At 40.9% G+C, this 61,474-nt stretch overlaps 3 protein-coding genes and 1 non-coding gene across 10 annotated transcripts; 2 read left to right on the top strand and 2 right to left on the bottom strand.

Moving 5' to 3' along the window:
- Positions 1-17,901: 17,901 nt before the first annotated feature.
- klf3 (Kruppel like factor 3 (basic)) lies at positions 17,902-33,794 on the top strand. 4 transcript variants are annotated; one of them, XM_030431062.1, is made up of 6 exons: positions 17,902-18,161; positions 27,400-27,460; positions 27,910-28,435; positions 28,580-28,727; positions 30,533-30,699; positions 31,645-33,794. In XM_030431062.1, exons 2-6 carry the CDS (start codon positions 27,419-27,421, stop codon positions 31,824-31,826), a joined length of 1,065 nt encoding a protein of 354 aa, XP_030286922.1. In that variant the 5' UTR covers positions 17,902-18,161; positions 27,400-27,418; the 3' UTR covers positions 31,827-33,794. The 4 variants fall into 4 exon arrangements, with proteins under 4 accessions (XP_030286922.1, XP_030286927.1, XP_030286937.1 ...); XM_030431067.1 differs by having other exon boundaries at positions 17,902-18,165; XM_030431077.1 differs by lacking the exon at positions 17,902-18,161 and adding an exon at positions 20,848-20,867.
- A 1,249-nt stretch (positions 33,795-35,043) lies between these two features.
- On the bottom strand, positions 35,044-35,115 carry trnap-agg (transfer RNA proline (anticodon AGG)). Its single transcript has one exon. It is a non-coding gene; the product is annotated as a tRNA-Pro (tRNA).
- A 1,016-nt stretch (positions 35,116-36,131) lies between these two features.
- Positions 36,132-49,247, top strand: fam114a1 (family with sequence similarity 114 member A1). 4 transcript variants are annotated; one of them, XM_030425748.1, is made up of 13 exons: positions 36,132-36,212; positions 37,966-38,313; positions 38,433-38,517; positions 38,610-38,836; positions 39,906-40,040; positions 40,237-40,389; positions 40,473-40,629; positions 42,846-42,931; positions 43,938-44,165; positions 44,338-44,477; positions 44,562-44,634; positions 45,564-45,617; positions 46,494-49,247. In XM_030425748.1, the coding sequence occupies exons 2-13, from the start codon at positions 37,972-37,974 to the stop codon at positions 46,617-46,619; spliced, it is 1,806 nt and encodes a 601-aa protein (XP_030281608.1). In that variant the 5' UTR covers positions 36,132-36,212; positions 37,966-37,971; the 3' UTR covers positions 46,620-49,247. The 4 variants fall into 4 exon arrangements, with proteins under 4 accessions (XP_030281608.1, XP_030281589.1, XP_030281595.1 ...); XM_030425729.1 differs by having other exon boundaries at positions 40,473-40,668; XM_030425735.1 differs by lacking the exon at positions 36,132-36,212 and adding an exon at positions 36,223-36,326 and having other exon boundaries at positions 40,473-40,668.
- On the bottom strand, positions 49,248-55,088 carry LOC115586569 (uncharacterized). The gene is made up of 10 exons (XM_030425719.1): positions 54,699-55,088; positions 53,801-54,097; positions 52,385-52,693; positions 51,336-51,446; positions 51,187-51,240; positions 50,319-50,354; positions 50,168-50,206; positions 50,038-50,070; positions 49,904-49,951; positions 49,248-49,416 (listed from the first exon to the last, which is right to left on the bottom strand). Exons 1-10 carry the CDS (start codon positions 54,784-54,786, stop codon positions 49,355-49,357), a joined length of 1,077 nt encoding a protein of 358 aa, XP_030281579.1. The 5' UTR covers positions 54,787-55,088; the 3' UTR covers positions 49,248-49,354.
- Positions 55,089-61,474: the final 6,386 nt, after the last annotated feature.

Below are 61,474 nucleotides of genomic sequence, written 5' to 3'. Positions count from 1 at the left end.
AGTTTGTTGGATGTTGGATGAAGCATGATTGAATTAAAGAGGACTGTTGGGCCTTGGCGGGGGTATGCACTCTACTGAGTGCCATTCTAGTCACAAATAAAGCAGAGCAAAAAAAAAAACTAATGGAAAAAAGATAAGGCAACAAACGAAGGAAATTCTTGTGCCAGAGATCTAAAAAATACAGTACAATCAGAACAAAACACAAAACTACAATAAAGTAAATGCTGACAGCAGTGCCCAATAGGATGACAACAAAATTAGATAAGATACATTCAGGAAGAATACATAAACTAGGACAAAATCAACAAAATATAAATGCAATACAACAAATGTACAAAACTCTTATGGAAGGATAAAGATATAGATATTTTTCATATTCCTTTCATGATCACATTCAAGAAAACACGATCTCATGGATAGAATCTACTGTGTGCAATGCAAAAAATTAAAAACACTGGTTAGTTTTGTTAACTACGTATTGAATCTGTTGCTATGGAAATAGCCTCTCGCTTCTTGCACATTGAACAAGATTTGTAATAGTGCTTGACAGATATAATATTGACTTTTGGCACACTGATGTTTCAGGCTTGGTCGTGAACCTGGTGACAGCGATCACATTGAAAAAACAAACTTCACCACACGAGCATGAATCAGAACTGTCACATCAAAAGTATCAACCTGCCCAAACCACTTTCCAAAGACGCTACCGGTGAGACACATGTCAGTAAGGAGTGTCAGGCCTTCTGCATCATTTGTCAACAAGTAACTTATTATCAACAATTATTAATACCTTCATGATAACAAGAGCAACGCTTCTCTGTGTCATTCTTCATCATGTTGTTTGACAAGAACGGAGTAACAGCTGCTGCTTGTATTTGTGTGCAGCTTTGCGTTCGTTGTAAAGATGAACACACCTCGCTGTGATTCTACCCTATACACCTGTGCGGCAAAAAAATGTAGATGCCACAGGAATTTTGGAACCCAGCAGTTTTTTTGGAGAGGTGCAGCCAGTGATAAAAAAAGGCAGATATGAACGATTACATTGTTTGTTCCTACGGTGTTGTGAATTACGGTTACGCCATACTGTCTGCCTGTCTGGACGTAGACAGAGATGTGATTGTTCCTCAGGGAGACGTTAATATATCATAACGTAGCTCAGAGTGAGAGTCACTTGCCATCATCGCACAAACAGCCGCAGAATTCTTTTAATGTATTGCTGTAAAAACAAAACAAACAGATCATTATCTCACTCTGTCACGCTTATATTTAATGGTAGCCATTTTTATGGAAGCCAGAGCTCCACACAGCTGCCTCTCAGCTGTCAGATAAGGCTGGAAATCAGCCAGAGATCATATTCTGACATTCTCCAAAATTCATCATCTCTTCATTTATGAGTGTCACTCAATCTGTTTAACAGGGATCAAGTGGAAACCCAGCGGTTGCTCTGGGCTTCTTCTTCTCCTTTTTCTGATTCTTTGGCAGCCTGTCCTGTCCTACCGGCGGGAAATGGAGGCCCCGATACAGGTTTCGACGCTTATGATTCGTCATAACAAAGCTTATCAGTCGAGAATCGAAATTAAGTTAATAATATAAAGTCTGGTAGAGAACAAAAAGAAAGGTGTGTCTCTTCTGTACATTTTATGATGTGTCTTGTTATTGTGAAATGGAACATTTTACGTAACTAGCTGCAGAGAAATACGTGATTTTCAAACAGGGTGTGAAGACAACTTGTCTCTTCTTTATGCCAGTAATGCCACTTCATCATTGTGTTAGTGTTGTAACCAACTCTTCACAGCTGTAAATCACACTAAATACACAAATTAGTTTGATAAAGGGAATCAGATACATATTGTAAGATTCAGCTACCTGTCCAAACCACAGCTGACTTCCCCAAATCACTGTTCAGCGTGCCAGAACATTACCGCCATTCGCCGTGTCATTCTGTCAGTTTTACCTGTGTGTGTGTGTGTGTGTGTGTGTGTGTGTGTGTGTGTGTGTGTATGTGTGTGTTCTGCCAGCAGCATGCCCCCTCAGGGAAGGTCCAACCAAGTGACAATTATGGTCTATCTTTTATAGCTTGGACTGAACACACCCTTTGTGCCCGCAAGTCACGCCCCCAAGGGTTGTGTCTGTGTGTGTGTGTGTGTGTGTGTGTGTGTTTGTTTGTGTCGGACGTTTTTCGACTCACAACCCCAGTTTTTGTCCTTTAGACCACACTGAAATAGCTCAACTATTCTTTTAGACAATTCAAACATTCATGGCCCCCGAAGAATCAGTCTTGATGACCTTGGTCATTCCGGGCCTTTCTTTGTAGGGTCGCCTTGCTTTTCCCATTTGTGGTTTTTGGTGGATTATCTCGACAACTATTGGATGCATTTTGGCATCAAATTTTATACATTCATTCATTCATTCATGGTCCCCAGAGGATGAATCCAGATGACTTTGTTGACTCCATTAAATATCTGAACGGACATTGGGACATTTTTCATAACTCAAGAAAAAACATGTTTGATAAGCTTACATTAGCATTCAATCATTTCCTAGCTTGATATTTTAGAACAAATGTATGCCTTTTCTATCGTATTCTGTGACACGATCAAACAGTAATGTTAGCTCTGAAGTGGTGTTAGTGGCTGACATTAGCAGTTTCTTATACAAGCTAACGGTTTGTTTTACCTTCAGATACGGCCCAATGTGTTTCTGGATTTTCACTATCCATCGTTATTTTGGTGGGTGATTGATCAGGAAGCGATGAAATGATAATTATATGTCATATTTCCAATGTTACTACGACCGCATCGGCCATTTGAGCTTTCCACCCTGAGCATGAAGTCAGAGGAAAATGGCTGCCATGTGAAAACAGTCAAATCTGGAAACGTTTGGTCGCTGTGTTAAAACGCAAATAAAATGAATGCAATCATTTGCAAATTGTGTTTACTGACACTGGTTTTACTGGTCAGTGTTCCTAAACCCACGTAGCGATATCCTTTACACAATCACGAGTTTCATAAAGTGGTGAAACTCGGGCCCATCCTAGCTTGTGAACAACTGAGCCTGTCGAAGACGCCCCTTTCATACTCAATCATGACACTATCACCTGGTACCAATGACCCTGTTTACCTGTTAAATCTTCCAGACCAGTATTTTAGCAGCATTGCACAAGTTTCACAGTCTTTTGTTGCCCCTGTCCCAACTTGTTTGAATGTGTTGTTGGGATCAAATTCAGAATAGATAAAGAGTGACGCTTGTATTCAACTGCCAGCTTGAGCACTTTGAGTTGTCAAAGTTTTCGCAATCTGAACACTTGTGAATGCACTTCAGATTAGTGAGCAGTGTCTTATTTTACATTAATATATAAAACTGCTCACAGTCTATAACGTTCCATATCTATTACATTTTATATGAAACATTAAATGAGTTGTCTTTAAGTAATGTAAGTAACGTCTTTAAATAAAAGACATTTCACCTACCAGTGCCATAAGACTTCAGGGAAATACCTTCACATTCATCAATATGGCCTCGCTTTCAACTTACGAAGGATTTAGTTATCTAAATGATTACCCAAATTTGTGTTTTGTGACACACTGATGTTGTAAACTTTCATGTTCACCTGTAACTCCACCAGCATCCCCTCCGCCTGCTGCTGTGAAGTCACACCATAAAGATGAAATGAGTGTATTAGGACTGGGCTGAGATGTACCTGTGAAACGAAATTATGATAAAATATAATATAAAAAAGGAACATGCCAACAAAAAGTGCCAGTCAACTGAGTTTATCGCAAAAAGTGTCCCCTTCAAACATGGCAGAAAAGTTAATAAATTAATCACTTTAAAAATATGAACTACCAGGAAACTACTGTAAAATGTTGCTAACTTACTGGTTGAGCCATATGCAATGCATTAATCTCCAACGTTGCCTGACAACAGTCGATAGCTCAATTAATCCACAAATGTCTGTAGAGGCGGTTCAGTGGCGCCTGAAAGCCTCTCTGTGTTTAGTCTGTTTGTAACCCTAGATCAGTTGAAAACCTGTTGTTTCCCATCATGCACTCCGATTTGGCAGTCAGTGGAAAGCAACGACGGCACATTGATTTTGCCTGATTATTCTTGCTCACGTTAAGGCGATGCCACAGCAAGTTGGGAGCAAACTTGAACCGACTTGAACCTACAACCGACTGACTGGCGAATGACCCTCTGCACACCTGGTTCATCAGTATATATGGACTGAAACACATACGATATTTAAAGATCGGCCTCCAGCGAATGATTAACTCACAGAGCGTGTTAAGATCATTGTTCAAGAAACTGAAACAAGTCCAGTTGCCTGCGATACAGCACTTTAAATCATCCTTATCCAGACATTTATCAACAGATTACTCTGCTTATTTACTTTTGCAGCAGCAGGTTGTGCAGAGGAATGAAGGTCTTATGTTTCACTTCACCTACAGGTTTCGTGAGGCCTGTGGTTCCAGTGAAATCGTACCTGGCATCTGCCTTCTGTCAATCTCTCTGCCTTCCACAGAACTATGATCCCGTATCGCATTTTTTTTTATATTGTTGACGTTGGACCTTTGAGCCAGCGCCAACATCAACACTAGTGCAGGTTCATTGTGTTATAACGCCCCTTGTCTTAAAATTGCACCCCTTTATCTGACTTTGAATTTTTGAGCTCAACATTTTTCAGCAGAAAAGAAAGACATGATATTTTGCTGCTGATCTGATTTGTTTCTGAATCTGATGGTTACACACTCGGATGGTCTGGATGTCTCCGACAGAAGATATCTGTCACTTTGTTGTGACTCCTCTGACAGACTCATCTCGCTGAGCTGTAAAAAAGTGAGTGCTGGTAGTTAGATGAAAGAAAGAGGAGTTAAGTGTAATCTAATCTTTGAAGTCAGAGCAGCTGTAAGTGGTGAAGAAGACGACAAGGAACCACTGAAGTATTTCAGTCCTGTGCAAACAGAGTTTAACTCAGGAGATGCAGAAGAGCGTTCTAACTGTGAGTAATGCTTTTTTTTAATGTTGGTTGTGAACTCCCTGGAGAGTGGGTATTTAAGTTTGACCCAGCCCACTGTCGGTATGTGTGTCTTTTTACCTTTAGGAGTTGAATGTTTCATGTATGAATGACCTATGTCTTCTCCTCCCTGTGTCAACTACAAATAAGGTAGTGTCAGTAATATCTGCTTTTTTTTGTTTTGTTTTATCAACATTTTTCCCACATGAAATTCATCCATTAATAATGATAACTTTCCTCACTGAGGATGTTCAAAACAAAGACACAAAGTCCTTCACAGTAAAAATAAATTCGAATAAACACTAAAAGATACAAAAACAATGAGACTACAAGACTACACAGAATTGACTTAAATCAAGAGTTCATAAAAACTAGAAAAAGACCTTCCAATACAGAAATTATTAAAAATGTACGTTACAGATTTGACTTGCCTGAGACGCTCAGGCAGGAAAGTCCAACGCTGAAGATTATCACATGGAATGGTTGGAACGTCCATGAGGCCGCTGCCCACTGACTTTACAAGGCCTTAAAAGTTATCAACAAAATCTTAAATCTGTTCTAAGACTCACAGGAAGTCAGTGCATTTTGTATCAGCAAGAGCGAGGCAATTAATACATCACCAAGTTTGGAGTGAAGATTATTGATTATTGATTTGACTATTTCACTAAGATTCTAGTTGAAGAAAGCATGATTATGCTTACCATAGTTTATTTATCATCAGACATCAATTGAAATCAATTAAATCGACCGACTTCCAATGTGTCCCTTGTGATTTTCTTTTCTAAGTCATCATCATCATCATTGCAACCCAGTTACCAAGATACAATGTAGGCAGCTAAAGTTGCTGCAAACCACTGATATGTTCACATTTGTATGTGTCACAGGCAACGTACCATGATGACATTTCTACAAAACTTGTCGTATCGCCTCCACATTAGATTTACATCTGACTTTCATGTCAGGACATGAAGGGGATGTTGGTGGAGTTTGAGTTGACAAGGCTCCCAAGCCGGTATTGGCAGCTTGAGTCTGCGTTTCAGCATTTGTAAGTGTTACAGCACTGGATATTTTGAAGGACACCTTAGGACGATTTCCAGCTGTGTTTGTGATGACCAAAACAGGTATGTTAAGCCAAAACATGATGTTTTCCTAAACCTAACCATGTTATTTTGTACCTAAACCTAGCCAAACCTAAGATCAGCATTGTGACAGGAGAACAATTGAAAGTTGAAAAAAAAAAAATAAAGCCAATACATAGATGAGACGGCTGCACATTCAGCCCACACTGGAACCACTGACATGACTCCGCTGTCACTACAATTGTCTGTTCTAGACAATGCAGTCTGCAGTACAGAGAGTTAAATGATCAACCAGAAGATTACAGAGTAACACTGAGCTAAGAAAGTTTTTGTATCACACTGCACGCTCCCTCTTTCTTGTCCACGTGAGTGCTGCCTTTGAATGTGTAGCTGTGGATGTCGATTTAAAGCGAAACTCTCGCCAAAAAGCAACCGAGGCTTTATTTGGGATTGAATATGAGTCAGACCTTCGTGTAAAAGCATAATTACGTTGAAAGAGGCACTTTTAAGATTTACCGTAGTTTTGGTTTTGGGCACGTTAATTTTGAACGGGAGAGCTAGGGGCACGACACGCTAGCATCAAAATCGCTATTTTTAGAACACTAAGAAGGCTCGACACAACATGAAACTTTGCTCGTAGCATCAATAGGGTCTCTACTCATGAACAAGTGCATTGAGAACATTGTTTGTGTACACAGAGTTTATGAAAAATAAGGTTTTTGAACTACTCACGTTAGCTGCTGCAGCTCCTGCGCGTCGCCGTCATGCCAGACAAAAAGTGTTGATCCCCGAGTGCGACCTGACAGGCAGGAGAGTAATGGTGAACCGCTCCTCAAGCGTGCCTGTCAGGTCGCACACAGGGATCGACACTTTTTGTCTGGCATGACGGCAACGCGCAGGAGCTGCAGCAGCTAACGTGAGTAGTTCAAAAACCTACGGTAAATCTTAAAAGTGCCCCTTTCGTCGCAATTATGCTTTTACACAAAGGTTTGACTCATATTCAATCCCAAATGAAGCCTCGGTTGCTTTTTGGTGAGAGTTTCGCTTTAAGTGACGCTCTTATATTTTGTGTCAGCCCTCATAAAATTCAGTCTAGAGCACCAGTGGAAAAAGTTAGTCTGAGACCATGTTATGATATTCATATTCTTCACAACACAGTTGTTTGTGTCAGTTATGTTTACCCACAATTATCTTCAACATCATAAATAGTACTAATAACAATCTTAATGTATAGATCAAACTCCCACACATAAGTTCCGAGGTGCTTCCAATAAGGCAACAAATTGTAAAATACATAATATATAATACACAATCAAAGTGCTGCAATTTTTGCCAGCAATTTTGGTAATTTAACAAAAATTAGATAAAAAGAGATTGCAAGTTGGTCAACATTATCTGGCCCCTCTGGTGACATCATCAAGCCATCATCATCACCATGGTAACTTTCATCCCGTGCATCACAATACGTCTTCGATCTTTATCTTACCGGAAGAAATGCCTAGGTTGTTTTCATACGTGTGACATGATGGTCATAGTGATAATGCTGTAGTCATCGTTTAGGTTCATTAAGTTGAAGTTCCAGATTGTAGGGTTCAAGAGTGCAAAGTTAAAGATCACATAAATGGAGGACGTGTTTTTAAATTTGAGTTTGTACTCATAAAACACGTACTCTGAATTGAGCCTGCATCCATTACATTTAGATTAATTGGCTCAAAAATTGCAGCACTGTGTGCATTTCATCATTCCTGCATTTCATCCAGGAGCACTTGTGTCCCCATTCAACGCCCATTTAACACAAGTGACAGCAACACAAGCAGGAAGTAAAATTATCTCTGATATGTTTTCTCTAATCGTGATCAACATTTTCATGCTTGAAAGAAACACTTGATTTATGCGTTTGTTACGTGCTTTTCGTCAGATGCTTTGTACTACTGGATGACCCTCAGATACATATAACTTCACAGCTACATTTAAAGGTTTTGAAACAACATAAAAATGTCTCCTCTGCATCAGTGGACTGGAAGGAGAGCTTCTGTCAGCCGTACGCTCGTGGATACAGACCAGTCTCTGATGGTGTCTCAGCCATGTTTGTTGTGTTGGTGTCTTTTGGAGATTTTTTATGCAAATATTAGACTTGAATAATATTGATGTGCGATTAATTAGAATAACAGACTGGAGTGGAGGGACAGGTGGTAGTGTTTTAAATTAACAAGCAACTTCGCAGACAGCTCTGGAGCAAACAACTGTCGGCTATGGAGGACTAAACCTGACATAAGTATAAATAAATAAATAAATAAATACATAAATAAATGCATAAATTCATAAATAAATACATAAATAAATAAATACATAAATAAATGCTGAAATAAATAAATACATGTATAAATAAATAAATGCATAAATAAATGAATAAATAAATGCTGAAATAAATGTATAAATAAATAAATAAATAAATAAAGTGTAAATAAAAGAATACATGCTTTTTATTTATTTCTACATTTCTGTTCACCTACATTTATTCATTTCTGTGAATCTGTTCACCTACATGTATTTATTTCTGTATTTCTGTATTTCTGTTCACCTACATTTATTTATTTCTGTATTTCTGTGTCCATATGTTAATGAGGAGGTAGGAGGTCCTAACCTCAGTCAAGAGCACGATTGGTCAAATCGGAGAGCCAGACAAAAGCAAACGATTCCTGATCCCAAGCCTCGCTCTCTGTAACGTCTCCAGTTAGCTTAATGGCCTCGACCAGTGTGACAGGTTAACTGGCGTTCATTTGAACTTGTGAGGGTCGCAGATGTGCTGGTGGTGTGGTTTGAGAATCCTGTCTTGAGAGAGAGGGGTCCTCAGCCATGTCCGCTAACCAGGAAAAACATTCTGCTCATCGCTCCAAGTCATGTATATGTGTATTCGTTTTGACGTGGCTTGAACACTTCTATCCACACGGAGATGCCGGGGCTGCGACTTGCAAACCACTGTTAGACGAGCGCTACAGAGAACAAATCGTCCAAAAGTGCATGTTGTCGGTCTCATATCTTTGTCGTGAATCTCTGTACTCTCAAACAACTCATGTGTGGAACAGTATTAAGCATTTGTTCACGCCGAGCGGCTCGAGAGTGGCGTGGACACCGCTGTTAGCTCTTATGTTAGCTGTTAGCTTTTAGCTGTTGGCTGCTCGCTATAGCGCTGAGAGCGTAGCGTCCAGGTTAACTGTTGACACATGTTACCATCGAGAGTGAGATACATGTCTGGGCTTTCCTATGAACCATTGTCGCTACTGGTGTTTGTATCACAGGTTGATCTGGACGTCTCACGATTTGCCACAGCTGATTGACCACACGCTGAGCTCGTGCAAGATGTCAACGTACTCTGCAGACTGTTTGACCAGCAGGCTGTATGACAGTGTACAGTTTTCACACTGTCTTAGCTTCAGCTTAATAACGATGTATGCGGCTCGGAACGATGGCTTTAAGTAACCATTTGAACGCAGTGCGGAATGAAAAATACCCGATGGTAACCGGTGTCACAAGGTAACCTGGACGCTGCGCTACAGCGAGCAGCTAACAGTTAACATAAGAGCTAACAGGGGTCTCCACGCCGCTCTCAAGCCGATCGGCGTGAACAAATGCCTCAGCCTGTTCCACCCATGAGTTATTTGAGAGTACAGACATTCACGACAAAGATATGAGACCGACAACATGCACTTTTGGACGATTTGTGCTCTGTAGCGCTCGTCTAGAATACACATATACATGACTTGGAGCGATGAGCAGAATGTTTTCCTGGTTAGCGGACATGGCTGAGGACCCCTCTCTCCAGACGGGATTCTCAAACCACACCACCAGCACACCTGGGACCCTCGCAAGTTAAAATGAACGCCAGTCAAATTCATTACTAAACCAGAGCTACATGAACAAATGTCAATAACTGCAGCTAACAGTTAGCTGAGTGGGCTTGCTGGTAGCCAGCAACATTCCTGTACAGTGTAGGAATCAGCGCTACTAGTAAGGCACAAGTAGTAGACCCTCATCGAGCACACTCCTGTAACCAATCATGCTCTTGACTGAGGTTAGGACCTCCTACCTCCTCATTTACATATGGACACAGCAATACAGAAATAAATAAATGTAGGTGAACAGAAATACAGAAATAAATAAATGTAGGTGAACAGAAATGTAGAAATAAATAAAAAGCATTTATTCTTTTATTTATACTTTTATTTATTTATTTATACATTTATTTCAGCGTTTATTTATTTATTCATTTATTTATGCATGTATTTATTTATACATTTATTTATTTATTTCAGCATTTATTTATGTATTTATTTATGCATTTATGCATTCATTTATTTATTTATCTATACTTCAGGTTTAGTCCACCATAGTCAGCAGAGCTCGGAAGAATAGGAGGAATAGGCACCAGAAGAAAATGAGAGCAGATTTTGTCTTTTAAACTTCTGGGATCCAAAAATGTATTAATTTGCAGCAAGGCGCAGAGGTGCCAAATCCATATTAGACTGGTTGAAATGGCCGTGGATGTAAACTGCACCTTTTCTGATCGAGGAGGCAACATTCTCAATCTCTCTCAAACAAACACGGAGACACATTCCGGCCTCCAATCACCATTCTTCCCTCAGGGACAGATTTTAGTATTTGCATTGTGTCTGTAGAGAACGTTGTCCCTGTGCATGTGTCTACCTGCCTCTATGTGAGTGTTTACAAAGGTGTGTGTGTGTGTGTGTGTGTGTGTGTGTGTGTGTGTGTGTGTGTGTGTGTTTGTGTGTACATGCCTCCACCTCATCCGGTCAAACTTGACATTTACAAACTGCACCCCTCCCTCTACTATCACCTGACACACACACACACACACCCACGCACACATACACACACAAACATGCACCTATTCAGACAACAATGTGAATGTCTGAGCTGAACACAGACTGAAAAGGGTCATAAATACATACAAAAACTTTGTTGATGTCTTTCAAAAATAAATAATTCAACTAATACTTCAACTGTTATATAGGTGAAATATAAATTGTAGAAAACTCCCTGTGAAGCAAATATTATGAAAACAATCACAGTTACTAAATTAAGAATATCTTTTACCTGTAAATAATCAAGTTCGTAATACACTTCAGTATCGGGAATTCTACATACATACATATATAGATATATAGATATAGATATTAATACTTTATAACATATTCCATATTCCAAAATGATGTCACACACGTGACATAATTTCTCTCTTTAAAAAAAGGATATGAACATTTATCTGTGTTATTATGTCATTGTTACGGCCTGTTTGGATTAAAAGAGTATTAAGTTTAAATTGGACTACCTTTGTCTAGTGGATAACATTCAACTTTTGTATCCTTGAGTCAGGAGGAAAACTCCAAGGGTTTGTTTTGAATCATGCTTGGACTTGAGTCTGTACTTCACAGTTATTCAAGCAAACAAATATCTCTTCTACAAATATCCTCATCTTCCAGAAGAGCGCAGGTGGACCCGCATTCAAGCAAAAAACATTGAATCAGAATTTGTTATGTGCTTGAGATCATTTTTCATAAATAATTGTAATGATAGCACACATAGATTCATACATTTGGTTTATTATTCCCTCATAATAATTGTTATCTTGCTTTTATTCTTTATTTATTCTTTATTCATCAATGCTGGAGTTCAAATATTTCTCCACACTATCTAAGAGGGAACTTCATTATAGTGATCCAGGGGTCCTCTGTCACACCTTACAGTAGAAGCGTGGACCTTTTCTCTGTATTGTGAGAATTATGTTATCAACAAACATATGACCTAAAACATAACCTATTGTTGACCTCCAAAATGTGCCCTCTTGGCTCTAACAATGCTGCACTCACTACTCTTTCGCTTTCTTTTCTAATTCCCTTGAAGGAATCGCAGCTGTTGTGGTTCAGATGGATTAAGCCCTCGTCAGCGAAACATACTTAGAAAAATACTTTCTGATGTTTGTCCTGAGTGTGTTTAACGCCTCGTTGTCAGTGAAGCCGCGTATCTTGGAACAGTGACCGGTTTTGTGTATGGGTTCCACAGAAGAAAATGTCCCCTTCCTTTTCTACAGAAGTCACTGTGATATAACAGACATGCTCACACACACACACACACACACACACACACACACACACACACACACACACACACACACACACAGTCTTTTGAGTCCCGACATTCTTCCATATAAATACCTGTGAAGTCTGCACAGTGAATCGTATTCTATTACATTCAAGCAAACACAAATCACCTTATCAACCAGCAGAACTCACCGAGGATGAGCTGGTGAATACTAAATACAGGCAACTTTAGAGTGTGAATTCTCCCACAATGCTAGGAACAAAGGAAATGGGGAGGTGCCAACAGTTGAAGTGAACAAAACAGTATTCACTTTTTTTTTGTTTCGTTAGCAATCGCTTTCCATTGTAAAATTTCTTGGCCGCATAAAATGTCGAACTCCGCTGATATTTTTGTGGTTCAATAAATACTGTATAATTTGTATTTGCATATTCTTGACTCCAAAGATTCTTCACGTGTGTGTCTGTTCTTTGTCCTTGCGTTTGTGTCCAGTTCCAGAGTAAAAACTGATACTCATCTACTGATAATGAATCACTGATCTACGACTTGTGACAGGTGAGAACATGACCTTTGCTCTGCCTGTTATTAGTTGCTGTTAATATGGACTGAAACTATCAGGCAGTTTTCAAGCATATTAATTGATCTCCTAACCCTCCCAACCCTAATTCTTTACACAGAGCACCACTGTATATCATCTGGGCTTAGGGCAGCAGGAGTACACTGAGGTCATGCTCTCAGTATTTTTTCTGGGATATGATGGAAGGTTAGCAAACGGGTGACAAACGGCAGGAGAGTTCAAATAAACACAACAGTGTGTCGATTCCCTGATTTTGTGTGGGCACTATTTGTAGAGAGGCAACAGAAAAGAGGGGAGAAATGAGAGATTGTATTAAGACAGTTTTGAAATTGCATTTTAAGGACAGTATATACAAAAAAGAATAATAAGCAAACAAATAGTTACAGATTTGAAAAAATCATAAACAACAATTTCACTATCTGGGAAGCAACTGAATCATTTTATCAACCGATGTAGACAACTACCACAGGCAAGGAGTTTTATTTTCAAATATATTTTAAATTTCAGTCATCATTTCAGACAGTTATCATATTATTCAGCTTTTATGAACGAAATCGGAAAAATTCTAAGATTCAGGTCACGCACCCTCGACATTAGTATTCTTTAAGATCTGGTGTATATATCCCTGCCTGGGTTAAAAGCTGATGTTTAAGAGTGGATGACCCTTCAAACATTAAACTAGTTATGATATAAGGACTAAATACATAATCCATAAATGGTTAAATGCCATCATGTTAACTATAAAGTCTGCATGTGTGAGTGTTTGTGCACATAAATGAACTTGTTACCATTTTACAGCTGAGGAACTCTGATCACCTGTCGGGCCTGCGTAAGTCAATGCGCTGAAAATGTGAAACTCTTCCTTGTTAAATATTTAGCCAGTGGGAGTTAACTTTGCATATTATGTACAAGCTGTCTCATGCATGTACATACACAATCCAGGATGTGTGAGCATGGTAGCATGAAGATTTCTGGCTTAAACTTTCACAACTAATTTCTGTCCTTATTTGAGTCTCATTAGACGCACTGTGTGTCATCTCTCATCATACAAGTATGATGTAACACACAACAAACGGCATAATGACAACATGAGAGAATAAACGAAAAGAAAAGAGGAACGTGGCTGTCATTAATTTTTCTGTCAAACCATAAAAGTGGATGTAAACAAGTCTGAAAAACATCAAATGGTTCAGCCAAATCATAAAAAATAATATAACTCATTTCCAACTCATCCCTCGTGATCCTTGATATTTTGCCTAGAGGAGAGTTTTGGTCTCTTTTTAATTCCACTGTTGATGTGTGCCACCTCAACCCAGAAGAGGTGGATAGGATTTCCTTTTTCGATGTTCAAAATATTTACAAATTTGCTCCAAACCAAGGGTTTTCCAGAGAAAATGTCCCAGTCACTCAACAGATTTCTCTTTGGTGAGCTTTTTTGGGGACAGGAAACTACACCAGATGTTTGCTATTCTTGCCAACCTGATATGTTCCTACATAGGTGGGTTTGAATTTGAGATGGAAACTAAAGAAATTGAGCATTTGTGCCTGTTTGGTATTTTCCTGGATCCAAATGGTGGGAAAGTGTCGCGGTGTGTTTGCAGTGGGAGTTTGTGCATAAGATAATCTACAGATTACTGTTGACAATTCCTTTGGGAAAAAAAAAAAAAACATTTGAAAGGTGTTTGTATTTTGTCTACGTGATATAAATCTAACTAGGTGGGTCTGATTCTGATATTTTGGTCATCATGATGGAACGCAAAGATTGCGAAAGAAAGATTACAAATCAGAACCTCAACTCTGTTATGTTATTTAAAAACATGTGTAATATGTTTGTCTTGACTTGTACAAGATAAATTGTAATTCTGTCCAAATCTCAAATCAGACATCAAATACTGTTCTACCCAATCCTAAAGAGTAGTGCAAAAAAATCTAAAACAAACGCTTGCATGACTACCTATACCACCATGCAATTAGCATAGTGACACCCTGTATCTGTCTTCTATCTCCTTGTTCCTGTCTATAAGTTCACAGTGTATTGTGGGGTAAGCTACAGCTTGTTCCCCCCAAGTCATTTTTAACACAGAAACACGCCCTCCATCGTGCTCCCATCCGCCACTGTCACGCTCCATTTCTCACATAGATGAAGCCGGTTGAGTCCAAGTGGATGTGTGTTCAGACACGAAAGGCTTACACCTACATTAATATCGAAACCATCCATGAAATCATAGTTGTCATATAATAACAGCCTTGCTCCAACAGCGGCAACTCTGCAGCAGCACAGCCCTGCACCGCCTCACCTCGCTGCACAGAAAACATGGCGGACGGGGGCTGTGATGACAGATGCCAACACGTGTGCGTGTCACTGTGTTTGTGTTAGATTAGGTTCTTCCCTCAAACAACCTTATTTTTCCACAGAAATGTGAAGCGTGAGTTTATAATTCTGTACTTTGAGTCATTCAAGACGTTTTAAAGGAATCGAGAAATACGTGCATGTGCTACTGAAGCAAAAAGAGCAACAGAAAGTAAACAGAAACATGACTAACAGAATGCAAGATAATGCAAAATATACAGTGTTACAATGTGTCTCTAAATCATCTCAATAACAGTAGTAATGCTAAGGCACGCTTATAGTTCACCATGGCCTCTCGCGAATGATAAGCGTGTTCACTGGAATCACATTTGAGGTGTCGTGATGAAAGATTTACTGGACGACTGCCAGCCCATCCTCCATCAGGTGTTAGGTTTAGCTCCTTATTTAAACTGTATTACTGTGTTTCAGTAGTATGCTGTGCGTGTGTGTTCATCATGTGGAGAGCCACCTGATGAATGCAATTCATTATTCCCAAACATCCTCATACCAAAATAAATTAATAGATCGATTGCCAGCAACGTCCAAAACAAAATATGTCACTGTGCCCAAAAAACAACATGACTGCTGCAGTGTACCAGGAACAGTTGCACAGGGCCTTTGTTGTACACTTGCAGTCTGAAAATTACTTGTTTGTTTGTTTTTTAAATGTTGTTAATTTACAGTACTGTGTCACTCAGAATATGATAATTCTTCTAAAGCATTGTCACTTTTTTGTTAGTTTACACCAGCCTGCCATTCCCAGCAGTACGAACTCTTACACGTTGGATCAAGTCATTTAATTCAGTGTTAATGCCAAATCTGTTATGTAGTTAATCTTTAACTGTGGTGTTTTCCAATAAATATTGTTAATACAACAACACTGCAACATCATTTTAGTGTGCACCTGTGATACAATCAGAAGAAAGCATTTAAGGTTGTTATGAGTGATTAATGTTGCACATTTAATTATATAACCTGTTTTATGGTTTGCTCTACAATTGTCTCTCCCTCTCTGGTTACAGTCATGCAGTGGGCTTGTTGTTTGTCACACCCTCTTTCTTCTACACGCACACAAACAGAATGCTGGAACTTGTTGCTACATAAGTCATGTTTGTTGTCAGCGTAAAAAAAAGATTATAAAATCAAATTTCCAAATTTTTAACCTAGGAAACACACACACATTGTACTATATTCTGTATTCAGGTACATCTCATTTCAACTTTTTTTTATGATATACAGTATAACCCTCAAACACTTAATCTATGCTACTGTGCCTCTCTTGACTACTGCATTTCAGTAGGGTCAACTGTTGTATTAGTTTACTTCCTCCACTACATTTATTGTTTACTTTAATTACTCTACATCTCTACATCTTCTTCTTCTTTTCTTCTTCTTCTTTTCTTCTTCTTCTTCTTTCTTTTTTCTTCCTTTCTTTCTTTCTTTATTCTTTATCTATAGGCTACTTGTGTCTGATAACCAAATTTCCCTTCTGGGTATCAATAAAAACTTATCATATCCTTATATAACATATGAGGCCACCTTAGGAGCTGCAGTGTATTAAAGGCCCCAGTGTTATGCAACTTACAGGAATTAATTAAATCCACCAGTGTTGAGTTAGTTACTTACAAAATGGAAACATATGACAAATTACCAGTTACCTTTCATTTTAATGTACAGTATTGCTGTCTGCCTAGAGTAATACATAAGACTAAATTTTAGTTAATTTCAACAAAATGCCCAAATAACCTATATAGAAAAGTTAAATAGCCTAGATCTTTAAAAAAAAAAACAAAAAAAAAAAAAACATGGATGAGCAGGATCAAAGTCTGATATGCTATGAGAAACACTGTGGATCATTTTGGGCTGTTTCAGCTTAAAAGTCTAAGTTGAGCGGCTGCCATAAATATTTGAGTATCTCAATTTAGGTTGAATAGTAAAATCTTCTTTTAAATTCTATTTTTTTGCGAGACACAATTAAAAAGTTAACCAAACTTGAAAATACATATACAAGATATCAACTTGAATTGTTCTGTAACACCGACAATCATTACAACTGAGCCTGATATCCTTACATTTGAAGAGCCAGGGCTTCTCTCAAAAGATTAAAAGCAAGTTTCCATAAAAAATGTTTCCATTAAACTATAGGAAGTGTCTCAGGATAAATTTATCCCTGCAACAATGCATGCTGGGAAGTCTGCCAAAATGCTGATCATGTTTCTTTAGGAACGTATTTCTATGAGCTGAGTGAACTCAAGTTAACTTTAAATGTAATCAACTTGAACAACGTTGTAAATTAAGGTTAATTAAAGGTTAAAGTTAACTAGAAAAGATAAGTTGATATATAATGTAATGACTTTTAACAGCAGTGGGAACACACATGCTTAACCTATTCTTTCTCTAATGTAGCCTGTAATGACATGAGACACAAATCTCTTCTTCTGTGCCTTTTTTTATTTCTTGTACACAGAACAAGGGACGCATCTGCATATGAGCCCACTGCTGTACAGCTTTATTAAACAGCTCAAGTTGTTCCAAGTAGGCCTACCTACTTTTCTTCACCAAACTTTTGCAACACACACACACACACACACACACACAAGCACGCACGCACACACGAGCTGGACCACCCCGCCCCGGTCCCGCCCAGCGGCCCGACCCCATGGAGAACAGACAGACAGCGGATCATGTGACAGCAACAGTTTCTAAACGACAAAAACGGAGACACACACACACACACACACACACACACAGAGAGAGAGAGAGAGAGAGAGAGAGAGAGAGAGAGAGAGAGAGAGAGTTTCGTAACTTAGGGAAGTTTCGTGGAGCCATCGATCAGTGGAGCGTCTTGTTTTTTTGCGCCCGGTGTCAGTGACACAGCGCAGAGCCGAACGTCGCCCTGCGTCACTTTTTTAGCGGACTTGTCTAATTGACTTACTCACTCACACGGGAGCTTCTGCCGTCGAGCAAGGCAGCAGCGAAAACCGCCGTCTCTCCTCTACGAACGGACCGTACACATCCATCTGAGTAAGTAAGTAAGTCAGTCACTCAGTGTTCCTCTGGGCGCCGTGTTTCTCGCGGTGACCCCGGCGCGCTGCTCTTATTTCCTCTCGGATGTTGTGCGGTGAAGCCTCTAATCTCTGCCTGCTCCTTTGCTAAAAGAGGCTCCATGTGGCAGTGGACGTGTTGAGTGTCAGAGTAAACTTCATTTATAGACCCAGCAGAAGTCCATAAATTCAGAGCTGCGGGTCTTTAATGGGATCAGGCAGATTGTGTTTGATTAATTGGACTGATTAGTCAATTACTCAAAGATGTTTTCATGAGAGTTTCTTGATTTTTTTCTTGAATTTTCATTCCTGTATGTCATGTTGTAAAAATGAACCGATGACTAACGTTTAACGCTGTCTGATCACTGATGTAACCCCACAGAAAGGCAGCGAGGAGACACTGCTATTTATAGCCCTCGGGGGCTTTTATAGGACAAAGTGTTGTTTAATTGATTTAAACTAACAGAAGTGTTCAGACAGGCTGGTGAGGGAGAAACAGGGACTCGGCTGAAGTGATGCGTCTGAATCTGTGGAGCTGGTTCCTCTCTTTTTCAGTGTCAGTGACATTTAACAACCTGTGAGCGCATGGAGTGTGATTTTGATAGTCCAGATATAGAGATTAACTCAAATATTGAAATTATTGTGGTCAGATGAACTGAGATTGAGTTTTTTTTTTTGTTTAAGAAATGTCAAGAAAATAGTGAAATTTGCCATTTTTCAATTCATTTTTCATCCAAAATCTGATGTGAAACACCTATTTGCTTGATGAATCAACAGCTAGAGCTCATTGATGAGCGAAAACAGATTATCTCTCCTTCATCTCAATGATTTATTGATTTATTGATGTATTGCTTGGCTGTATATCATACTGCTGACAGGCCGTCATTAAAGGATGAATCTGATGCATGAACGACATATTTAAGCGGGTGAGGGATGGCTGTCAGAGCTGAGTGACAGGTGTGTGTGTGTGTGTGTGTGTGTGTGTGTGTGTGTGTGTGTGTGTGAGGGAAAGATTCATTCAGTCGCACCTGAACTTCTTTGTCCTCTCGTTTCACTCCATCCTCTACAACACACACATCTCTCCGTGTGTCTTTTCTGTGTATGTGTGTGTGTGTGTTTCTCCGTCTCTGTCTCTCCCTGTTTCCTGTGCTTTGTTTCAAGGCTGAGGCTTGCGTCACACATTCCACTTGGCATATGAAGCCCTTATCCTGTTTAGAGCCTGGAGTGAGAGCGAAAGAGGGAGAAAGAAGGGAGGAGAGAGGGATGTGGATGTGGGGGGTGGACGAGTGGAATGAGGGCGACCTCGCTCTCTCTCTCTCTCTCTCTCTCTCTCTCTCTGCCTCTTTGTCTTACTTCACACTCTGGCTCTGTTAAAAAAAGTTACAAAAAAGAGGAAGAAGAAGCTGACCTCCTTTTTATTTTTATTTATCTCTTATTTATTTTTCTCTCATTAGATCAGATTAGACACACACGCCCTTAATACCCCACCCACCCCTACAACTTTTTTTTTTTTTTTTTTCCTGAGCCAACATGCTGATGTTATCTGGTGGAACAAAATGCGCAGGAGTGTGTACACACACACACACACACACACACAGACACGCACACAGGCTGCTCAAAGGGCACGTCCCAGGGAACATTAGGGCTAAACATTAAACTCCTGGATGCTGAAGAGTTGGTGATTCTCCATTAGAAGTTAAGGGAATAAGGACACCGCGGTCCACAGACGGCCATAAATGTAAAAAGCTGTAACTCGTTACACAACTTCACATGCCTGCCAGCACACGCACGCACACACACGGCCTGCTCAACGCACACGCACACACACGCACACGCACACACACACAATCGTATGCAGCGTGTCTGTTGCTGCTTTTAAACCACTGGATTGAGCCACTGTGACTGCTCTCTCGCACCGCCGGCCCCCCTCCTCATGTTTGTGGTTCATTGAAGTTTTGTCATATTTTGGTCGAAACCCACTTCGTTTTCTTCCCCGTTTTCTGTCTCTGCCTTGTTCTTTCCACTTCCATTTTGACATAGTTTGGTCAGAGCGGCTGTTTTTCTTTGCCCTTTCTCTCCTTCTTTTCCCCCCTCTCTCCTCTCATTCTTCAGGGTAGGGAGGTGTGTGTGCGTGCATGTTGGGGGGGGTCAGACAGGAAACCGCAGGCCCCCTGCAGCAGCACCCCCCATTTGGCTTCACTCTCCTCCCCCCCGACCCATCACGCAGTGTGGAAATAATAACAGTCAGACTAAACTCTGAGGGCTTCCGCTTCTCTCCCTCTCTGGCAGCGCTCTCTCCTTCCCTCTGTCCTCAGTTGTCTGGAAAGCCTCAAAACGTCGCCCCCCCCCTTTGACAAGTTCGTCTCTCTATGCGTATGCATGTGTGTCTTTGTCAGCGCTTGAGCCCTAAGTCAACTCTGGTGTGTCTTTAAAATGTGTGTTTGCATGTGTGTGTGTGATGATGGATCCTGTTTCCTCTCCCCCGCTGACGGCCCCCTCTGGCTTCCCCCCGAGGTCTGCAGCCCCACAGTCTGCTGGAGAGGAGCTGAGAGGGGCTACGTGCCTGTGTGTGTGCAAAGACGAGGGGGATAGGCAGCCAAAATAAGAGGATGGAGGCCTTAAAGTGAGAGGAGTCAAAGTGGGAGCGCATGAGTCGTCATTAGGGGAGTTGGGAGAAGGAAGTGAGGTAAGGGGTCGAAAATAAGGGAGCAGGGAGGTGCAGTAGGGGGTAAACTGGTGCGAGTGGAGGGCAACGGAAGGAAAAGGAAAAGTTAAACGCTGGAATATTAGCTCGCCACCTTGATGAGTCACCTAATTATGTGAATCTGAAATTAAGAGTAATCAGGGCGCCACCCAAGGGGTTTAAAAGGGTAACAAGGTGTGAGCCTGATTACAGTATGTGCAAAGAGATGAAGTGTGAACACTGAGAGTGAAGACGGGTCAGGTGTGAAACAAGATGCGAGGCGAAAAGGTAGAAGAAGAGGTAGAGGGAGGCGAGAGAGGCAGAAGCGTTGAACTGAAGCTGTGTGTTCGTGTGTGTCTATTGCGGCGTGTTCTTGGACAAAGCTGTTGTCTGGAGGTTTCTGGTCTCTCTGGTGATCTCATCATCTCCAGCCTGTTGCCATTAGAGGGTGTGTGTGTGTGTGTGTGTGTGTGTGTGTGTGCGTGCAGCCCTGTTTCTGTGTGCGTACGTCTGAGCATGTGTGCGTGTCTGTAATAATTTAGCCCTTCTGTGATTTAGTGTGTGTATTCTGTTGAGCTAGCAGAAACTTGGTGTGCGGCTGTGAATGCGTGTGTGTGTAAGTACATGTGTCTGTGTGTGTGTGTGTGTGTGTGTGTGTGGTTGAGTCAGTAGCCAGGGACTCCAAGCCACAATATTTTCCCCTTCAGTCATGTTGTTTTATATCATTCATAGAGAGGGGAGAGAAATGGAGCGCGGGGTGGTGTGCGGTTCAGATAAATACGGTAGTAAAGACGAGAGTGATGGCTGAAGACGAGGAGGTGTAGAAGAGGAAGAGTCAAGGGGATGGAGGGGAGGCGGACAGAGAGGGGTGAAGGAAGTGTTTGCAGAGTGGGTTGGGGTTGAGTACACAGTAGCTCTTCTGACATAGAAGGACAATATTTGCAGACCACACTCGACATGCACAAACACACACCCACATGTAGAGCGAGAGCCCAGGTGTGTGTGTGTGTGTGTGTGTGTGTGTGTGTGTGTCCTTTGAGCTTTACAGCTGAGGGATCTGCAGTAAGCTGGAGGTGCTCCGATGAAGCAGAGGTGCAAAAGATGGCAGATTTCAATGTGAAAATCAATCTGTCAGCTGCAACTGACAATTATCTTCCACATATTATTTCGCAATCTATTCGAATGTCAAATAAAATGTGAGAAATGCTCATCACACTTTCCCAGAGTCCCGAAATGAAGTCTTCAGATTGCTTTTGTTTTTGTTTTTTTGTCCAACCCAACAGCCCAAAAACCCCAAAGAGTCATTTTTGCTTAAAAAATGACTGAAATGATTGTTGGTTAGATAGCAATTTTTCTTTTCGGGATTAATCGGCTAATCATTCCCACTGTGAAAACAAAACTCAATCTGATGTCCGATGATCCATGCAACCAACGACTGTTTTCTACGGATTAATCATAAAGTCTATTAAAATGTCCAAAAAAAATGCTCGTCTCACATTCTCAAAGCCAAACTAGCGTCTTTAGATTGGGCTTGTTGTGCTGTTGGTTGGACAAAAGAAGCAAAGACTCTTCATTTGACTTTTGATAAAAAGACAAAGAAAAGACACTGATGGACATTTTCACCGTTTTCTGAAATATATATATAACAACTAATCGATTAATTGAAAAGAAATAACCAAAAGCTCAGTCAGCAATGAGAATAATTTAAGTTGCAGCCCTAGTCTTAATTAAAGTTGTACTAGGCCTATAAACAAACAGAGTCCTCGATACAAGCAGTACCAGTTTGCAAGAGCTTACATGAGCTCTAGATGTCTTTTAAAGCTATATGTTTACATTGATATTTGTAAAAAATATATAGAGAGAGACAGAAACCAAAGAACATTTATATTTTCAATTATGGTCGGGTGAGAACAAAAATACCATGAGCAAGATCAAAGGACGAAATTACTAAAACTGTCAGAAGCAAAGCACCTTTAATCTGTTAATATTTTGATCTTTAGAATTTCTTAAAGTAATAATTAAAAAAAAAAGAAATTACAATTAGTTTCTAAAAACCTAAGATAGCATCTTCAAATCACGTTTTGACCGACCAGTATTTCAAAACCCAAAGATATTCAATTCACTGTCACGTAAGGCGAAGAATAGCCAAATAGAGAGGCGTAAATGAGGACATTATTTGTAATTTTTTTGCTTGAATTGCTGCTGATTAATCTCTCGTATGATCAACACTGATGCAGGACTGATCCCTGCCCGAACAAACACACTGCAGCTGCAGACTGTCTCCTCTCTCCTGAGGCCTCATGGTTTGTTGGAGGTGAACACTGAGGAAGATGCTGCGCGGCTAAGATTATATTTCTTTCCTGTGATTGTCCAAACTTTCTGTGTCTCATTGTATTTAAGTTTTTTTTATGACATGCACCCAAGGGCACCAGGGAAAGTGCTTTTCACAAGGACGGGCTTCCCCCGCTCACCATCCTGATGATGACTCTCCCCCCTGTTCTCCTCCCCGCTGTGGTAAACCTAAACCACCAGGCGTTCACCTCACCAACATTAATTATCTGCTGTTTCTGCTGCTGTGTGACCAGATCTCTGTCGCCGCCGCCCTGTGTGTGCTCAAACGAGTCAGTGTAGCCCACTGAACTAGAAGTGCCTCAGGCATGCATGCATACATTTGAGCCTCATGTGTGCAGGCAGACAGGTGAACTCAGAGAGGAATGGTATGTTCCCGTGACTTCACGTTTTCGGTCTTTCGAGGAATGTGTACACTGAGCGCTGCAGGCATCCGTCACAGTTTTGGAGAGACATGCACCCAGAGAACCTGAGTTCTGAAAGGTTATTCAGGGGGTTCTTTTCAGCGCATGAACGTACTGTGTATGCTCACGTGAGGTATGCTTGGCTCATGTGTTCACACATGTTACTGAGCCCTGCGGTGATGGGGTAATTTGCATGTACTGTGTTTCAGAGTTTAAGGGAGTCCACAAGGTGTATATGTGTGGAGGGATGTTTGCTTTTAGTTTTAGATGCTCAAATGTCAAAAGTTTTAAGCTACTTCAATATAAGGTTGTTTATATTGTTGTGCCGCAAGGCTAACTGAGCTAACTAGCTAATGGTAGCCACAGCTAGCAGCATTTAGCTGCTACTCGCTCAAATCGCACCTTTAATATCTGGTGACCTCAAGTACCCCTGTTTAGTATTTATGAGTAGGGCACATTTAACATTTCATAAATGCTTCAGAACCTGGCTGCACCTTTTTTTCAGTTTAGTAGTTTAGTCTGTAAAATGTTGATAATTCTTTCCCAAAGGCCAGTACGACGTCCTCAAATGTTTTGTTTCGTCCAAAAAACCCAAAGACATTCAGTTTTCTGTCACAGAGAGGGAAAGAAACCAGCAAATATTCACAATCAAGACGCTGGATTTAGTGAATCTATGCCTTCTCCTCTCTTAAAACATATCACAAACCAGTTAAGCAATTAGCGAAAGATATAGAAAGTAAATGAATCGTTGACAACAAATCGATTAATTGTTGCAGTTCTAGTTTGTAACACAGTAAACAGTGGTTACGTTTTTATTAATGAGCATTTGTAACCAATTTTAACTTCCAATATGAAGTTCTTAAGATTTTGTTTTCAGAATATTACTCCTGTGTTTTACTATATTGTCATCCATTATATGTTTATAAACCAGCATCCAGTTACTGTCGCCCACAGCTCATCTATTTTGTAGGAAAGTTAATTTTTAAGTCTCTTTCCCAACTCAGATACTGACACTCTGGGATTGTAGGTCAGGTCAGCAGCTACATTACAATGTGTTTTAAACCAGTTAGGGAATATATACAAAATGTACCATGTATACTTCTTAGTAATGCTGAATAGAAGGCGTGTTGGCTAATATGTTTGGATAAAAAAAAAAAACACTTGATATTCCTTTATTCATATTCTTACAATGCGTACACTTAACAATTGAAAGTGTTCAACAACGGATAGTAATTTAGTTTCTGTCAGCTGTACATGTTGGACTGGAGACTCAAGTTCTCTCTGCCTGTTCTCTGGTGCTTTCCATCAGTGACACTGTGTCTTTCATTTGTTTGCCATTGTGATTGATTATGAGTCAGCGATGTGTCTCTTGCTGAAGTCCTCCCCTTTCATTCCAAGTAATTGTTGCATTGCTGTTTCAATAGCTGAGGGGAAATATTTAAATGGATAGTGGGGACTTCCACATTGGGGTTTGATTTTTTTCAAACCGGAGCAGCCTTCGTTCATTTTGAATTTCATGTTTCTGTCGGGGAAAATACCTGTACGCCGCGCTGTCACTGTACGCTGACAAGCTGAGAAGTTTCATCTTTTGTCCTCTTTCTGATTCTGTTTGTGCTTCATACCTGCTTTTATTATCGCCTCTGTGTGTATAATTCACAGCCAAAATAGAACATCAGCTTGACCTCTAGTTGAACTACTATACAATACAAACCCGGATTAGAAAACACACCCTTAAAGACATATGTACACACACACACACACACAGTCCTCCACCTGACCGCAATCTCTTTGTTTCTTTGGAGCCGGGCAAAGGGCGAGGCTTCAGTCGTCATGTTCACACCCTTCCTGACCCAGCGAGCAAGCATCCTGCTCTCCTATTGGTCAGCTCCCCATCTGGAGTCTGTATGTGTGTGTGTGTGTGTGTGTGTGTGTGTGTGTGTGTGTGTGTGTGTGTGTGTGTGTGTGTGTGTGTATGTGTGTGTGTGTGAGAGAGTGTGTGCCTTTGTGTGCGTGCGCGCGCGCGCGCGCGTGTGTGTGTGTGTGTGTGTGTGTGCGTGTGTGTGTGTGTGTACTAGGGTGTGACGACCTGTGTTCTTGCCCATTTGTTAATAATTAAAGGCTGACTTGTCTCCAGACTGTGGACTTTAATCAGGTCACACACACACAGACTCCCTCAGGGTACATTCTTTGACAGTTCATGTTGCCTTAATGCTCTGGTGAACATACACACACATACACACACTCTCACACACACTCATAAACACATTCATTTAGGCACAAACACAGAGTCATCGCAGCTGCACCTGGCCATTCAAAGCCAAGGTAACTGGAAACACCTTTGAAACCTCACACGCTTTTCATCTAAACACTCAACAGGCCTCAGTGGTGTGTGTGTGTGTCTGTGTGTGTGTCTGCGTGTGTGTGTATGTGTGTATGTATGTGTGTTTGTGTCTGCCTGTTCAGAAATGTGTGCAATACTATCTCTGTCTAGTATCCTACACTGGGTAGTTTTGAGCAACATCACACCTGTAACTGTGTCGAAATCTCGTAAAACGAGGTAAAAGTCGCCTGTGGCATTGTCTGAGCAGGCCGCTGATTTTTATTTGAACTGTTTTGACAAACAGTCAGACGGACAAGATGATTGACAGTGTCAGCGGACGTGACAAAATGAGAGAGGAGAAGTTGTGTAAAAATCTGACAGAAAACGCGTCACGGCGCAGTAAAACACACACAAACACTTCAGACACTTTTCAGCCACCTATACTTAACTACAGAGCCTCGTCTCGCCTTTGCCTCTGTGATTTACTTTTCATCGCTTCTCAAACGTGTGTGTGTGCGTGTGAGTGTAGAAGCATTATTTATTGCAATTTAACAGTAAAAGAACAGGGATATGGACAGTGGTGGTATGTCGGGGTTCCACTTGTTGCACTGGTGCGCCCAACTTTTACATTTAGGTGCACCAGAAGGTAATTATGGTGCACCCAATGCTATATGTTAATTTGATTTCTTAACACATTGTGTAGATGATTGTATACAAGAAAAAGAGAGTGTTAATGAGCTGTTAACACCAAAGAGACATTTCCTCTCTAAACTTCTCACAAGTCTTCATTTAAACTCACCAATATTTCACAAAAAAGTGGCAAAAGTCAGAAGAAAATAGTCCAAATTTAAAAACGAGAACTTTGTGCCTTCTTTCCTCCGACCCCATCAAACTTCTCACAACCCCTCAGATTTGTTTTGTGTCATAAGGGCTGGAAAAAACAACTTTTTAAGTACATTTAACTGATAATACTTATGTACTTTTATTTAAGTATGGTTTTAAATGGCAGATTTTAACTTAACATGAAATATTTTTTAATGTTTGCTTTTTCACTTAAACGTACTACAGCTTTTAACTGATTATGAAACCGTCTCAGTTTAATACTGATGCCTCTAGCAAACTAGTTCATTAGCGGGCAAGTCATAAAATTAAACATAATGTTTTATGGCAAAGTGCTGAGGATGAATCAAGGGGTCTAACAGCCTGAGGAAAGAAGCTGTAGTCTGGAGGTTCAGTACGGCAGTAAAACAAACTTTACTTTGTTTCACCATCGTTAACTCCTGTCAAAATGAGCTGCCAAGTAAACAACCTATCAAAGTTTCTTGTAGTGGCTTCAACTGGTACTGAGTACTTCTTCATCCACCGGTTTCATTTTATCCAAGCTAAACATAAAAATCAATGAAATTACTTTTAAATGTGTTGTTGTTTACTTATGGCTGGGTATGTGTGCTTTATTTTGTAGGAGCCTGGCCTGTGCAGCCATGCTGATGTATGATTATCCTCTGAAGACAGACATGGAGACGGTAAGACACATGTGTGTTTGTCTAAATGTAGCTTTGGGTGCTTGTGTGTGTTTGTGTGCGGCGATCATGCCTGAACATGTACAGTAACTCTGACCTACACACACCTACACACATGCCTGTTACGTGTCTAGACAGACTGGTTCCCACATTCCTGCTCTTCCTGGACAAACAGGCTGCTGTACAGTGGACATTTGAATACAATGGGTAAAAACACTGCCAGGCAGCAGGCTAATGAACACACACACGCACACACACACACACACACACACACATAGACACAACATTTATCCGCTTCCAAACAGAGCTGGGTTTAACATTTTTTGGCTGGCTGTAGTTGTTTGTGCGGCAGAAACGTGTTTTCCCTGTGATTCAATGCAGAGCGGAAAGTTTTAACTCTCTGCTCTTTTGTCCCCCTTCCCTGCCTCCTTCTCCTGCATCCTCTCCCGCAGTCATTCTACTCCTCGTTGGTGAAAACCTCTGAGCCGTACGGAGTGATCTTCTCCCATCCCACCCACCTCTACCACCCGGCACACATGCACGCCTTCACCCAGTCTCACACCCCCAGCAACCCCACACACACCCAGCTGGAACCAGTGGACCTGTCAGTCAGCAAGCGTTCCTCCTCCACCTCTTCCTCCTCCTCCCCACCCTGCTCCTCCGCCTCCTCCCCGGCCTCCTCACGCAGCTCCCCGTCTTCCCCCTACAACCCGGCGAGCCACGCCTCCCCCCGCTGCTCCCCTCCACACTCCCATCCGCGCTCCTCGCCCTCCCATGCTCTCCCGCCACCCATTCCCTCACTTCCTTACCCAACCCCGGGCTCCGGGGTCATCCAGGGGTCAGGGGTCTTGGTTTCTCCGGTCATGGTGCCTCTGTCTGTCCTCTACCAGTCGCCGTTCCACCTGCATCAGCCGATCATGGTGAGCCCGCCTGTCACCGGTGAGGACGACCACCATCGAAGCAGGGACCACAAGCCAGGTGAAGCCACGTTTATCACAGCAGCATGCTTACAAGCTAACATGCTAATGCAAAACTATCTTAGTTTCATGTATAAGGTAGAAACAATATATTCCTGTCAATACTGAAAAGCTCACATTTGCTGATTATTTCATATCTACTCAGTTCACTCTACGAAGCCGCTGGAGCTGCGAGTCGACGTCCACGACCTGCACAAGCCAATCAAAACAGAGCCCCGCCCTGAGCTCATTCATGACGACTACAGCAGCCAGGAGATGAAGTCATCAGTCATCAGGATACCACACGAATACGGGTGAGTGACACACCGTCACACTCACACAGATTATGAAAGAAACCTTTCATAAGTTTCACATTCTGCTGCAGAGCTTCCCCTTTGACTTTATATGGAAGTGAGTGGTGGTCAGTGGGCTTGTTCTCGACAGGATCCATATCTGTTCCTGTTGAGATTTTTCTTTTTTATTTAAGGTGGAGTCCCTAGACTAGGGCTGGGTATCGATTGAAGTTTATTGTTAGCTGAACTGATTTGATGTTCTGGTTTAAAAAAACAATCCCTTTTTCTTACCTTGTTTGGAGCAATTTTTGAAATGAAAGAAACGTGTGATGTTTATCCAGGAGGCATGTTGTTTTAAAGTAATCTCAGAAGTTACATAATGTTGATTTAACTGTCTCTAAACAAACCCTCCTTAAAGGAGAGCGGTCTCATTCAGTGAAATCAGAAAAGGAGAAAGAGCTCTGTTCAAAATGTCTTTGGGAAAACATACAAAGATGGCAGTTTAACGACAGCCTCTTCATCATCGTGTTGATGATGCATTGGGCACGATGGAGAGCGGAAGTTAACCGGGAGCAGCTAAAAGCCAGTTTAGAGATGAGTTTCTAATAGACAGAGATAACACAGGACCAGTAACACCTGTCATGAGCAAACGGCCTGAACTGTGTGGGTGTGTCGGATTCCTTCATTCCACTGTGGCGTCTTTTATTCTGTCACTTCCTGCCGCGGCCGTCGGCTCCTTCCCGCGTCTTCTTATCACCTTCCAATCGGCCACACAGGTTCATATCGGCCGCCCTAAGCTTTTCGCCCCCCTCGGCTTCTCTTCCTCCTTCCTTCCCATCTTGACTTACTTTCCTTGATCAGCACTTCCTGTAATGTTAGCGCTCATTGTCCAGCGACTCCCACTCATTCATGCCCTCCTCCTCTGCCCCTGTTTCCTGTCTCCTCCTCCTCCTCCTCCTCCTCCTCACCTCCCCTTATCATCTGTTTCGTAAGAGCGGCTCTTCTCTCGGTTATACATGCAGTCGTTGCAGGCATCACAAGGCATCGTTACTGAAATCATTAGAGCCTTAAGGGCAAATAAAGGGTGTGTCCGCATCTGTCGCCACCTCTCCGCTCAGCTCACACATGAACAATGTAAATATACAGCATGTATACGGTAAACAGGTCACGTTTGCTCAGTGTGTACGATAATGATGGGGTGTGTGAAGTGAAGTGGCGTGTGTGTGTGTGTGTGTGTGTGTTTGTATCGCAGGGGATTTTCTGCACATTCCTTTATGCCGAGCTGATCTGTGAGGGATTCTTATTTCAACACTCGACACCTGCTCTCAACTGCTACTCACACACACACACACACACACACCCTTTAATGATAGTGCGGAAAGACAACTCCTTTTTGTTTTCATCTTTGGCTGCAAAATGCTTGAAAACGTGGTTTTTCTCAACAGTTTTAATGCTAAACGTTTGCACAGAAAAGCTCTAATACACACACACGCACACCCTGCAAAGTTGCATCTCACACGTCACAGTTTGGGGTTTATTTTGAGCCGCACTTAGAAGATTTGCTTCAGATTAAACGTAAAAGCCAAACACGAGAGAGGTGACATGCTAAGGCGTGGTTGACTGGAAAAGGTGGGATATGTTATTTCTTTAACTTCCTGACTGGTAGAAGTTGTTATTGCAACCGAATTAATCTCGAATGAAGATTGCAACATCATGAAGGAAGGGGGTGGTTGTTACTCGACACCGGCGCCCTCTCCTGGTCAAACCGATGAACTCTAAACACAGGAATCTCTTCTTCTGTGTATGTGTCTCTCTCTCTCTCTCAGGGGGAACAACCCATCGGTAATAGTTCATTCGGGCACGCAGCATCCTCTCCCTGCTGAATCTCCGGACACACTGAAAAAGAGGCGAATTCACCGCTGTGACTTCTCCGGCTGCAACAAAGTGTACACCAAGAGCTCCCACCTCAAAGCACACCGCAGGACACACACCGGTAAGAGTCTTCATGCACACACACAAGCCTGCAGCACATGGTCACTCTTGAGATCGCAAGTTATTTATATCGTTATCACGGAATAACACATGTTGTTTTCCCCGAGATAATGAGGTCATTTTCCCCCAGAAAACAATCTTTGTTTATGTCTTTATGTCACAAGATAATAAATGTTGTTTCCCTGAGGTTGCAAGATCATTTCTCATGAGGTTCATAAGTGACCGCTACATGCACTCTGCTCTGTGGGGTGGGTTTGGGAGTTTTGAAAGACAAACCATATGAACCTTTTATGAGCTTAAATCCGTTGCTACATGCTGGCATCCCAGATAGCAAAAGTGTACCTGGCACGTTCATCTGGCCGACATACCGCATGGAATGATGGCACTCTGAGCCACAAGCAGGGCCACAAGTCAGCCAAAAACAGACCTTGTAAACCAAGTCCGTTCTGGTTCATTCGGTTGGCTCACAGCTGACATGTGGCCATGTTAAGGCCTGCTTGCGGCTCAGATTTGGCAAACAAGTCCTAACTGCCCAAGTGGTATTGTTCCACGCATTATGTGGGCCGGATGAACACGTCTGGTGTGGGCCAGATCTGGGACAGGACAGTTTTGCTATCTTGGATGGCCCTGCTGGTCTAATGAACATTGAGCTATAGGGAGTGAGAGGGAACAACCTTTTGTTTTCTTGTGATAACAGATATAATTTATCTTGTTTTCTTGGGATAACAAAGCTCCTTATCTCAGCTCACTAGAAAGATCTTATCTGAGGAAAACATTTGTTATTCTGTGATGATGACAAATAATTCATGATCTCAATCATACAATTTAACTAGTTATTTCAGAGAAAACGGAAGAAATCATATCTTCAACCCATGATCGTTTAGGGCTTCTGTACTTTCCCAGAACTTCCCCTTTTACATGCCTCGTTCTTTCTCTCTATGGGCAGGTGAGAAACCCTACAAGTGCATGTGGGAAGGCTGCACGTGGAAGTTCGCCCGTTCAGACGAGCTGACGAGACACTTCCGCAAGCACACAGGAGTCAAACCGTTCCAGTGCCCCGACTGTGAACGCAGCTTCTCTCGTTCTGACCACCTGGCTTTGCACAAGAAGCGCCACCTCCTGGTGTGAAAGCCTCCACCAGGCAGCTTGAAAAAGAAACTTGGTGCTGGGTTCAACATTGGACTGTACCACTTTGACTTGAGGGTGGGGAGTTTTAAAGAGCTGGCCTTACACTTCGAACTCCAACAGGGAGTGGGAGGAATGTTCCTCAGGGTGCAAGTTTAGACCCTTTCACCTCATTAGCCTGAGTATGAGCTGGTGTCAGCCCGCCTATCACACCATCCGTCAGATCGTTTTGACATCACAATAGAAAAATAGTTGTTGTGCCAGATCAGCTGTGGAAGGTCCAGACACTTTTGCTGCAGCATCTCAGCTGGCCTGAGAGCGGTGCCCTCTTGTGGCTGCAGAACGAACCTGCACACGGCATGCTCAAGCTTCTCTATTTTTTTGCAACATCAGCTTTCATTTCCCTGCATGCATTCAAGTACAGACTATGGACTTAAACAGACACGCGTTTATCTGCTAGCTAGGCCGACATAATGTGAAAAATTTCCAGAATGTATCATAACTCACGCCTACTGTGCATAATGATCATCATCATCATCATCATCATCATCATCATCATCATCATCATGTCATAGATCAGCTGTCTTTTGTCAGCGCAGCTACCTATGACGTAACGCTAACGCTAACTCCTTCATGGATCGCCACATGGACCGCCACATTAAAACACCACACACCTCATCTGCCTCTAAAAGCTTACATCATGAAGTGACTTCAAAACAAAAAACAACAGGTAGCTAATGCTCACGTTTCTCTTGTACATACATGCACACACAGCAGAAAACATGCACTTGATAAAAGCAGCTCAGCCTCAGTCTGGTGTGCTTTTGGTATTTGGGTTGAATAAAAATAAAAGAGGGGACTGTGGGTCTTTCATTGTCAGAGTGAAGTGTTTTTTTCTTTTGTTTTTTTTTAATTTTCATTCAGAAATGTGAACGTTGCTGCACAGGGGCATTATTGTGTTAGTAAGGAAAAGACACCACTTGGTTGATTTAAGGGTAGAAGCAATGAAATGTCTTATATCGAGTTTCGTATCTGTATGAACAGTTGTTTTGGTTTGTGATGTGACGCCGTGGTTGCCTTTTATTGTTTGACACTTTTATATGGGAAAAATGCAAAGTGCAAAGCAGGGAAATCTGCTCTTTAATTTTTGTTTTTGTATCAGAAGCAGATAAGTTTCATTCCAGTCCTCCATACAGGAGACCTAATTTGAAAGAAAAAATACATCATCATAATTCATCGACCATTTTCTTTTTCTTTTAGCACAAGTTTCTGTTTTTACAGTTTCCGGAGAACAAAAAAAGAAAAGTTTGTTTATCGCGTCTTTGTACATGTCTCCAATGTGCACTTTATATATATATGAATATATATAAAACTTTCCCAAAGCCACACATTTTTTAATCACAACAGTTTTGTCTATTCATATATCTGCTGGTCAGTTTGATCCGAAGCATTTAACAGGTGTCTTGGTTTGTCTTTTAATGCCAGATAAAGGTGTGACTCTATACACACACACACACACACACACACACACACACACACACACACACACACACGTGTGCACACACACACACACACTCACACACACACACACACACACACACACACCGAATGTAGTGACTCAACCGATCTGCATTTGCTCTTGGATTTTCCTTTGCTTGTACATGTTTTTGTATCTCTGCAAATATAAGTTGTAATATATATATGTATATGTATATTTTATAATTGATTATTAGACTGAAAGGGCAATTAAAGGTTTTTTATTAAGCATGATTTTGATACTCTCATAATAATGGATATTATACATTTCCATAATGTTGCTATCTATCTCTTTTCAATCTTAATGTTGGCAATTCAAAGGGAACATGTTAAACTGTGAACATATAAGTGTACAGGTCTATCTGCAATTTTGCATTATATTTTAAAACAGAATATTCATACCACTTAATAAACTTATTGATAATATTTGCAAAATGGAGTGCTGTGTCTTAAATTTGGATGTGTGTCATTAAAGTGGTTTATAATGGAAAAATGTTGAACATTTGCTGGTATTACCTTCTCAAATGTGACAGTTTATGACTATAAGAAGAGCTGCACAAATTATCGAAATATCATCGATTGCAATATGGCCAAGTGCAATATCCAAATCACAAGAACCTGAAAAATTGTTTTGATAAAGGTCAAATGTGTGACAACAAACCAGTGTTATAAGAAGATGCTGTAGTGCTGCAGAGATGCCCTGGTCTCCAAATCTTGTTTTCCAGAACATGTTTGTTTGGTACAGACTCCAACAAATGTCACATCGTCATGTTTTTAGTAGTTTTTTGGGTTTTTTTCAGTAAAAATTAAAATTGTGATACAAAAATTACAAATTCCACTATTGATCAATCATATCATAATTGCAATATATTGTAACTGTAATATGATTTTTACCATATAATGCGGTTCCATAAATAAGTAAAACATCTTCGGGTTTCATATTAAAGGTTTGACTGCAGCTTCAGTTTCAGTTTATCTAAATCAGCCTTTATATTTCTCTTGGCCCTGAACATATTATGATATTATAATCACTAATAAAAGGTTTTAGTATGATATAACGTAATGTAATATAATATAATATAATATAATATAATATAATATAATATAATATATGATATGATATGATATGATATGATATGATATGATATAATGAACTAAAGCTTCTGTTTGTAAGATGGTAAAACTGACGCTTTGGGTTTCCCAACTCGCTTTAGGATTGTAGGTCGGGTCGGCCACCACCTGAAAGCGTCAGTATCTGGCGAGTTGGGAAACCCAAAGCGTCAGTTTTACCTTCTTACAAACAGGAGCTTTAATTAAGCTGATGAAAAAATATTACAAGTTGTAGTCTTTTTGAAATTTATGATATGATGTGATTTTTATTAATTAATTTTTTATCTTTTTTTATTTTATGACACTTTAACAAACGTTTGACTTAACATTAATATACTACTCAAAAAACAGTGAGATATATCAGTAAGAAAAACTTGCTGTAAAAGTCAAGTCATTAATCTGAAATTGAAAATTATAGTTAATATACATTCTCACACGGAAAGCTGTAGCTGCTGTGTTCAAAAGGAAAAGGTGTACTGTGCAAAATATTGAAGAAAGTGTAAAGAAACAATGTACGTCTGTATATACAGCTTCATATAACTGTTTTATTCAATGTATTTCAAGAAGAAAACGTGGGCTCGTCCGGGATTTGAACCCGGGACCTCTCGCACCCTAAGCGAGAATCATACCCCTAGACCAACGAGCCGCCGTGCTCATCACGCAGATACAAGTGTATTCTAATTGTACCAACGTACGATATACTGCTGTGATAGATTTTCTATAACTATACACATTAGAAATTATTATCGATCTTTTCGACTCGAATCCCGAAAATCCGAGACAACAGCCCATTGTGTTTCCCATCCAAACACAAGTATCCAGGCGAAGCGAGATGATTCACTCCCGCCCACCTCCGTCTTCGTATTTACACAGGAGGCGTAGCATCAGGGCCGTAGCACAACATTCTGGATGCTGACCATAGGCACCCTTTATGGGACCCTCCCCAAATCCACAGCTGTTCATGCTTGCATCTCTGTGGGTCCTCCTCCAATAGATCTTTTTCACAGCGGCCATACTGACATGAAATAGAAGGTAACCACAGGTTTAATGACAATTCAGCAGTCAGCAGCAACTGTCAGTGGTGGAGCTGATGCAGCGGACTGTGAGCTGTTGCCCAGCAGGTAAACACGGGCCCTTTGGCTGTCACAGCTGCAGAGTCTCTGGGTTCATCAGGCCGAAGCTCTGCTGCTGCTCCAACACCCAGCCTGTCTGCTCCACCTGCTCTCGGTGAAGATACAGAAGCAGCAGAAGACTGGGGGAGAGGCCGAAGAGGTTGGTGTGCTTGATCTATAATCCCTAATAAACAAGTATTGCAAGGGAAGGCAAAACACATTGCGGGGGAACACAGAAGTATTGCAAAGGAATGCAAATTAATTCTGGGGGAACACAAAAGCACTGTGAGGGAACGCAAACGTATCAGGAGGGAATGTAAAAATGTTCTGCAAGGGCAAATGTTCTTTAAAAAAAAACAACAACTTTTAAACCTGCCTCAGTTTATGACACATTTTAACTGAATGTTAACTTAATGTCTTTAATCAGTTGCTGTATACACTGGCTTACTAGTCATTAGCCATAGTTACTTACTTTTGGCTATGCCAGCAGACTCACAGCCCAACAGACGACAGTGGTTGCTGAGGCAGTGACTCATCTTGTCCTCTCGTCTTTACTCTTTGGCGCAGTCACTGACCGGCCTGTCTACGTGGCGGGGCGGAAGAGGAGCCGCTGGCTGACACCAGACCTCGGGTGAGCTGCACTGTCACTTTCACAAAAAACTGTCTTTGCCATTTACAACTTGACCTTTTCCTGCAACAACTGGGGGACACGAGCCTGCAACAAGGAGCCGGCGATAAAGTTTCAGTAATTTGCTTCGGTGTTGAAAATTGTGTTTGTTTTACTGGTTAAGAAGATGATAAAGCTGCGAATAATAGCCTAATTGTCATGAACGCCTTGTAATACAACAGTGGTCTCTGTTGAGTGTCTGCTTGACATCGTTGTGTGTGTTGTCATAGTGTAATAATGTGTTAAAAGAAGCAGAGGACGCTTTGAGAAGCCTCATGTTGATGTTTTCTAATGATTGTTTTCATTTAACCAGTTTGAGTGATTAGCTGTAGGCCACAGTTTGATCTCTACAGGCTTTCTTTAAAAAAAAAAACTTGTCGATAAACTACATTAATTGTGTTGTTTCTCCAGAAACAAAAGAAGAAGAAAAAAACTGTCACATCATACTCATCGTGCCTCTTCTGCAGGCTGTCGTGTTTTTTCTTCTGGACAGATGATAGTTGGTATTGTGAACCTGTGAATTTTGCCATCTTTTGCAAACAGTCCATCGGAAGAGATAACGTTGTGCTAAATGGCCCTTTTCTTGCTGCCAGGAAACAGCCTTAAACAAACTTAACGGAGATTGGAAACATCGGGATGATAGTCGTGGTGAGGGTGCGGTTACAGCAACCTGCCAGTAGAGGCTGCTGTCGAGCCAGGAAACGATAAATAATCATTTGGGCTCACAAAGTTTGAATGAACACAAACGATATTCTCTTAATTTTAGACTGAAAATGAATATAATATGCAAGTTAATGTCATTGAATTTGTGATGGTTATTCCATCAGAGATGATGCTTACAGCAATCAGGGGATGTAAGACATCCTTCAGAAAGCTTTTCTTCTTATGTCAACCATAAAGTTTGTGTTTTTCTTCTAAACATCAAATATTAGATCATTGACTCTCTCTTATGTTTAATCATTGGATTTACATTAAGCCAAAGCCAATACATGCAAACATTTTAGAATGAAAACAAAGCAAAGACAATGCGTGGAAATGTTGCTGAAGTGATTGTTGGCCCTGTTGCAATGATGACCACATGTTAAAAAGAAATGAGGATAAAATGTTTGCAAAGACTTTGAATTGATTTAGAGATCTGTGTTTTTTGAGTGTTTGGACTTTGTGCTGTAAGTGGCTGAGCAATGTGATGTCGTGTTGATTATTCCACATGTCCAAACATAGCTAATCAATTATTTAAGTCAATTATCAAGAAAGAAAGGTCAAACATTCTGTGTTGCAGCTTCTCCAGCCTGAGAATATGCTTGTTTTCTCTGTTATATATCACTGTAAAATGAAAATCTGACCCAAAAAAGTTATTGACATCGAAAATGACAGTATTATAAGTTGCCGAAATACATGCAATGCAATCGTGTAGATGAATTATTATAATTATTGTTGTCATCACCCAACATATTTTTTATTTATTTGAATATTAAATAAAATCAGCTGGTTATCATGTTAACTTCTGCAACTTTTGTACATTCATATTCTGCAGATAGGTAATTTTTAAACTTTTTTAACCAAAACTTGTGCATGTCGCACTTTGAAAACATCTATTTGGACCTTTATAAGCTTAAATCTATGTTGTGATAAATGTATATGTTGTACATTTCTGTATATCTAAAGATAACACAGATCAACATTTTCCCACTAAAATCAAACATGTCTTCTCTTCCAGATCACCATGTCCCAGGCTGCCCCCTCTGATGGAGACCCCCCTGCTGACATCAACCCTCCGCCCACTCAGCCCGCTCACTCTGACTCCTGCCAGGATGTCCCAGCAGCCCCTGCACCTCCTTCAGACTCTCTGCAGCCTCCTTTGATCCCGGAGAGAGTCGCCCTCCCACAGTCCAGTGAGGAGGCGGCCACTGAGGACATCGCCACCGCTGCCACCACTGCCACCACTGCCACCGCTGAGACTTCAGAGGGTGTGGCTGACCAATCGGAGCCTCCTGCTGAGGGTCAGGTGTTTGAATGTGACCAACCAGTGAGTCTGGAGCCCGAGGCTGCAGAGGAGGATGTGGAGGTCTGTAGCACCAGTATCTCTACATTCATAACATCTCCAATTATTCACTTTCGAGGCCAATACTGATAATTGTATATTGTTAAATAACATTCTTTGTTTGTGTGTTTGTTTTTGTGCAGAAGTCACTTCAGGAGAAAGAAAAAGGTTGGGGAGGTTGGAGCTCATGGGGGAAATCTCTCCTCAGCAGTGCCACCTCCTCAGTCGGTACGTCTCCTGTTGTTATCTCCTTTCACCATCTCATATTTCCTCATCCACACAACCCTCGTGTCTTCACCTTTCCGTGTGTCTGTGTGCAGGTCAGAGCCTGACCTCCGTCAAGGTGAAGGCAGGAGAGGCTCTGCGTCTCCACAGCACCTCAGTAGGAGAGGAGGCACGAGAGGAGGACGAGGGAGCAGAGGAGAGCAGAGAGGGAGGAGGTGAAAGTGGAGAGACCGACCTGTCTGGCTCTGGGGAGTCGTCTGCGAGTGCTGCAGCTTCTGGCAGGGGCGTCTTCTCTACGATCACACACGCTGTGCAGAACACAGTCAGTGAACACACACACACACACACTGCTCTCTCCACCTCACCAAGCTACAGAATCATAACGTAAACCTGCCGGTGGAGATAAACTCACTGATTCTCAGTCTCATTGTTAGTTGATGCATGATTTTCTGTCATGTTTTGAAGTGTTGTTACTTACAAATGTGTGTCTGATGTCAAACTTTTTACTTACCAAGTCATCAACTATTGTTCTTCTACGTCACAATGGAAGTAAGTTGCTACAGATCTGGTGAGCTTACATTAAGGTGAAGTAGTTATAGTTGGGCTGATACAGGGCTATTAAGTTCGATATATGGGATAAGGCTTGATTGAATTAAAGGGAGGGACTGTTGAGCCTTGGTGGAGGTATACACTCTCCTGAGTGCCATTCTAGTTTTTCATGCCTAATTACATAACATTACTGATCTACAAACATTAAATAAGTAAGTCAGAATGGGGATGTCCACACCATGAACGAAAGCTACAACAACAACTATAAATGGGCTGCGGACTCCTCACCTCAACTATGACACTGACAGTGGTGAACAATATCATCTGGACAACTTTCAGAGCGATTTGATGAAAGACAGAAACACTGACAGCAAATCAAAATCCATCTTTGACCCAACTGTAGCCGACCTCCCTTACGTAACTGATCGATGGCATTTAAGAAAGACTTTTTTGAGGGATATTTCTACAATGTGTTTAACGCTTATGTAACGTATAGAAGGCTGCAAATGTAACATTAATAAATGCCGTTTTACCTGAGACATGCTGCCAAACCATCTTTGGTCAGCCAGAAGTATTAATATATTCTCGTAACAGAGTGCTGATTCCCGCATCTCCTGTCGTATTTGGAGAACTTCATGAAACCAAATCCTCCTGTGGGTTTTCTTTTTGCTGTTTACAGAAAGTGATCGATCATCAGTGTGGATGCTCACATCGTTATCTTTTTTGTTATGGGTATAGGTATAGTTCTTGGTGTATTTTCATTTTTTTTAGCATTTCTTATTCTTTAAATTCAAATGTTCTTTGACAATTTGCCTTTTCCTGTCTCTCTCTCTCTCTCCCAGGGTAAGTCAGTGATCAGTGGGGGTTTGGATGCCTTGGAGTTCATTGGAAAGAAGACAATGACCGTTCTTGCTGAGAGTGACCCGGGTTTCAAAAAGACCAAGACCCTGATGCAGAAGACCGCCTCGCTGAGTCAGGCACGCAAACAGGGAGCTCAAACACACACACATATATAGACAGTGACAGACAGCCGAAACGTCTCCTCCTGTCATCGTTTAAAACTTGTGTATTGTGTGTCTGCGTGGAGGGATTCATTTGGTCATTTTCAGTTGGAATCCACATTCTGTGAATGCACCGGCTGTTGATTAAGGTTTCACTGTGGGTTTTTTTTAGATGTTGAAGGAAGCCAAAGAGAAAGAACGGGCTCGTCTGGGCAACCAGCCAATCAGCGCTCCCACGGCTCACTACGGTATTCTGTTTGACGACTACCAGGGCTTGTCGCACCTCGAGGCCCTAGAGATCCTGTCCAATGAGAGCGAGGTCAAGGTAAAGAACAACTGTGGGGAATATAGAGTTCTGTTCAGTCTCTTTTTAAACTGTGTTGATGAATATATTTATTCCTGATCTAGGTCCAAGCCTTCCTCTCGTCCCTGGTGGAAGAGGAGCAGGAGGAGGTAAAGAAGGAGCTGATTTTCATCAAGGACATCTTCATCAAGCGGGAGGAAGAGGAGGAAGGAGAGGGAGAGGAAAAAGAAGAAGAAGGAGGAGGACAGACGAAGGATAACGGTGATCTAAGTTCCCAATTACACTGTTCTACCCCCCTGTGTGAGTGACCCAAACCAGCCGAGCACCAGACCTGCTGGAGGTGAAGGAGGTCTCTGAGCACTGACCCAGGATCAGCTGTCCTTATTCCCTGTTTATTTTGGCTTTATTTTCTTGTTGAACTCTGTCATAAGTCCTGATATTGGATCAGAAGTTCAAGATCAGAGCTGATATTTCACTTTGGTTTAATTTTCCAATTCAGTGGATGATTTTAAGTACCAGAACAGGGGCATGAAGTGAGCATAAAAACAGGCGATAAATACTGTAAAATGGAATAAGACTTGATGATAATATTAAAGATAAGATCAAAGTAAGGATAGAAACTGCATACAGAGAATGCATAACATCATTTCATATTAAAACATTTTTATTTACCCTTTATTTAACCAGGGAAAAAAGTCTAATTGAGATTCAAATTCAAGAGAGTCCTGGCCAACACAGGCAGCAGCACAGTTACACAGTTGCAGACATAAAACAAATAATGAAAGAGAGACAGATAACAAATTGCTCAACAACGTACAAAACATCTACACTGAGCTGGATGTCCTGTTAGAAACATGTTAAATGCAATGTGAGACCAGCTCCTGAAGAATTCCCAATTTGTAACTGATTCAAGCAGTGCAGTAGTGCGAGGCACAACAAGGTTTTGGCTTTCTTTAAAAAAAAAAAAAAGAATTCAGAAGACTTCCCTGCTCAGAAGTTCAGGTATCTTGACTTCTGCTGCTTCAATTTAGCTATTTTCTTAACCAGTCCCATTGCTGAATAGTAGTGCAATGCTGCTCAAGTGCCCCTTCATAAAGTGATACATAATGATTTCATAACATCTCACCGGATGAAGAAGACAAGATGCTGCCTCGCTTTTCCGACAATTTATAAAGATGAGCCCTGCACGGGTTCCTGGAGGCGGCAGCAAACACCAAGACACAAGAAAACAGTTTATTTGTCTGTCAGTAACTCCCACACTTCTAACCAGCAGGAAAAAAAAAACAGGTACTTAAGGGACTGTGAGAAAAACTCTTGGGGCGGGGAGGAGGGGAACTGACTGTGATATTTCAGGCTATAAAAAGAAACTACCTGGAGTTGTTCCTGTTTTGCTTGAAAAACAACCACTTCAATACCCTTCCAAAACATGTGAAAAAAAGTTAATGCCTGTGTATTAGTGAACCAGTGAAAATGAAATATTTGCGCAGTCCTTTAATCTTAGTGAATGACTGTCGTAGGTAAATGAAAGGACTGACAGGCTTAATGACCGAACTAACAGTAAATCAAACGCATCACTGTCAGCCTGTGACACTATGTGGGTGTTTAATTTAAATAGATTCCTGTAAGTGAATCTCCTTTCGATTGTCCTCAACCACAGAGAGGTCAAAGGTCAGGAGCAGAGCTATCGGGAGTGATTCAGTTTCAGTGTCAGCTCAGGTGTTCGAAACACATTCTCTGTCAACATTTTCTTTGTGTTGGGGAAAAAACCTCACAGCGTTGTGTCAAATAATGTCTGATTCACCCGAAACACGCATAAATTAGTTTTCCTGTTTGCAAAAAGTCTGGAAAACCTGAGAACCTCACAGGAACCGGTGTTGGAGGCGTTTTGTTCCTCATCTGTTGTCTGCTTACAAAGTAGAAACAGCTCTACCAAAGTGAAATTCAGTGTCGAGGGGACACCAAGTGATGCCAAGTTTTTTGTTCTTTCATCAAATCTCACCAGCCACTTTTCACTTCACATTTTGAAAGCTATATGTAACCTTATGCTGTGCGACAGGTGCCCTCGGGCGATGTCACAGCATTCCCCTTTACCTGGAGGGTGTGACGCTGATCCAGCGCTGGTGTTCAGGGGCCACCGACACGTTCGCATCACATCACAGATTCTAAACAAAAACATTCGGATCAAGACAATAAATCTGCATGAGTGCTGTGAGCATCACGCTCTAATTGTAATTTATATATTGGAGTTTGAATTAATTTGGCACGAAAACAAGAATCAAAAGTGCACCAACTCTCTGTAGTGCTGTTAGCTGAAGGCAAACAAGGATATTATCATTATGATCTCAGCATGGGGGAAATCAAACATGTGCACCTGCTGCAAACTGCTCTCGTTTCAAGAATCTATGGCTTTAACATATGTTGTGTAGACTGAAGTGTGTTTGTGTGCGTGTGTGTGTATTATTGTGTTTTTTTACCAGCTGCCGATGGCGAGGAATTCGTTAGCGTTCTCACCGAGCTGCTGTTTGAGCTCCATGTTGCTGCCACTCCAGACAAACTCAACAAGGTGAGTCACACACACACACACACACAACATGTACTCAAATACTGCACTCAGGTACAAATTTGAGGTACTTGTACATTATTTGAGTCTTTTCTTTTCATGCCACTTTCTGCTTTCAGACAGGAATATTGTTTTTTTGTTTTCTTCATTGGAATTATGTGACAGCTTTAGTTATGAATTACTGTTTTGTTATGATTTAAAGATAAATCGAACCGAACATATTTTTGTATCAACCAATGAATCAACCAAAACAACACTGTAAACAGTGTATAGCTCGTCGACAGTGATGAGCAGTTGCCTCACTATCTTCAGCATCTTTACAAAGCAAACAAAAAATCTCTAAATTCAGTAATTTGATGCCGTGTCCGTCTCAGCTAACTCGGTCAAATTTTGCTTTACATTAATACACCAGTAACATTGATATGAGCAAGATGCAGAAGATGACAGCAGGTCCAACTCATCAGGATTTTATTTATTATTCATGATGTTTGGCTGCTTGTTTTTTATGGTTTACTGCTGTTTGTGTTTTTTTCTGTGTGACTGAGTGGATTAACTCATTTTGTTATACTGCTACTAAAGACTGAGAAAGCTGTTAAACATCCCAAAAAAACCTCTTTGGAAGATTCCACAGGTAAACTCATGTGGAACGCATGCAAATTATTGCATTCTGTTTTTATTATGTTTTGAACGGCGTCCCAACATTTCTCTTCCAGTAACAAAACACTGGAAGCATGTCAAAGCATCATTTTTTACCCTTAATTTGAAACCACAGTCTCCTGTTATTCTTCAACTCCTCATCCATACGCACGCACACTCTGATCCACTCTCTCCTGCTGCGGTCTTATAAGAAATACAAAAGTTATCACCTTTGAAGTCCTTCTGCATATTCAAACTCACACATATAGGACCTGTATTAGCATATGAGCGTGTATATGCATCTGATTAGCATACATCAGGATGGCGAGCTCTTTCCACGCAGAGCTGATGGGTGATAATTATTCATCACCAGGCTCGGATGAAGGCCCACGATTGGGTGAGCGTGGTGGAACAGCCGGAGACGGTCGGCGGGGAAACGCACGACCAGCCGGAAGGACAGGTCTCACCTGGAGAGACTGAAGACGAAGAGGAGGAGGAGAAGAAGAAGAAAGGCGGAGAGGAGCAGGGGGAGGAGAAGAGCAAGGAGGAGATGAAGGGAGGAGAGGAGGAAAAGAAAGAGAAAGACCCCGGATCTGTAGAGGTGAGGTCAGCTCAGCAACATTACGTGACTCAACACAGCAAAAGTAATTTGATCTACCCGTACTCCTGCTGTCACGGGCTCATTTGATTTAATACAGTGGTTCTATGTACGTGTGTGTGTGTGTGTGTGTCTGTGTCTGTGTCTGTCTGTCTGTCTGTCCTCCTCTCTCCAGGTTGTCTACTTGTCATCAGTCAGCAGTCTGGCTGAGGTGACGGCTCGCAGTATCGAGCAGCTCCACAAGGTGGCAGAGCTCATCCTCCACGGCCAGGACCTGGAAAAACCAGCCAGAGACCAGGCGCACATCCTCACCAGGTGCGCGTGTGTGTGCACATTTGTCTATATGTTTGTATGTGTGTGAGGCAGAGAGTTTTGCTAAGATCTACATTCTTATTCCAGGTTGACGTGTGCCATGTGTAAGGAGGTGGAGTGTTTGGCCAAGAAGTTCTCTGATACGCTGCTCTTTGTTGGGGTAGGTGAGAGGGATTGTATGTGTGTGTGTGACTAGTAGGGGTGTTAAAGGATGAGGCTACTCTATTCTATTTATTTATTTTCTGATTGCCAACAAATCCCAAATCACCCCAAAATCTAACACAACACTATCCCCACCTTGTCTTAATGTTCATCCTTGAGGCTCTCTGATCTAAGCTCATTGTGTCCTACTGGACATGTAAAGTGATTCACACGTAAGTTGTAAAAAAGAGGCTCAGTTATTTCCTAAAACAGCTTTGTACTGTAATATTTTGAAACTCAGAAATCAGGAATAAGTACAGTCAATTTGTTTGGGACTATTTTCAGCTGCAAGTCATTTACAGCATTTTTCTTCAGCAGATCAGTGTGAAATTTTGCATAATAAACAGTCGGACGTGTCACACTGTGTTTTCTCAAATATTAAATTAAAATATGTTTTATGTTTGAAATTAATCATAAAATTCTAAAGTTCTGGATATTTTTGTATCATTTCTACAAATGTACCAGTCATGCAGCATAATGTATAATTCTATTGTGCTGGGCTGAAGAGTTTAAATGTGACTATTTTCTGGCTTCTTTACTCATTGTAACAGTAAACTGAATATCTTTACAGACATTTATTGACATCTTGACCTTTCAGAGAAAAAGAGATATTTTTATTGACCAAAGAGGTAATTGATTAATCAACAATAGAAATTGTCTTTAGTTGTAGCCCTAATGTACATGCTGATTAGGTGACAATGAAAGGAAACGTCACAAAGTTAGATGGTGTGGCTCATTTATGTGTTTTGAATGTATTTGTAGAGAAATGGAGTGTCTGTAGTTTTTCTCCCGAGGCTCTCCATCAGTACGCTGAGTATTTAGACTGTGATGTCACATCTTTTCTCACTGCTGCTTCCTGTCTCTCATCTCTGGCGTTCTGTCTCTCAGGGCCGGAGGAAAGCAGAGGAGTTGAATCCGCTGGTCGATAGCGTGCTGCTAGAGGTGAGGTGTACAGATTTTTTTTCTCTGATAATTTCGATTATTACAGGTAGCGATGAAGGACATCAGTGACGAATCAGTGTGAGCCTGATGATGGCTGCTAGAAATGCAATAACAATCATTGCGCCTGACGTGTGTTATGGACAGAGATTCCCCCGAGGTACTGTTGTGAACAGATTTCCCAAGATCCTAGGTCACAGGTCAGCAGGAGCTTTTGGGCACATGTGTGTTGTTCTCTGATTGACAATCAGTCAGCTGGGAGGCTATATAAGGGGAACCTGCACTGTTGGTTGTATGTCTTCAGGGTGTCAACACCATCAGTTGGATTTCTGTGTTTTCTGTTTGAGTGAAAATCTGGGCTGAGTGTGTTTGAGATTTTTCTTCTGGCCAGTTACTATACAGTTTGCCCCCCCCCTCTCCAGTGACTCCGATTTCACCTTCCAGTCCTTTTGTCTGTCTGTCATTTTGATAGAATCAGACACCAAGGGACCAGTTTGCTTTTACCCTTTTTGTGATTTGTACAGTGCTTTGTTAGTTTCCCAACCTGTGACCCCTGTCCTTTTGCTTTCTGGGGAAAGGTAACACTTGATAATTGATCATGTTTCATCTGTTAAAGGGAAACAAGGTGAGGTGTGCACAAGCTATGTGTATAAATAAGAAACAGTAGATTCTGATCACTGGGAATACTCTTAAAAATACACTTTATTCCAAGTGCAATCAGCATTTCAAATATAAAATGTAACCATAAATCTTGCTTGACAATATTTTATTGTTTCATGCTTTGTTTTGATTATGTTGAAATACACATCTGTCACCAGTTGTGAAAAAGGTTAAATCACTTTTTTGTATGTGAAATGACAGTGCGTCTCCTCTCTGCAGGGCTCCAACAGCACCAACTACATCCAGAATGCATTTCAGCTGCTGCTGCCGGTCCTGCAGATCTCTCATCTCCAGAGCCAGCACAGTCGGTCCAACACAGAACCAGCAGCACCGACACAGCAATAACACACACAAACACACGCTACCTGCTCACCCGCTTGTCTTAATGTATCTATTGTTGTACAGTTAAGTGTCGAGAATAGATTATTCCAGATTAAGAGCTAAAATCTACATTAAGTGCCATAGCGACAGGCAGAAGATGTTTTATATATAACGTACATAATGTAATCTTAAAATAACAGTTTAACAAGTAGATACATGTCAAAGTGACCCACATGCAGGTTGAATGTGTGTCTCTTCCTTATTGTATCGACTCTGTTTCGCAGCTTAGTTTGTGCTTTGAGGAACCAAACGTTTTCAGAGCTGACTCGACTTTCAGCTGGCACTCATATCTGCCAAATAATGTTGCGTCTTTGTCGTCTCCAAAAGCTGAACCAAAAACAGAAAATTACTGATTGTGTTATACATTAATGTATATTAAGCGTTCTTTGCACTCCTGATGGTCTACTGTTATTTCAACACAGAGCATTGACTGACACTAGTGAACTGACATGTTTTAATCTGGTTTGAGACAAAATGCCAGTATTACTAATAATACATGACAACAACACTTTGAGCTTGTTTTTTTTATAATTATGATTATTAAATTATGTGAAGAAACACTACCTTCTATTTCACTCTTGTCCAGTTTGAGTTGAAAGAAAAATCTGATCTTCATACTTTAAGATTAGAAAATATAAACCTTAAAGATTTAATGTGGGCGAGTTCTTCTCTAATTATCTTATTTTTTTTGCCACTACACTTAAAAAGTAGTTCAATATTTTGCAAAATTTGCTGAAAACCTTTGTAAGATGAGAAAATGAATACCACTCTTATATCTGTATGATAATTAGGAAGTTACAGTCAGCAGCCAGTTACTTTAGCATAACACAGAGCCAAGGAACAAGTGGAAATAGCTAGACTGGCTACAAGTAATGACAATTTGCCCACCAGCACCACTAAAGCACACTAATAAACATGTCATATCTAGTGTGTTTTAATTCGTAAAAACAAAGCTAAGAAAAAATATATGCTGTGGCGTTTCGGGGGCATTTGTTCATACGTAAACCTGCTACGACCTACTTTTTTGGGGGGCAGTTGAAACAGCTTGTGAAACTTTTAAGTTGATATTGTGAATCTGTTCACAAACTGTTTGTTATTTACACCTCCAGCATTTGCATAGAAATATTTTCATCGTTCATTTGCATCAGGTTTCTAGCCACTTGCTGAATGTAAGCTTCTTTTTTCTCTGTTTTTTGTTTCCAACATCTCTTGAGGAAACATTTGGCTCGTTAGCTGCTAAATGATCCGCTCCCTTCACCAGCTAGTTGGTCAGTGTGTCTGTCTGCAGTTTAATGCTGAGAATGTCACATCCAGTTACTTTTTAGAACTTTTTCCTCTGAAAACAGCTTCAACAAACCATTTGGGCAGTAAATTTGGGCAAGAACAACTAAACAGATGAACTAAAAATCTCTATTAAGGTGATAATCCCCCCCTTCAACCCTTTCACATAGTGACATTTTGTCTTTTGATGCAACGTTAATACAAACAGTTCAATAGTAGCCACTGTAACAAACAAGATTCATTGGTAATGTATTGACTAGTGAGCTGAAGAGGTTCTGGTAGGGGAATTTCATTCATCATGACTGTTTCCCTGTCTTTATTCTAAATGCTAAGCTAAGCTAACTGGCTGCTGGTTTCAGCAGTTTAGCATTGTGCAACAACATGCTGTAGTTACATGTTGTAGTGATTAAAAAAACAAAAGCAGAATGTTAAATGAGTCTGGGTGAGTTTCAAGACGCAGTCAACACAAGTTTGCTATTCTTCAGATTTTAAGTTTCTGTCAACAGCAGTATAGCTTACGTTAGCCTCAGGAGCTAGAATGTTTTCCTTTGCTTAGCCGCACCATCACCTTCTCTGCTCTGGGATTTCTGCTCAGTTGTTGTGTTCAGGCTCGGATTGTCTTAATGCTAAGCTAAGCTAACTGGCTGCTGGTGCCAGCTACGTAGTTCCTGTAAACACATGATTTCACATCAATTTTCTCATCTAAACTCTTGACAAGAACGAAAAGGCTGAAATATTTCTTGAACAATAATAACATGGTGTGTCTGTCTTGAAACTCTCACATGACTCTTCACGATGATGAAGGCATGAGCTGAAACATGAAGGTGTTTTTATGTATTTCGTCCTGACATCCTGAAAAGGGCTTTTAATGCTGTTTTCAGCCATTTTTCATTTCTCCTCCTTTTCTTCCACCACCTGTGGTGTTTTATAGCAATCTCAAGGTGCTCACAGTGCATCTGTTTTTTTATACCCGGTGTTAAATTGGCTCTTCCAGCCTGCAGTTACACAGATCTCTGTTGGACATGACATATTTTCTTCCCCTTCTTTACTTCTGCTTCTTTTCTCTTTAGACACACAGACTCGGAAAGATATTAAGCCTGCTTTCAGCGGTAGATGGGGTGAGGCTGTTTATCAGCTGTGCTCGTGCCTCAGAATACAGAATGATTTGTAATGCGAAAATAAAAAATGTTTGAAAGCCAGGTCATTTTTTTCCGGCTCGGACAGTTTACTCATATATCAAGATTCCCTTCTAATAAAGTGCCCTGGGACTGTTTGAGGATGAGATGTTGAAAATAAACAAGTTTAACCATCTTTGTTTGTCTCAGATGTTTTTATTTTCATCTTAAAGGTGGCTGGTAATTGAAAGATAGGTGTTATTTTTCTCCAGTGCACTTTGAGTCTTTTTCTGTCCTCCTCTGTCACCAGGCCTGCTCATCTGTGAGGGAGGAGGTGGAGGGATGGCTCCGATGATGCAGGTTTGCTAAATATAGACAAGATATAAAAAAATATATTTGATAAACAGACAACATCACTCTTATGAAAGAGTAAGAGTGGGGTGATGTTGACTGTTTTGTTACAGTGCTGATTATCATATAAAGACTAATAATAAGTAAAAATTACAGTAAGACATGAAACAGGTGCGGTGTCACCTACAAGCGAGGATTCAGGTATTGTGTTGAAAGTGTCAATGGTGGAAAGTACTCAAACCCTGTTCTTATGTACATGTATAGTTTTCAGGTACTTTGCATAATAAGTCATTGGAGTAATTTCATTTTCTGCTGCTTTATACTTCTACTCTATTACATATATTTGTCAGCTTAAGTTGCTAGTTACTTTGTACATTGATATTATGATTGCAAAGTACAATCAGACATTTTTTTTTACAGATGTTGTTACAAACATCTAACATAAAAACAAGTAAACCTACTTAATACTTGCATCAAAGTGAATGTGAATCTTGAGTTTACCTGTATAGCACTGGTCGATGTTTCCATCCAGCAGAGTGTCTAGGTTGTCTGAAAAAAGTTTGTGTAGACTTTGAAATACAGTGTGACGAAAAGAACTGTAAGTGCATGTGATGTTATTCATTCTCTGAATTTACCTTGACTGTCAACTTCTTTAATAGGTGACAATGCTGTCAATTAAAGAAGCAAAGAAAACATGGTAAAAAGAAAAACTGAAATATCAGATCAATCAAATTATTTTCATCTAAACTGTGTGAAGAAACTTACTGGGCCACGTCCGGGACCCGAGTGAGTGTGGGATCATCCCTGTGGGACAATAAGAAAATATACAATGTAAAACATTTAAAAATCATCTCAAAAATGAAGATGTAGACCTTTTGTAGAGTTCATGGCGTACTAATTAACCAAAGTCAGTTACCTCTGGGACTAATGACGTCTGTGTGCCGCTCACCATCTGGTTTAAAGATAAGCAGAAGCATTCATTGTATCAGGCAAATTTATCATTTGTCATAAAGAGGTATTCTGCCCTCGCCTGAAAAAAGTTTCTCACAGAAGACCATGATGTCTGCTACGACACGATATAAGACAACCATTAAAAACATTTATCATAATTATCTTTGGGGCGAATGCCATCAGGATTGTACTTTCGACTGCATGTGTGTGAAAACATAGAAGGAGTTTACCTTGTGTATAAATGCACTTGTAATGTACCTTTGCAGGGTTGGATTTTGTTGGCCAGCTATGGATTGACCACTGCCCTTTAAGCTTATTTTTATGTATTTTTAGATTGTCTGTAGATGTTTATCACCGCCACCATTACAGGATTACACAGTAACTACTGACCAGATTTCCACAAACTTGGATGGAGGATGGATCTTGGCCAAGACAAGAACGGGACAGGGACAGATTCGGGAATGTTTTCTCTCTTTCTTTAACATTGCGAGATTGGGCTATTTATTCAGTGTTTTCATTAATTTCTCAGGGAATAATGTTGGATCTTGATTAAAATAATCAGACATATGAAGGCAGGCGTTATCCATGAGTGATGGAACTTCTGGGCCTTGGCGGAGGTATGCACTACTGAGAGCCATTCCAGTTTTATGTTTGCAAACTTGCTTAATTCAAAGTATTGCATATTGTATCGAATACAACAACATTTCAGGTGTACGACAATCTCTTCAACCACAGGCATTGAGAAAGCGAAGTTTTTATCTTGGCTTTATACATTTATAAGGGTCATCATGGAAAGTGTAAACTAAATTAAAGAAATTAAGAAAAAAATGTACCATTCAACTGCCGGTCCGGGAAGTTGTAAGCAACAGGATGCATCCTGGGCTTTTCTGACGAGATTAAGAGACATTTTCGGGTCAACATCAAAACATCAAGGTAACCCAGTGTGCATGTGTGTGTGAATGTGTGTGTGCATTTGTCTTACTGCATGAAGATCTCCCCCAGTAGACCTGTCTGAGCACACTTGTAACTATAATGAGCAGAAAGACACACAGCAGAACCAGCCAGAGCACCCTGAACATACATCGCCACTCGTCTGGAGGACAGAGAGGGATTAAATCAGAGACAGGTTATGGTCAGAGAAAAGGTCCGGGCCTGCAACAACTATTATTTTCATTAAACAAATACATTTGTGTCAACACTATCAATGTCAGAAAACAGTAAAAATCCATATCCATAACAATTACCCAGAGCTTGAGCCTTAAAATATAAATTTTATACAATGAAATAAAACAGAAAAGAGGAGGATATATCGTTATTTTGAGATGCTGTAATTGGCATTAATGTTTGATATGTGACTTTAATGATTAATTGATTGCAAATAAAATGTTACTTATTGTTAAACAAAGATAAGAGAAACAGACAAACCAATAAATCCATTCAGTCTGAGACAGAAATGATGAAAAAAGCGAGAAGTAATAGCAAGAGGCAGAGATACAGCTGCAAATACAAGCAGAGAGGAAACAGTAAGGAAGGGTATGGAAAAGTTTGGCGGAAATTTGGCAGAAAAAACAAAGTTTGATGGATATCCAGTTTATAACACACACACACACACACACACACACACACACACACTGGAAAATATGACTTGGTTGTTGCTTTAAGCCTGGGGGAGTGTTGGAGAGCCGAATAGAAAGAAGAGGAGCCAAAATCAATGGAGCCCTGGAGAAACAGTAGATTAAGATGAACTGTAACTCTCGGATCTTACAGTACAGGAAGAGGAAGAGAAACAAAGTCACTGAGCTGAGGCTGGAGTCAAGAGCAGAAAAATGTGCTCTATTGAAAAAAATGACTCCACCTCGAAATGACAGCGATGACGGGTTTGAATGAGACTGAAACACTTTCACCTCAAATGAAAACTGATTGGCCAGCTTCTTTGTCTCTTATTGTCTCATCTCCCCTCCAATCTTAGAGTAAAGCCACACCGATCACGCAGCGAATAAAGAAGCTCTGCTCCCTCATCCTGACACCAACCTTTCTGTGGCCGTTTCCATGGCAGCTTTTCCTCTCCTGTTGCAGTCAAAACTGTTTGATTGGCAAGCCAAAGGAGACACTGGCTTTGATTGGCTGACTCCGAGGTGGGTGGGGCAGGGAGGCAGCAGAAAAATGTTTCGCTTTCTCCTTCACCATCCGTCTGATTCCTCTCCTCTTTCTCATCCCCCTCCTCTTCTAATGGGTGGAGGTGTAAGGAGCTCTGATTATTGAGGCCGTATAAGGTGAGATTCAGTGTCTCTCCGACTGTGAGTTGAAACTCCACTGAGACCTTGAATTGTACCATCAAATCTGCAGATCGATAGATAGATAGATAGATAGATAGATAGATAGATAGATAGATAGATAGATAGATAGATAGATTATTTGCCCATTGCAACTGTCATGATCATTTTTAGCAGTCTACAGCCATGCTAGAGGCCGTTAGCATGCTAGTATTACCAAATGATAGCATGCTAACATACTAAACTGAGGAAGCGAACCCAGTCATCATTACACCCACTTACCATCAGCATTGGCTCAGCATTAAGCTCGAAGCACTAGTCTACTGTAGTATGAATGTAAACTGAAACTCTGATAGATCATTACAATTGCAGTTGTACATTTTATTAAGGCACAGCAGTTTTTATACTGCAAAAAGCTAATGTCAACATGCTGCCATGCTCACAGCGCTGGATCCCACTGCACTTCTTGCAAGATCTCATTGGCTCGCATCTATCGTTTGACCAAAGCCTCGACAGCTTTGTAGTTCTGGTACTCTGTGCTAAATTCATCCAGTAACGGGAGAAGGTGGGCGGCAGATAGCGCCTTAAAACAATAATCTGACGGAAAGGAGGTTAATGGGCCAGGATGAATTTTCTATTTACTAGAGTTGGTGTGTTTACTGGGGAAACTACAGCTCTTAGAGAGTCAAAGAAACCATGTTCACCATCTTAGTTCAGTTTGTTAGCATGCTAATCTTTTGCTAATTGGCACTAGGGACAGGGTTTTTTTTTTCATGTGGTTTGAATCCAGTAACGTATCCACTTGGATTATTGAATCATTTGAGTTTTATTTAATCACATTTTGAAATAACTTAAGGCTAAAGGGTAAGGGTTAGGGTTAAAATAACTACAACTCGAAGGTGTCTCAATGTCCTTTGATAGCAGAGAAGGAAGATACACTACAGTTTTCTGTGGTAGACTATTTACAACCTGTGGCTGCAACCTGAAAGAAGCAGAGCCTCATATGAATCAATTTAAGTAGGAGATTCACATTAAAATGACATGAGGAGAAAAACAGGAATATAAATCTTAGAAAAAATAAACTTAAGTGGTAAGCCATCCAGCAGTTTATGAGGTATTTGAGTCTGGACCAAAGAAAAAACAACAGACCTCTATGTTTAAAACTATGCATTACCTGATGATGAGATGTTTCTATGTAGTTCTGTCATGTTTGTATCCGTTTCACAGATGAACCAGCTCTTTTCAGGGTCTTCACTGCCTCTCCAGAAGTCTGATACCGAATCCGTTATGTTGCTTTGATTCTTTTGCGTGCAGCCCTCCTCCCATTTGTCACTCTCTGGAGTCTGCGATGGGTCACACATATTCTTTCTCCTAATTTCAGCATCCTCGATCCTCCCATTTTCGCCTGTCTTCACAGGATTCCCTCGCTCACAGGGTCGGTATGGCAGACAGTGGAATTTAACTTTTGAAACTGAAAGGACAGAGAGAATGAACAGCAGAAGAATTGAGAGGGGTTTCTCAGCAGGAGCAGGCTTCGAGCGGGGGAAAGAGGCAAAATGCTCTCAAGTCAGAAATCAGAGCAAGATCTCAAAATGGAAGCTTTTGCCTCCAGTTTCTGTCTGACAGACAGGAGAGACACAGACGAAGCGCAAACGCATTGAAGGTGAACACATGGACGAGTACAAAGCCTAAAGCAAGATGCTCTCAAAAAGAGAAGCTTTTCAAGGCAACACAATATGGAACCATTTTCAAAGCAGCTGTCAGTCAGTGCTGTGAAGAGCTATATTTGGGAGTGACTTTTAGCTCAGAAAGACAGAAAGAGAGAGGTTGAATCAGCCTGAGCCTACACGAAGAGGAAGAAAGAGGACAAAGTGACTCAACAGCATAAAGTTTACTTCTTTTAAAGGGTGACTTTTGATCCAAAGTTTGAACAAAACTGAGCCAAGGAACAGCCTCAGTTCTTCCTTTTGAGCGATTCAGAAGGTCATTGAAACTGCGAGTGAAGCATTTGGAAAAACACACACGACACACAGAGGAAGAAACCTTCATCTGAAGATGTATGGATGACCCACCTCTGTAAAACGTGAAGAATTCTGGTAGGCAGATGATGAAGGCGAGGATCACAAGGACGAAGAGTTTTGTCAGTGCTGCTCTTGTCATTGTTGCACCATCAGATCACACACACACACACACACACACAGAGACACACACATGCGCTCCCTTCTTCAGGCCGGCTCAGTCATGACTTGTGGCTCGTGGTGCCAGCTTCCTTTTCTTGAAACCGACACATTCAGTCACACTTTGTCCGTGCCCATCGTAGTAGCCGCGAGCCGAGACAACGACGCCTGCACCTTATGGCTCACAATTATCGTAGAAGCAGGCGCCAGTGCAACACGACACATGTGCAATATACAACTTCCTATTACACTTCCTGTTATTTCCTCAGAACGAGTGAGAAATGGACACTCACAGAAACGACAAAGCGTTTCCAACCGCACAATGTAAGTGAACCTGTTGTTCGTCATGTGTGTCTCTGTCCATCTGGTTGTGGATTTTTTGTGGGAGAAAAGTGTTGCGATGCCGATCAATCGTCCTCTCTAACCATGAGATGGATAGACTGTGGTAGTTTGTTGCATTAAAGTCATGTGTGAGAAACAAGACAGAGACAGATGACCAATCATGTGTTGTAGTAGGCTGTGGTCGGTAACTGTGAAGAGAAGTCAGCCTGTGGTTTAACTGTGTTTGTGTTTCTTTAAACCTCTATACGACATTAAGGAGAGAGACGAGGATCATCTTGTGTATGATGGACCCACTCTTTTAGTTGCTGTTGTTCAAATGAGGAGATGAACATACACTTCTAACACTCCCCTGACCTCACCCCTGTGGAAAATTAGGACTTAGTATGTGATAATTATGACATTTATTCTCATAATGGGATATGAAGTTATAATTGTCAGATTCTACAGTGTTTCTGAAACTTAAGAGCTAAGTCTGTTTCTCAGACTTATGCCTTAGTATCGCATAATTAGTAAAGACTAAATAAGATTTTTTGCAAAATGTTCTTATACTTAAATCAACTTTATGTAAAAATTGACATTTAACACCCCCCACACAGTTTCTGAGTGCAACACCACTGTCGTAAATACAAATCCCAGGTCTGTAACAATTTGCCATACATAGCATAGGCACTAACTACAAACAAAACTCATTACATCACAACAATGTTATGTGTTGCAAACTTGAAGTTAACATGTATGTAGTGTCCAAGACAGAGATAACATTCACCCTGTTACAAGACACTGGACCATCAACATGATTCTGAAACCATTATTTTAGGGTACAAAAGTTACATACTGCTTTCAGTGAGATAAGTCAGTATCTCACACAGTCACATGGTTACGAGGTACTTATTCATTCTTTTCTGAACTTTCTAAGACTTTGTATCCCATAACTCTAAAATATCATCTTATAATTCATGATTGATCATCATAATTATGAGATAAATCATAAATTATAAATTGTAGAAATTCTACGTCATGACTATAAGAACATTTCTCATGGCTAGAATGTTATGAGAAACATTTCCGTCAAGCCTAATCCAATATCAAACTCTTCATCACTCTAAATTTTGAATAACCTATAACAGGTTAACCATAATTTAAGATCAGCAGGTGCAGGATCTCCATCATATTGCACTCGCTTCATACCAGCCACTGAGATACACCTCATTTTCTTCATCAAGAGCTGGCAATATTATTCTTAATATGCTCTCACTTACAATGTTAAAGAAAGTGAGTACAATTTCCTTCATCCTGAATATAAGTTCATCCAATGATCTTCCGTCTACTGCATTTGAGTCCACTGTGCTCCAGCAGGACATATTCTAGGCAGAGACCCATCCTCCATCCAGATTTGTGTAAATCCATTCAGTAGTTTTTGTGTAATCCTACTGACAAACCAACCAACCAACAGACAAACAAAAACCATGATTATGAGAAAGTTTCTCATAGTTATGACTTGGAATCAGATAATTATTAGGTGCTATGTCATAGATTTGAAAAGATTTCTTATAATTACAAGATATTAAATCATAGAAATCAGATATTGTGTCATAATAACGAGACCTGTGTTTCTGTTCCTGCCGTAGAGGATATGACCTTGTCTGTTTATCTTTTTTTTTTTTTTTTTTATCATTTCACTCTTTTCTGAAAAAATATGTTTTTTCCTTTGCACTATTTGACTTGATCTCTGTTGGGTGTTTAGTGTAGCTCAGATTTTATGCTTGGGTTCCTGAGAGCCACTTATCTCCGCTGGCCTGGGACAGAAACACACACACACACACACACACACACAATCAGGCAAACACACACACACTCAAACACACAAACACAGTGATGAGCGTGGCTGGCAGGTGAAGCCTTATCTCCATTCCACAGCGGCTCGCCTCTCTCAGGGCTCAGTCGGCGGCTTAGAGCCGGATGGAAGCAGCCAAAACTAAGAAAAAAATCACTTTCTGTCCTTTCATTTCTAATCACAGCTGCTCGACACTCGAAGCTATTCCAAATATTTTGAGTGTATGGCTATTATGTATTTATACATACTAATCTTTATAAACAGATATCTCCGTATGAATGCAGAATATGTAGGAAAGGGGCAGGATTTTGGTGAATGGAGCATTCTGGTCCGAGTAGCAATGACCAATCATGCTTGAGCGGGCTTTGGTTACATGCAGGTAAACAGAGAAAAAGAGATGCGCGTAGACTGAAATGCAATCTTGGAACGCTTCAGCTAATTTCTGATGATGATTAAGATTTTTATGAGCTTTTAGTTAATCTCAACTACATCCATCCTCGCATCTCAAAGTTGCTTAATCGGACCTTAAAAAATGAACGCATACACCAAAAGTCCTGTAACCAGCTGCGGCGTTGTTGTACAAGTTGCCCGTCCTTATCAACCAGGAGAACATTCTGTAGGCTTTGAACCAAAGACCGCCCTTTGATAAAGGTGTTTGTCTAAATGACGCCTCAGTGTCTCTGAAATATTATTTTTCACCTTTAATAATGAAAACCTCAGGGTTAAATGTTAAAAAAAAAAAAAAAAAGTATGAAGACTGAAGTTTAAACGTGCTTCTATGTGTTTCATGCTCAGTATGTTATCGCACAGCTCCACACAGATGGCACAAGCTGAGGGTTGGAAGATATCAGAGGGGGCAGAAGCGCGTATCAAAACAGTTTTTTATTGGCTGGAGTCAAATTGAGAGTGAAATTGAGTGTTCCACATTTTTTCAGGGGAGCAGCTGGAAACATCTCCTGGATCCTTGAGTCTCTTTAAAACCTGGTTAGAGAATCAAAGGTAAGGACTGCCTCTCTGTTACTGCCATGCGTATCTGATTAGTCAACTGCTGTGACAGACTGGCATGAACAGGAAAATAAAACCTCCTTTTAGGTCCACACTCCCTTTAGTCCAATAATTTCGAGCTATCAACTTGAAAACCAATAAATAGCTGGGGTTGATTGGGTGGAAGCTCGAGCAGATGGACCTGGGAAATGTAAATTTGTGATCAGTGCAGATGCCTGGAGAGAGTTGAGCCCTCAGAGGAAAGCCAGGTGTTCAAACGCTCTGAGTCCAGGATGTTATATCCCCAATTTTATTGCTTTTCCAGCCGGAGGACCAACATATGCGGATGTGAGTTGGTTTGCCAGAATCGGTGTGTCTGTTGGTCTGCTCAGAGTAAGATATCTTGGCAAGTGGTCAGATTGCTATAGGATTCAGTCTGAATGGCAGTTGTGTCGTGATATGTGCTGTAACAACTTTGTAGTTGCTGTTACATTTACATTCAGTTGACTTGAGCTGGGTTTGTCTTTGTCTTTGTCTTTGTCTTTGCAAGCGTGCTGTACGAGCCTACTTTTCCCATCTTCTGGTCTGTTGAATAGGTTGATGTCATTGCTTGTGAACTTTAGAGACTTGCCATACATACAAACATCAGTTTACTGCAGGTGTCTATGTTTTCCCCGGCAGCGGCACTGGGACACATTAATGCTGTTTCCAGACAACATCTGAGGTCGGAACATCCTTGTTGAAACTTCTAATCTTCGACCTCAAAGCGTTTCCAGGTGCAAGACACCAAAATTGAACAAAAAACTTGACTGACCGTCTTTGACTAGTGTACACACAGCTGAACCCTCAGCAGGGCAGTCTTTCTACATCATAAATGAAATGGAGGAGAAAAACAACACATAAGGTCACAGATGCCATTATATATTTTATTTAACGGCTCTTTTTAACTTTGAAACCCATCTAATCATTGAATTCCCAAACTGTATACAAATACTGTAGTCTACAAATACACACACCCTTCCCATGGTGCTGCCAGTGTTGTGTAACGTCACACACACTTCTTTCTCCCTTGTGAAGTCAGGGTAGATAAATGTACCCCGAGCTTCCCTGTCTTGTGTAGGAATTGTCCTTTTTTCCGAGTTCCAAATTGTCTGAAATGCAGGAATGAAGGCTCAGAATTACTTAGTTCCTTTTTGCAATAGATCGAAGGGAAAGTCTTGTGTTTTACCCGCCATCCACCACAACCTTCTCCATACCTGCACTTTGTTGCTGTTTATTCTACAGTTAATCACCTGACTGCCACTATATTGTTACGTTTCATTGGAGTAAATCAAAAGCCTGTTGTGTCTCATTCAAATGCCAGTGGGTATCTTGTGCCCTTAAATCAAACTTCCAGAGATAAATCTTTTGATTTGATTGACCCCCCGTGACCTGATCATCCTTCCATTCAGTCCAATACTTTCATTTGCAGTAATGAACTCTGCACACTACAAAGATCACTGCCAGAACTTTGGACTCATCCACAGCAAATGTCCTCAGAGATATGGCGACTGTTTTAATCTTTCGATTCATACAGGTGATTTGTTCAACAGCGCAGTCTGCTGCATCACATACAGCTAACAGTACAGATCTATCAACTTTAATGCTGCAGTCAGAAGCTCTAATGATGAACACAACATGCAAATGCTGACTGAGTGAGAGGTGTGTGTTTGAGGTAGACAGAGGACAGGTATTATCAGCACTTTTTCCAATTATTTGTGGATTATTATGGGCATTAACTGTCAGTTACCTTGTAAGTTTCCAGTATCTCCTTGGACAGAAATCACTCCAGAGTTATTGGATATATGTGGGATATTTTCAGAGCTCTCCATTACTGCAGAATCTGATGTAGAGAGTTTAGAGATGAATGTAACAGCATGATGAGATTAAGGATTTAGGTACACGAGAGGATATTCAACAACAGGGTGCGCTTGGCAGGCGCGGCGCAGGTTGTGGTTGTATCTCAGGCATTAGATGTTGTACATTTGATCCTTCTCATCATGTCCTCACCGGGATGTCTGAATTTAATCCCTGGATCTGCCTTAAATGCTTAACACAATGATGTTCTCAGATGGGCTAAAGCATCAATAGCTACAAGTTCTCTTTCATCCTTTTTTTTCTGTGTGTTTGTGTTGAGAAATCGATGGAGAAATTAGGTCAGATTGGCGGGCTTGTTCTGGTTTTTAATGCAGTTCATGCTTTACGTGTGATCTAATTGTTTAGTCCCCGGATTCGAAAAGCTTTTGAAGAGCTTGACCCATACTGGTTGAGTGACCAGTCACGGATGCCAAAATGCTCCTCAGACAGACCTAAAGGGTCATTTTTGCCCAAAGCTGTGGCAGTTTTGAATGAGTTGTGTTACTTGCTTGCTTTCTGAGGTATGGGTTGTGTTTCTGTCAGTTTTCAAGCTTTCACTTCATGTTTATTGCCTGTCGTTTGGCTCCAATTTCAGCTGCATCACTTACGGTCTGATTTTTATTTATGAGGTAATTTAGCGGCTAGGCGTCTCCTGCACAGCGGTAATCTTCCTCTTTGAATTTGTGCTAGTTGGTGTGTCGGTTTTACTACTGTTGTCTTGGCCCGACCTCATTGACTCGTGTCTGTTAGTTCTCACTGTGCGTGGGCGAACAAACAAGTTTCCCCTCCAGGAGATGATGAAGTTATCTAATCTAAACTAAGCTTGCTCAGCTCACATTGCAGTTTAGATTTTGCATCAGTCAAACAGCTGAATAAAACTCAACATGCTAATGAGACAAGAAAAATACCACTGTGGATCCCCTTCTGCCTACATCTCCATATATTAACTGTGTCAAATTTTCTTCTTTTCCTCTCATCTAACAACTTGCATCTCAGGAGGAAGCACCCTGTCTCGCCTCGAGCAACTTTTTAGCCGTACTCCACACTTTGCTCAAGGGAGGCAAAGTTGGTTGGTCAGTCAACCACTCTGATACAGGCTAAACATATTGATAGCTATTAGATGGACCGACGTGAAATCTTTCACACATTTCTTGTCACGCCATTTTTTTCCAAATCAAGGAAGTATAGTTCTAATTTTTTCTTAGTTTAATTGGCAACCCTGTGTAAACATAAATAAGGCATTAGGTTTGGATTTGCTTGTGTGCTGTCTGATGTAAATGAACAATAAGAAAGAAAATACAAAGAGTGGCTATATTGATTTTTTTTACATTACATTATGTGTATCAAATGACAATTTGAAAGGCGGCACTTGTAGTGATGAACCTAGAGAGAATTATCACCTGATTCTTCAGCTTCCCTCGGCTTAACAGAACTTTAAAACAAGTTTCGGCTCATCTGGCCTACTACTTTACTGTTAACCCTCTCACAGCGTAATTTTCAGCCAAAGCAGACAACTGTATACTATACTTAAAGCAGCATTCGAGCTTCCGGACCTGAACGTGGCATCACAGGAAAACAGCCACCGTATGAATATGGTCTCAAGGCCGTGCCTCTG

This window comes from Sparus aurata, chromosome 1, assembly GCF_900880675.1.
Source record: "Sparus aurata chromosome 1, fSpaAur1.1, whole genome shotgun sequence".
Lineage (NCBI taxonomy): Eukaryota > Metazoa > Chordata > Actinopteri > Spariformes > Sparidae > Sparus > Sparus aurata.
This window is presented reverse-complemented; position numbering and strand designations above follow the sequence as displayed.

Excerpts from the sequence above, each read along its gene's own strand:
- klf3 (XM_030431059.1), top strand. The coding sequence starts at position 27,380 with ATGTGTGCTTTATTTTGTAGGAGCCTGGCCTGTGCAGCCATGCTGATG. Across the intron at positions 28,436-28,579 it reads AAGCAGGGACCACAAGCCAG|TTCACTCTACGAAGCCGCTG; the intron begins GTGAAGCCACGT and ends ATATCTACTCAG. Across the intron at positions 30,700-31,644 it reads ACACCGCAGGACACACACCG|GTGAGAAACCCTACAAGTGC; the intron begins GTAAGAGTCTTC and ends CTCTATGGGCAG.
- fam114a1 (XM_030425729.1), top strand. The coding sequence starts at position 37,972 with ATGTCCCAGGCTGCCCCCTCTGATGGAGACCCCCCTGCTGACATCAAC. Across the intron at positions 40,669-42,845 it reads ACACTGTTCTACCCCCCTGT|CTGCCGATGGCGAGGAATTC; the intron begins GTGAGTGACCCA and ends TTTTTTTACCAG. Across the intron at positions 45,618-46,493 it reads TCGATAGCGTGCTGCTAGAG|GGCTCCAACAGCACCAACTA; the intron begins GTGAGGTGTACA and ends TCCTCTCTGCAG.
- LOC115586569 (XM_030425719.1), bottom strand. The coding sequence starts at position 54,786 with ATGACAAGAGCAGCACTGACAAAACTCTTCGTCCTTGTGATCCTCGCC. Across the intron at positions 52,694-53,800 it reads TAGAAACATCTCATCATCAG|ATTTGATGGTACAATTCAAG; the intron begins GTAATGCATAGT and ends ATCGATCTGCAG. Across the intron at positions 50,071-50,167 it reads CGGGTCCCGGACGTGGCCCA|CATTGTCACCTATTAAAGAA; the intron begins GTAAGTTTCTTC and ends TTTAATTGACAG.